This window comes from Protomyctophum bolini (assembly GCF_963924005.1).
Source record: "Protomyctophum bolini genome assembly, chromosome: 2".
NCBI classification, from domain to species: Eukaryota; Metazoa; Chordata; class Actinopteri; order Myctophiformes; family Myctophidae; genus Protomyctophum; species Protomyctophum bolini.
Window position 1 is genome coordinate 14,157,509 of NC_137863.1, and position 61,385 is coordinate 14,218,893.

The 61,385-nt window shown below is 43.7% G+C and overlaps 2 protein-coding genes across 5 annotated transcripts; one reads left to right on the forward strand and one right to left on the reverse strand.

Annotated features, from left to right (window-relative positions):
- The first annotated feature begins 7,225 nt into the window (after positions 1 to 7,225).
- On the forward strand, positions 7,226 to 19,551 carry etnk2 (ethanolamine kinase 2). The gene is made up of 9 exons (XM_080775387.1): positions 7,226 to 7,595; positions 12,044 to 12,181; positions 12,301 to 12,422; positions 12,896 to 13,036; positions 17,001 to 17,143; positions 17,687 to 17,770; positions 18,200 to 18,360; positions 18,588 to 18,661; positions 19,391 to 19,551. The coding sequence occupies exons 1-9, from the start codon at positions 7,449 to 7,451 to the stop codon at positions 19,461 to 19,463; spliced, it is 1,083 nt and encodes a 360-aa protein (XP_080631513.1). The 5' UTR covers positions 7,226 to 7,448; the 3' UTR covers positions 19,464 to 19,551.
- A 6,660-nt stretch (positions 19,552 to 26,211) lies between these two features.
- Positions 26,212 to 60,564, reverse strand: sox13 (SRY-box transcription factor 13). 4 transcript variants are annotated; one of them, XM_080776358.1, is made up of 15 exons: positions 60,313 to 60,564; positions 55,909 to 55,972; positions 42,596 to 42,791; positions 41,743 to 41,845; positions 40,072 to 40,158; positions 39,185 to 39,357; positions 38,040 to 38,108; positions 36,319 to 36,430; positions 34,399 to 34,472; positions 32,944 to 33,106; positions 32,640 to 32,758; positions 31,344 to 31,449; positions 31,065 to 31,235; positions 30,097 to 30,313; positions 26,212 to 28,279 (listed from the first exon to the last, which is right to left on the reverse strand). In XM_080776358.1, exons 2-15 carry the CDS (start codon positions 55,947 to 55,949, stop codon positions 28,000 to 28,002), a joined length of 1,911 nt encoding a protein of 636 aa, XP_080632484.1. In that variant the 5' UTR covers positions 55,950 to 55,972; positions 60,313 to 60,564; the 3' UTR covers positions 26,212 to 27,999. The 4 variants fall into 4 exon arrangements, with proteins under 4 accessions (XP_080632484.1, XP_080632483.1, XP_080632486.1 ...); XM_080776357.1 differs by having other exon boundaries at positions 36,319 to 36,433; XM_080776360.1 differs by lacking the exon at positions 55,909 to 55,972 and adding an exon at positions 58,521 to 58,591 and having other exon boundaries at positions 36,319 to 36,433.
- Between the last annotated feature and the right edge of the window lie 821 nt (positions 60,565 to 61,385).

The window sequence follows — 61,385 nt, forward strand, 5'->3', positions numbered from 1 at the left end:
GTCAGTACTGTGTGTGTACACACACACCCAACACACACTGTGTGTCCGTCTGTGTCACTCAGGCACGCACGCACACGTGCACACACGTCACACACACACACACACACACACACACACACACGCACACACGCACGCACACACACACACACACACACACACACACACACACACACACACACACACACACACACACACACACACACACACACACACACAGTACTATGCGCATTCAGGAAGGAGGGCCTTTTAGTGCTGTTATTCAAGTTAATTATTAGCTGTCAGTTATTTAAGCACTGTTCACCTGTCACTCAAACTTACAGTCACACCCCCACATATTTATGAACATCCGGCCTTGGTAGTTACTGGAGTAGAACATTATCCTACAGTTCTCCTCACAAAGTATGTCATGGTGCCTATATGCATGACCTTTCTGTCTGATGCACATAGTACTCTATATAGGTCTAGCTCATTTGGGAGTGGGAGCCTCCTCTGTGTAGGCTGCTTATTTTAATTGTTGCTATGTGTTTCCTCTAATGGCAACTGCATTGCTGTCACTGCAAAAGAGAAGATTATCCATTGTACAACAAACACAATACATTCTGCTTGAAAGTCGGGATAGATTGTTGACCCCTTAACCTCGTGCAAGATGTGACAGAGGGCAATGAAGCTAGTGCCAGTGCGTTTAAAGGCAGTCCATTGACCTTATATGCAGACCGTGGCTATCTTGCCATTTAGTTAATGGCAGGCTGGCAACTAGCCATTGACAGCCCATACATCCAAACAGAAAAGTCCTATCTGATTGTATTAAACGACGACAAACTAACAGTCTGTCTCGAGAGACTACGCTGCCATTAACTTAATGGCAAGATGGCCTCGGTCTGCATAAGGTCATTGGAGCCCTGCTGTCAGCCTCACACTGAGAGACAGCCCTCCAGCTGCTGCCTGCTTGCCCCGGGTGAAAGGGCCTGATCTGGAAATAAAAAGGATGAAAGACTACCAGAGGGGTTGTATGCAAGGGGGGTGGACCAGTGAGGGAAGGAATTGTGTGTGTGATTGTGTATGTGTGTGCATGTGCACGCAAGCATGCTTACACAGGCATGGCTCAGTGGCCTGTCGTTCACCTTTGAGAGGAGGAGTGCAGTAACATCACAATTGATAGGTTTTGGGTTCAGGCTTTGTCTTCACTACTATATGGCCCCCGCTACAGGGAAACACAATATACATAATGCACACAAAATGTCCCAACACACACAAACACGTGCTGTTTGCATTAAAGGTGAGACGATAACAAATCTGAACTGCACTGCTTTGCTCTGGGCTTGGTCTCACGTAGCCAGACATCTTTTGTACAATCTCCGAATGCTATATTCTTTGAGACACAATTACGGGTATTTCCGGGCATGGCAGAATCCGCCATTTTTTCCGTCAAACATAGCTTTCACCATTGGAATAACAATACGGAACGTACACATTGTTACATTTGATGTTATATTTCATAAAGTATTATAATAGTGCAGATAATTTCATTATTGCAACAATCCGCTTTCCCCCTGAATCATCTAAAGAGCTTCCGTGCTCCAGACTGTATGACTGGAAACATTTGATTATTGGTGGGAGGCAACAGTCTGGCCACGCAAGTCTACTCTGGATTTGTCCTGACTGAAGCCCTCTGGGTCTGGACGGGAACCCCTTTTGGTGTTTTAACTATTATGCATTATGTTCTACTTTAGCTATTGAAAAATAGCAGATCATGAGCTTGTAGGTCTGCTATTTTTGAAAAATCGTACAAATGCGGCACAAATCTTTGAATATATATTCTTTCAGAGCGAACGGTTTTTTTCTTTTCGATGTCAGGCCTAAATGGGTTAAGGTCTCTAAAGCAAAAAAGTGATGATTCTATGTATTTATATGTTCGTCCATCTTATTCTCCCCAGACAGCTTAATTATCCTTTTATAATCCCTCCCAATTTTTCTGCCCTGTCCCCACATTTCAGGGACATTGGGACAGAACCCATTTTCCCTTGCAACCATATTGAAATGGGTTTATCAGATATGGAAATCAAGTGTGTGATGTCTGTTTTTGAAATAAAAGCTAGCTGTGTGCTCAGGTGTGACTATCAATTTCTAGAGAGGCTGGTATGAGACAATCACTGACCTAAATCAGCAGCTGGCACTGGTAGTGTAGGTAGAGAGTCAAAATACAGTCAGTACAGTAACCAGTACCGGGGAAGCCAAAGGGGAGTGGAGGCCAGAGTGAGAGAGAGAGAGAGAGAGAGAGAGAGAGAGAGAGAGAGAGAGAGAGAGAGAGAGAGAGAGAGAGAGAGAGTGTGTGTGTGTGTGTGTGTGTGTGTGTGTGTGTGTGTGTGTGTGTGTGTGTGTGTGTGTGTGTGTGTGTGTGTGTGTGTGTGTGTGTGTGTGTGTGTGTGTGTGCTCACACGCGCGTACGTGCACATGCTTGTTTGTGTGTTTTGGGTGCAGTGCAAGAGAAAAACAAATCTCAAATCTGAAGCATGTGATGTCTGCTCAAGACATAATTTATCATTATCTTTAATCAAAATTTGGAAAGGTGAGCCACAGGCAGTGTGCTGAGTCACTGCTGACCATTATTTTCTGTTTTGTCTATGGGTCCTGCACCTAGAATGTGCACGCCTGCACGGATGGATGTGCGTGGAACTTTGCCTCTGCTAATGCAGCAGATTCTGCCAATGCTTTTTTTGTTTTGTTTTTTTCGGAAATACACAAATGGCAACAAACCACTATGTTCCCATTGACAAGCTTTGCCAGAATCCACCGCATTGGCACAATCAAAGTTTGGTGCGACTGCACCCTACTCTGTTTTTGGTAAACGTCAAACATTACCTGTACCCAACATTTGTCATAACGGTCATCCCATACCAAACAGAAAAGCTTGTGAGCACAGGAAAGCAGACAGACTACAACAAACATTCAGTTCCAGAAGTCCTTCAGTGTCCAGATGGTCAGGGTTAGGAACTACCATTCACTTCTTGGTTGTTGATCATAAATTGCACACATTGTTAAACCATAGCAAAGAACATCTGTCTGCATGTGTGCGTGCGTGCGTGCATGGGTGTGTGAGCAAATATTATTCACATGAATTGGTTTACTTTGTTTCTGCTTCCCAAACATCTCCCATTCATGGTAACAGGCATTTCTGATAGATGAGGTGTGAGTCAACAGCTCTCTGACATGAGAAATTAGGGAAGGGTCATGAGCGAGGAAAATATGAGCTAACTTTTTTCATTTTGATGTATGTGTTGTGTGTGTGTGTGTGTGTGTGTGTGTGTGTGTGTGTGTGTGTGTGTGTGTGTGTGTGTGTGTGTGTGTGTGTGTGTGTGTGTGTGTGCGTGCGTGCGTGCTTGCGTGTGTGCGTGTGTGTGCATGTATATGTACATGTGTGTACAGAAAGAATGTAAACATTTCCTCATTCCTGAGCTATCAAAAGAGCATTACCATTGAGCTGACCCTAGCTCCTATGAACAGGGGTCATGGTTGAAACACATGTGTACACTTGTGTGTGCACACATGCCATAAATGCCATGCATACTCAAATGTCTGGCCAACACAAATTTGATAAATGCATTCCTAATTGTCAGAGTGTTTTAAAGGGAAGTGACTGGGCGTGTGCCTACAGGTTTTGAGCTGTTGTGCATGCTAGGCATTGGTCAGATTACATTTGCACTTCCCTCATCTTTGTACAGGCCTTTGGAGTATTCAAGTGGCCTCAGAAGCATCAAAAAGGGATACAAATTAAACTAAACAGAGTTTTAGTATTTGCCCCTCCTATACACAGGTTTAATGTTTGTCTTTAGTTCAATGTTTGTTTTGTAAACGCCATTGACAATGAAGGGAAATTACTTTACGTCATGTGCCATTTACGTCATATTATATCAGCATTACATCACCTAATCAACATGAGTTAGACTTTAATATATTAGCGCCCCTCACTTCACACGGGCGTGATTTATTTTCTTCTCCTAGCAGCTGGCAGACAGTTAATCCATACAGTTTGAACACTGAAGGGTGAAGGCCAGGCCTTTATGTGAGAAGAAATAATAATTTTCCTTAATTATCCTTGCTGTCCAATAGATGGCGCAAATGCTCTGCATTGTGATATAGACATTTCATCTGGATAGCATTCCTGACAAGGTATTCTTCTGCTTACACGTGTGTCATGTAACATGTTTGTATGAGCAAATAGGGGAAGGGAATCAACGTCAGGTGATTCCCTTCCCTTGTTTATTAATTGACCCTTTGAAGGTGCTGGATGTTGTGTCATGTGTGATGTATTTGTTTCTCAAAGAACACAACGGACAACGATAGCTTTTTCCGTAATTTGCAGGCAGAAAGATTGCAAACCCATGCCATCTACTGGTTTTATTCAAAACGTGCACTTTATGTGCTTTAAAGTTTAAACTCAATTCCAATCCATCCTAGTTTTATCCACACATGTGCTCTTAATCAGTTCAAGTTCGGGCAAGTGTGGGCAACACATAATGGACAACCTCTGATATTTACATAGGCCTACTAGTCCATATCTAAACAATGACTGTATGTTTCCATTTAATGGAAATTACTTTAAATTAAATTAAATAAAAGGTTATTGCACAGGTCAGATATAAAATTGCATTCAGTGATGACATGATCACGTGGAAGAAGGTAGGCCTACTCTGATTAATTTAAAATAGTGGACCCTGTTGTGAACAAGTGTAATTCTTTATCATGGTCAATTCAATGTAATCTTAATCACAATGGTGTCGTCCACAGTTTTTGTATTGACTTGTTATGTGCTTTCGTTTGAAATGTACCCATTCTACATACTACATACATAACATTTTCAATCAGTGAATCAAAACTAGTTGTATATAGCCAGATACTGCATACATACAGTAGGCTACATACATTGTATGTGTAGCATACCCCCCACCAAAAAAAACCCACATGCCACATAGGCCACTGGCTCTATTAGAGGATTGGGCCGGCCCGGTCCATAGGGGGGTTAAAGTGATTGAGACCCCTAAAACCCGAAAAACGAAAAGGTCTTGGCTGATGCGGGAAAATGTTTCAAGATGTTCACAGCCCAGCAGCAGCAGACCGCTGAAAAGAGTGTTGTTGGTGAGAAAGACGAGGAGGAGGAACCGGCTATACCCGGCACTGCTGCTGCGGCCGAGAGATTGCTTGCTTTTCAGAGGACAATGTTACTTGAGGTCAGGAGGAGATCAAGTTCTACCAGTTCGACCTAATCAAACTGAAACTATTTGGTTTGGTATACGGTAGCTTGAGAATTTGAGATTCTAGCAGGCGTCCTACAGGTACAGGGTGACACTCTTGCCCCCTTCCTGTTCGTTGTAGCGATGGATCATGCACTGAGACTTGCAATCAATGGCAGAGAGGAGGCACTGGGGTTCACTCTAGTTCCGAGGAAGTCAAGGCGAGTACACCCCATCATGGTCACTGACCTCGACTATGCAGACGACATCACCCTAATCTACTGGCAGTAGAAAAGGAAGTAGTGCAGGAAGATCGGCCTCAAGCTCAATGCCAAGAAAACAAAGGTAATGACAGTCAAAACAGAGGACAAAACCATTGCCACTGCAGACGGGTGCTCAAGCGAGTTGAGGACTTCAAGTACCTCGGGGCCTGGACTGCCTCAACTGAACAGGATCTGAAGGTTCGAAAAGCACTTGCCTGGAAAGCCTTGCACGGGAAGGCTTTCCCGTGGGTGGAAATCAGATATGGGAGAAGACCTTAAGAGGCGGCTGTTCATAGCTACTGTGGAGTCAGTACTGCTGTATGGGGCCGAGACATGGACCCTCACAGTACAAATGGCACTAGGTGTCACATGGACGGACTGCATCAGAAATGTGGACCTATGGGGACCTACCACGGGTCACGGACTAAGTCAGAGAGAGAAGGACGAGGCTGGCAGGGCACTGCGTCACAGTGCGTCAGGCACCCACAACTTAAGGCAAGTAAATAGAGCGTCACAGTCCCACCCCCTACCAGGGAGGGACCAGGAAATGATTCCCCGTTCATTTTCCTCATAGACATTTCAAAAACGCATTTATTTAAAGACCTTTTAAGCCTCGTACAAAGCCAACTGGAGTTGTGACAAATCATGACAACACCATTTTTCAGGCCGAACATATAATTAGAAAGAAGAAGAAAACGGCAGGTTACAACAAGGTTAATAAAAAAGAGCATGCCAGGATTTAAAGGAATGCACTGTCACTCACAACTAGTTCCATGCAAGGGCTACTAACTTTGATCAGAGGTGAACAAGCTGTGGAGATTGTGGACACCCAGGCTGTGGATCAAGGGTCTGACTCTACACGGATTATGATTGTGGCAGGGCAAAAAGGAAGTTTGCGATGAAAATGCTTAAATCTCGTGGACTTTAGATCAAAATGAAGAGACTAGATCTATAAAGAACTACACACATCATATTAGATTGCATATGCATATTAAAATAATAACTAGTTTATGGATAAGGCAGGGGTGGGCAACTTTGAGAGGGCCACAATGCATATAGTAAATAATGTGTTGGCTAGACCTCACTCTCGCAGAAACTAACTAGTAAAAAATTGCCGATCTACAGCTCAAACTGCGACACGTTTTGAGCTCGTAGATCTGCAATTGTTGTTATATTTTAATTGGAATCTTGAATTATTTTTTTGCTATTTCTGAATTGGAATCCTGACATTTCTTATTGAATTTCATATGTTCATATGTTAACTTTATGAACTTAAATGCAAATACATTGGACATATAAAAAAATACTAGTACTAGTCATTACATAGACTGAAGTAATTTTAATTGGTCATGTTTGCATGTTTGGAATTGTATAACAGCTGAAATCAAATATATCAGTATTCTGATATTAACCTGAGGGACGCATTAAGTGAAGGTGGGGGCCACAGTAGACAGTAGCATACTAAAAGGTGCCCAGTCTTCCGAGGTCTGGTGCACCGTGCAATGGTGCCCACTGCCCTGCCCTGCCCAGTGCCCAGACAGACTGATTGCCAATCTTCTGAGGCCTGGAGTGCCCACTCTTGAAGTTCTCGGATCGACTCGGACAAACTCGGGAATAATGGGCGTGTTCAGTTGTCATATGGATGCGCATCACTGCCGTTACTATCGGATGATCCCGCGGGGGGCGGGGCCAAGGAGGAGGAAGGAAATCGCCCAGTTGACTGACAGAGAACCCGGCGAGCGACCAGCATCATCGTCTCATCTTCTTCTAACTCCATCTCTACTACAGTCAACAAGCCCCTCTTTTAGTAGCCTACTCGGACCTAGCAAGAATTCGCAAGAGATTGACACATATTAGCAGATACTAGCCAGCGACATTTTATGAACCAACTTATAGAAACATCTATAACAACATATCGAAGATTAAAGACAAATTAACCAACGAACCACTGTACGGGATGGAGACTGAAATACATGTGCCCGTTGGGTCGCCGGTCATTCGAAAATTCCCTATTTTCGTGGACGAACACAACGTGACGGATGGAGCGATGAAGCTAATAAAACAGCTGCGGCCGGCGTGGGACTCAGCCCAGGTTAAGACCAAGGTAAGTTACCAACGTTATGTTGACTGTCGTGCTGCTAACTGCATGTTGTGGCTGTGCTAGTACTGTTGCAGGCAGCTAGCAGCACTGCAGCAGGCCCGTGCAGCATGCTATAGTCTCTTTACAAGCCATCTTTTACAAGTTATTACTGTAACTGGCACTGCATGCCCCTTCTTTTCCCCGCCCGAGTTGAAACGACTCAAGGTGATAACAGCGTTATTATAACACGTTCGAGTTGTTGCATCACGTCAATACTCGTTTGACCACTGACGTCTATTGATGCACACGTCTGTCTGCTACAACATTGAAAGACGCTCATGGGACCGTCACCATCATAAAGATCTATTTGTTTGGATGCATTTGATCCGACACATTGATGTCAGAAACCTGCAGTCTGTCTGTGATAAAGGGAACGATCAGCTTGCTGCTTAATTGCTGGCTAATGTTAGTTGACAAGCTGTGAGAGATCAGTTGTGAAGCGTGTAGCTAGCTTGAGGCGGACAGCTTCCTTGCTATACACTACAGACTACAGTATATGTGGCAGTGGCACTCTATCCTGTAAGAACATCATGAACATCGGTCATTTGAATGCTCTTTTGCCTTGAGAGTATGTGTGTGCTTCTTTTGCTAATTTAAAACTTTATTATTATTTGATCAGCAAATGTCATTCTCCCAGACATTCTTAAATTGTGTGTGTGTGTGTGTGTGTGTGTGTGTGTGTGTGTGTGTGTGTGTGTGTGTGTGTATCTGTGTGTTTGTGTGTTTGTGGGGGGGTAAAGTAGTCTTTTTTATTTTTACATCTGCCCTGGGCTCATGCAACACCTATAGTACAGATAGGGGCACATCTGTTTAGGTGTCAGGGTCACTGTGGATGAATCAGCAGAAGAAAGTAATAATGCTGTTTGTAGAATAAGCAGGTGATGCATGCGAGTCTGGGTTAGTCTGTTTGTTTTTAAAAGTGGCTTGAATTGGTATACAGTCCCTGGAGAGTCCCCAGCAAAGTGTGTGTGTGTGTGTGTGTGTGTGTGTGTGTGTGTGTGTGTGTGTGTGTGTGTGTGTGTGTGTGTGTGTACAGTACAGTAGAGTACAGTACTGCAGTTGAATTAGATCTGCGACTGTTGTGGTGGCAAAAATGCATATAAACACTATGGTATTGATTCATTTAATGTAGCCTCATGTAAACCTATTTCAAACTGTGAGTTAACTATAGATTAGAGTCCATTTAAGGAATGACCATTTCTTGTTACTCCTGAAACTCTGTACACTCCTGTAGTATAAAATATGTGTTGGGGATGTGTGTGGGGAGGGCTGAGGGAAGCTCTGGAGGGAGACACTAGTCTCTCTCTGGTGTGATGACATTATACAATAAAAGAATGGAGTTCGAATCCTGATGGTTGAGTCCTGCTTCTTCCTGATGTTGTTTACTTACAAATAGTGAGAGCATTAATTCCCATGGAAGCCACCCACTGCCTGACCCTTGCATGCACACACATCTGTGTTTAGGCAAACAGACTTATTAAGGATCAGCCAGTCAGGGCATGGGAAATACATAATTGATCCTCATCTAAGTGGATCGGCTTTCACGTGACAAATTCTGACAATGTCTTTCTTGAGACATGATTACACCATGGTCGTTACTATAACACAGTGATAAACAGGGGGATTTGAACATGGCAATGCCAGCTGTACTCTACTGCATATTTACATACCAGACCTATTAATCCCTACAGTAAAATCCTCTTGTGTTCATTTATTCATGTGTACACCCACAGAGTTAAATGAACACAGGATTTAGCTGTGTAGAGCTCCCCTGTGTGACCCAGACCCCTCCTGTGAACGTGATCATGTTTACCTCTTTCTCTCCAGGCCAGACCAATGCAGGGCTTTTCTCAATGAGTGCCACCCGTACCGGCCTTAGTTGCCTTTGTCTAAGCAAAGTAGTACAGTATGTAGACCGGCACAGCTGCACCCTGCCCTGTGCCCTTTGGCCAGCTCACACAACAGTGGAGCATAGAGGACTAGCAGCAACAGGTTGTTTAAGATGGGTATTGGATATTTTGTGGCTCACTGCAGTAAAATAGTACTGTAGTAGTAGGGTACTGTTGACAGAATCACCTGACCAGCCTAGCCAGCCACCTGGACAGGAAGGTTTAACTGTAAATACATTCTCCCCAGCTTCCAAACATCCTGGACTCCCACACATGTGAAAGGGTGGCAGGTGCCAATAGCAACAAAGAAGAACCCATCTCATTTTTCAACTTTCTCATGCTTGAGACTGAATCACTGAGCTCTCCCCAACTAGGCTCACTTTGGTTGAGAGTAGAAATAACCTGGAACAAGCCTGGCGCTCACTCATTGACAATACATATGATGCCATCATCACTGTCCCCTTGCAAGCAGACAGTATAGAGATGACTGTTGTTTACCTCTGTCGGGTGTCCGAGCTTAGCTTATCGCTGGCACGCTGCCTGTTGACGTATTGATCAGCGGTCTTAGCGGTGCATTGTGTGGAGGGTAGAAGGATCAATCATGGGGTGCCAAAGGCATGTTTGTGCTTGCATATGTTCGGTCAAAACAGGGATGCCTGTGTGCCCATCTTTGTGGCGAAATGCGTGTGGAATGCTAGTTATGTGTGGGTAGGCGGCCGGTCTAGGGGGAGAGACAGGCACTGTGTATGTTATTATTGTGCTCAGTGCAGTGGGATCGGGGATGGGCTGCCCCATTGGTTAGTGGTACTGGTATCCACTGGATGGATGATGCTGAAACTAAGGTTGCTAATTTCCTCAGCAATGAATATTCTATCGATTTTACGTTTTTCAATTTCAATTCATTGAATAATCGAGAAGCACCTTTTTTTTAATGCTCAACGATTCAACACGAATCGGCTCTTTATCTCACGAACCGATATAATTTGTTGCACGTAGTTTCATGCAATGAATGAAATCAAGCCCTTAAAAGTCATGATTTAATTTCAATCTTATTAGCTATTAATTCAAATAATTTCTTACATTTGATGGACTTTTGAAATACTCTAATATTTAAACATATTTTAATACATTTAACAAAGGCATTTTATTTATATTTGAAAACATTTTCCTATGGACCACCTGCAGGCCTATATATGCCATGGGTCACTAGTAGTCTGTGGACCATCGGTTGAGAAACAGTGGTATGTATAGACATGGACGGGTCCTTGGGGTCCAAGACAAATTTCTCCCTTGGGAGACAAAATAAAAAAACCTTGAACCTTGGGATACATTGCATAGCAAGTGTTATGAAAGCCCATATCCCATCCCAACACAACAGGTTGATTCTTAGTCAGGGTGGTGGTCCCTGGTTCACAATCGTGTCACGATGCAACTCGTAAACTTATGTTTGCAAAGTTTGGGGGAAAAGATTATCGTCACAATATTGATATTGAGGTATTTGGTCATATTTGATTTTGACTATATCACCCAGCCCTACAATAATTCCACCACCTCCTCTTCTCCTGTCTCACTCACTGATAAAAATATATGACTCAAATACATGTCACAATGCTATTCATGGCTAATTTCAGTTAAGTGCATAAATTCAAGCTTATAATTAACTAGCCTATACAATCAGAGACAACATTTAACAGAGCTAGGTTCATAGTACTAGCTTTATCTAAACAGATGGTGGCTGACTGAGAATAGGTCTATGTTATCCCCAATTCCACATCTAATCTAAACATATTGTTAGACAATTAGAAAGAGTTGGCAGTGTGAGTTGAAGGCACCAGTCACTAAGAATGGGAAGGGGTAACAGGCACTAAAATAGGATATTTTGGTGGTGATGGGGAACCAGCAACAATGCAGCATGTCCTGGATCCAATATTGTGGAGAATTTTGTTGCAGCGGGGAACCTGAAAATATCAGTTATTGTGTTTTGTGTATCGGTTACAGCGCCGTCAGCAATTATGTTGCCATTTCACTCTGGGGGTATAGGTCTTGGTGGTTTCTGAATTCTTACAGATGACATTTGGGGAAGATGTTTAGGCCGTTTTGGTTGTCGTGGAGCTTCTGGGCTGGGTAGGACAGAAGAGTGGGGAGCGGCTTGGGGAGTACATTTGGATCTACACGAACACTTCTGCAGTGGAAAGTTCATGAGGCGGTGGCGGTGTCTTTGGGGAGATACTATCCTGAGTGAGTCAGAAATGGATGTGAATGTACAAATGTACAAATCAGGACAGTTTAATGCTAGTAAAGTGTGACATTCTCTGGCAGTAGTCACACTACCATCTCTCTCATGGCCATTTGCACTGATATGACATTTTATTTTTTTCCGACTCAGGAAACCGATTAGAAAACACGACAGATAATCGTTTTTAAACAATCCCTCCTGTTAGATTTTGGACGATAATGACAACCAAGCTGCTAATTATGAACAAAAGACCCACCATTGTCTTCTTCTCTCCCTCCCTCTCCCAGCTCTTCACCGATGGGACCACCAACAAGCTGGTGGGCTGCTACACTGAGGACAGTCCAGAGGATGTGGTTCTGGTGCGCGTCTATGGGAATAAGACGGAGCTGATAGTGGATCGTGATAATGAGCTCAAGAGCTTCCAGGTAGCAAAAAAGAAAAAAAGACTCATAGGAAAATCACAGTAGCTGCCTCAAACTTGTTACGAATTGTGTGTGTGTGTGTGTGTGTGTGTGTGTGTGTGTGTGTGTGTGTGTGGTCCTAGGTGTTGCATGCCAATGGCTGTGCTCCCCGCCTGTACTGCACCTTTCAGAATGGCATCTGCTACGAGTTCATGCAGGGCGACGCCCTGGGGCCGCAGGATGTCAGGGACCCCACGCTGCTCAGGTCAGAATATGATATACCAGGGAGACCTGGGAACCCAGATAGGGTACAGTCATGGGGGCGAGGCTGCATTATGAAGGGGGACAAAGAATCCCAAACTATATCAATCCTTAGCTATCAGAGAGGTTTTGCATGATTGTGTAAGACTTATTACACACTCCTTACAGTAGAAACACCCGACTCTGTTTATTTAAGATCCACTTACTTGAGATCCTCAGGCTATTTCCAGGAAATCTGTTAGACATTATTTATTTCCCACATCATACCGTGGAGATAAGTGTCTTGTATCTTGTGTCAGGGCTGCTCAGTCGGATAGAAACGGGTAGAAATGTTATGTGCGCACAGACAATGAGGCCATGATGGTAACACGTTTGTTTCGCTGACTGTGAATGAACCTGATAGATTGATAGACATATTCTTGTCGCGAATGAGACAACTGATTGTGTGTCTGTGGCTGTCTGTCTGTCTCTTTGCAGACTTATCGCCAGAGAGATGGCTCGTATACACGCCATTCATGCACATAACGGCTGCATCCCCAAACCCAACCTATGGATCAAGATGCGTAAATACTTCTCCCTGGTGGCCACCGAGTTCACCGAGCAGGCCTCCAATGTCAGGTAAGATGTAGGCTTTTCTTTTACACACAAAATGCCATAAAACATAGCCTAATTTGCCTGACACAGTTTACATGAAATGAACTATGTCGTACCCCGATAACACCGTACAATACTTTGTCAAGTGGTATTGCTGATTTCCCTTCCTAATTATTTGTTTAAGGTTCAGATGTTTCTGTCCAAATCAATGACATGCGAGGCTATTTTAGTGTAATAAACTTTTGTTTATAAGTCAGTCATGCACTTCTACATTTCTGTATCTATTTCCCATCAGTGACTGCTAAAATATAACTTTATAATAATAATGGATTGCATTTTTATATCGCTTTTCTATGCACTATGTGCCTACTCAAAGCACTTTACAATGGTCTATTAATTCATATATTATACACAGGTTAAGTCCTGTTAAATATACTTCGCGAACTATATATGCTACTGTATGTCTATTTACAGACAAGCCTCCTCATATAGGTAAATGGGAATACCTGTATAAATAGATGAAATACTGTATATAAGAACAGTGTTGGGGTACGAATAAAGCCTAGCTCAGAATAAAGATTTGCAACGAGCAGAGTTGAAACTTGCAAACGGAATCATAGCAGAGCAGAACACCCCAAACTGTGCTTTTCAACGTTATAGATGAAATACTGTATATAAGAACAGTGTTGGGGTACGAATAAAGCCTAGCTCAGAATAAAGATTTGCAACGAGCAGAGTTGAAACTTGCAAACGGAATCATAGCAGAGCAGAACACCCCAAACTGTGCTTTTCAACGTTATAAACCTGGACAGCCTGCATCAAGTGACACGCTGAATGTGCGACCTCCAGCACCTGACAGCACAACCTTACCTCCTGTATCTATTTATCTACATATGACACATTTACACCAATAGCTTACAGATTCATTTCACAAAATACAAACTCAAACCATTTTTTACTGTTTAGTTAGACTTGGTCTATTCATTTACGTGAACTTATTTAAATCTTTTGCCACTGTAGGTGAGGTTTACTCATTCGGCGTCTTTTGACGCCTTCTGGTCCGAAGTCCCAGCGCTCAGTGCGCCTTTTCACACCTTTTTGAGTGGTGCAATCACTCCAAGGAACAGCAATATCCGTGTTCCTGTGTTAACCTATGTGTTAACGGTTAACACATAGGTTAACACAGGAACACGGACATAGGTTAACAAAGTAATATGGAAATGAAAATTCCGCTGGCTTATGCTGTCTATGGGGATTCCGTTTTTAGAATCGTAATATCTTGGATTCTTCAACTTTTCCGGTGGAGAAGTTTCCTATTAGTTCGAATATTGATAACTTACAGTATAGTATGCAGTACTCGTCTGCCTAAATGTAGGACCACATCTTCATTACTTAGAGACTGTCTCTGAGAAGTTTTATAAATGCAAGCCCTGATATTAATTTGTTTTCTCTTTTCCCTTTGTTCCAAAGCCGCTTGTGGCTAGTGGCTCTTTGTGGCCTATAATTCTAGAGACATTGTGGCTGTCTCATACCATACAATTATTAACGTTGTATAATAATTTGCCTTCAAAGATCACCACAGTAATTATTTTCTCCAAGCAACAGACCCATCGACTGAGAGCGTTCACCACCACCAACACCAACAGAGTCTAGTTTCTGACTTTGCCATCTTTTATCCATTGACCATTTCTTCCTGACCTGAGATGGCTGCTGGAGACAGCAGACATCTTTATTTGGCCGGATGTTCGGTGAAGTCCAGCGTGAACAACATTATATAACCGTCACCATAACAGCAGACTTGATTAGGGAGGCTGAGCTATGTGGCAGGCCGGCAGATGTTTGCGTAGCCAGGTTTATAAGGTCAACCTAACTCTGCTCCCTGGTAACACAGATAACTAGAGGGCTGCACACCCGAACACCTGTTGGACATAATTGGTCCTAGACTCACTCAAAGAGGCCGGGGCAGAGAAGACTTTATAGCTAATATGATGACCGTGAATCATCCTAAAACATGTAAGTTGATGTAACCCTGTGTCATCGTGCCCTCTCTGTTCATCCTAAATGAGTAACGGGCACTTATTAGTTCTGTTAATACTTCAAGTTTATAGCTGTTGGAGATGGAAGACATCACAGCCAGGCAGGCAGTGAGCTGAAAGGGAAGGCAGCAGGTGAAAGAGAGTCGGCCAGGTGGAAATAACAGAGACTCCAGGGTGCGTGAAATCCCTTGGCGTAATTTCTCCCGTCTCCCTCTCTCCTCCTCGCCTCTGGTCAGGCTCATTCTGGATTAGTTCCATAAGCCCATTACCTGCAGGAGAATGGCCTCTGTTCATCGGTGTGCACTCCTGCCCGTCTGATTGGTTGAGACACTCCACAAGAGACTTGACCCTTTCCCTACTGCCAGTGAATATAGCAACCAGGAGAAGAACACCGCCTAGACCCTAGAGTACTGTAACTAGCACCATCAGCTCCTCTGTTACAGTACCCTAGACTGTAACTAGCACCATCAGCTCCTCTGTTCCCCAGTGTCTCAGCCCCGCTGAGACTGTGTGAGCTGTCTGTGCATGTTGGAGCTCAGTTGTTTTCACAAACTCCCATATGTCTTCAAGCACAATATGTGTGGATGTGTGTGGCGCCGGTGCTAACTCGTTCTTTGTTAGCGGTCCTAACCCGTTCTTGCACATCAGGCATTGGATTTTCACTGTTTTAGGGTCATGGCCACTTGGCCAAAGGTCAAATTCCCAGGCAGCAATGACATGAAATAGAACAATGATTTTAAAGTCCACAAAATAATGACTTGTACCGAATGGTTAAGGATGATTTTTATTTTTTAATACATAATAATATGTAATCGTAATACTAAACACAAGAGCTGTTTATTTCATGAATTAGGCTGAACTGAGGGTCAAATTCCTAGAGCTAAGGCGTATGCATATGGTATATGCTATTTCCATTTTTCACATATTAAAACAATGTACACAAACCTCATTCTGTTCTTCTTTCCTCTTGATTTTATTGTTTGAAGGTCCACAGATCAAATCTGGGTCTTCTTCCTATAATATCATACTAGGTTTTAATGTTATATATTGGCAGCATCTGTTTTGTTTGCATTTGTTTATGTGCTAAATGAGTGAATTTGAGACCAGTTTTACTGTGCTATGTAAGTCAATGATGAGACTATTTTGGAATATCAGTTTCTTAATCGAACAACGGAGCATGGTATCTTGCCACTATTTGGAGTTTCGATACAGCAAAGTTACCAAAAATCAACAATCCTAACCTCTGCCATTTTAATACAGTGTGGAATTAATAAAAAGGGTTAATATAATAATATAAAACATTTCACATCTCAAACCACAAACCTGAAGTTTGTGTTCTTCTCCCAAAGTGCCATATCACTGCTTGTTTATTTTATTTTTATTTATGATGAGGTACTGTAGGTGTGTTCAGTGTCTTGCTCAAGGACACCTCGACATGAATAGAAGTGAGGAGGAGCAAATAAATGCTCGCCATGTTTTTTGAAAATATTCCCCCATAAACTGTTCTGTTGATACCCAAAACCAGAGACGTTTGTTCTCCTATAGCCCAAAACACAAGTAGTAAAACTATACCAGCTGTTCCACTCCTACTGCAAAGCGAGCCAAAGCCTTATTTACACACACACACACACACACACACACACACACACACACACACACACACACACACACACACACACACAGTGTCACACAGTCACACAGTCACATACACACACCGATGCCGGAGGAAACCATGCAAGGCACCAACCTGCACATCGGGAGCAATTAGGGGTTTAGAGTCTTGCTCAAGGACACTTTGACACTAACTCTGGGGGAGCCCGTGTTCGATCCGGTCACTCTACCCCTGAGCCACTGCAGCCCACACACACACACACTGCTCAAAGTTGTCACAACATCCAGGAGATGAACAACTGACTCTTTCCATCTCCATCTCCTTGACGTTCATGGTCCAGGATTCAGCAGGAGGTGCCGAGCAAGGCGGTGCTGGAGCAGGAGATGGTGTGGATGAAGGAGCACTTGTCTACGCTGGGCTCCCCTGTGGTGCTGTGCCACAATGACCTTCTCTGCAAGAACATCATCCACAACACCAAGGAGGGTAGGTACTGCTGGTACAACTCTCTTCACAGAACAAACTCCCAGTGTTTGGGCCCAGTGAGGGCAGTGCTACCAGTACCCAAGGGGTTGTTGGAGAAGTATGCTACAGTATGTGCCTGGTCGAACGACCATGGAAATGTGGCATAGGAGTGGGAGTGAACTCTATATTTTCCTGCTCCAAATTTGGTGACCTCCGCGTTCTCCACTGTGTTCTACCAGGGAGGGGAGGAGGAGGGGGGCATGGGGGAGGTGAGGCGGGCACATAGGTTTGTGAACCAATAGGGGGCCGGCGTCGGCTAGTATGAATCTGCCCCTCTACGCCTTGGAAAGGGAGCGTACTTTCAGGCTAGGTATCGATCAGATCAATCAGCCTGTCTATCAGTATTGTCAAGGTACCCATGTCATGAGTAAGGCCGTTTGCTCCAATTTAGCTGTTCAGTCGCCTCGCCTAACACAGAGTACTATAATGATTCTAGTACTGGCTAGCTGCCTGGTGCGCAAGCATGTTCTGTTTTTTTACTCTCTCCCCTTGCTGTCTTCCCAGGCCATGTTCGGTTCATAGACTATGAGTACTCCAGCTACAACTACCAGGCGTTTGACATCGGCAACCACTTCAATGAGTTTGCAGGTTTGTTTGTGGAGGCATTGGAGATTATCAAGACTCAAGAGGCGTTTAGTTATTTCACTCACTCATACAAGTAGAGGCAGAGAAATGTTGGTGTGACATGGTCTGCCAGACTGTGCAACAACAGCAATACAATAAACACAAGATGATAATAATATGAAATAAGAATGGTACTGGACTGTAATTACATGTAATAAACTAGCTAAGAAAAACAAGATACAAAAAAGAAAATAAGGTAAAAAGGAAATGGAAAGATTAGCAATAGTTAAATTTGTCCTACAGTATTATCGTACACTCACGGTATGGAGTGGTGTACTCCTTTGTGCGTGGGGTTAGGATGAGCAATTGGGTTAATAATGGCTACTGGCGTGTATCATCGTTCCAACAGGAGTGCACACACAGTACACTATGTCTGTTTGTGTGTTTGTCCAGGTATGAGTGAGCTAGACTACGGGCTGTTACCGAGCCGGGAGATGCAGATGGAGTGGCTGCGAGTCTACCTGCAGGCCTACAAACTGTTCACCAAAAAGACCGAGGAGGTCAGCCCCCGGGAGCTGGAGACACTTTATGTACAGGTCAACAAGTTTGCCCTGGTGAGTGACGGGCCTTTCAAAATCATGAAATCCTAATTCCCCTTAATTGACATACAAATAGTGGTTAATTGTTCAATAGTGTTTTGGTGTTTGAAACATATAAATTCAAATGACATTACATTTATAGTGTTTGTAAGCTAAACATTCACAGGGCAGTTGGGAAATGACTGGCAATCAAAATACAAAAATGTTACTATGGCAGTCTGATCTATTATTTGTCTCTTCAGGCTTCCCACTTCTTCTGGGGCTTCTGGGCTCTCATCCAGGCCAAGTACTCCACCATTGACTTTGACTTCCTGGGGTAGGTTTGGCACAATAGTGTTTGCATTTCATACTGTATGTACGTGAGCTGTGCATGGTTCTGCCTGGCCCCCTCTTGGCAGAGTATTACATAAGGGATAGGTAACACTGTTGCCTGAATATGATCTGTCAGCATGGGATAAATAGGGTGTGATGAGAGAGTGAAACTCATAGCCAACGTATCTCCCTGTGAATGTCCATCCCGCCACGCACACGCACACACACACACACACACACACACACACACACACACACACACAAACACACACACACACACACACACACACACTGACAGCCTTAATGCTTTTCTGTGTGGACAACTGACACTGACAACAGTCTGTCTGTTCCATTGTTTGACTTGCTACTGGATATAGAAGGGCTCAGTTTAATTTATTTGAGCATAATCGTAATGCATGCAACGCTATTGTACTCACATGGAATCAGGCAAGTGGTAGACGGCAAACCGGACTTCATTTTAGTGGACGCGAGCAGGACGGCAAACGGAACAGGACGGCTCGGCAGCCAGAACCGGCGACAGTAACGGCAGCTCGGCATCAATGTTAAAATATTTTTACCGTTCCGTGCCGTCCAGCAGGTTTTGCCATTTGCCGTCTACCATTTGCCTGGTTCCATCATGTGAATGCAGCATAAATCACTTAAATGAGCTTGCCTGTCCGTCTGTTCTCTCTCTCCATGTCTCTCTTCCTCTCATGTCTGGGCTTTCCGACAGGTATGCCGTGCTGCGTTTTAACCAGTACTTCAAGACCAAGCCCACGGTGTTGGCCCTCCAGATCCCAGAATGAGAACGAAGGGAGGAAGAGGGACAAACAGCGGCGGCCCCCCATCACCTGCAGCTGGCAGCAGAAGCAGATGCACTTTGAGCTGAGGAGCTGGGAGGCTGGGGTGATTTTCTTTTTTGGGGCGGGGTGGGTTTGGGGGGTAAAAACAAACGACAACCGTAGTTTCTATGATAGGGCTTTATTATGGGGCATTCTCTAAGGGGTGCAAGAAGGACTGAACCATTACGTGGTTAATTCCTTCAGAGCCCCTGTGACGACAAGCGCAATTACTATTTCATTCCTCTTCATCTCAGTCCACCTGGTTGCCTTGCAACTTTAGCAAGACAATATTATTCGCGTCACCTCAGATTTGCGCGTAGGTGTGTGTGTGCGCACATGTGTTTGTGTGTGTGTGTGTGTGTGTGCGTGCGTGCGCTGATCTGCATTTTATTTAATTTTTTCGAAAACCACTGACTTGATCCAGTGTCGAACATTAAAATACCCATATATGGGTATTTGTAGTGGATGACGCCCAAGGCTCCCCGTGCAGCTCACAGAACTGATGTGATCAGTGCTGGAGTCGGTACACACATGACCTGGTTCTAGTGTCTGTCAGTCCAGCACCTAATGGTCCAAAAAACACTGACAATGAAAGTGAACATGACAGGGACCAGAATACTAACACACTGACATTTGCGTGTTGTATACGCACTTGAATGTTGCGTATACAACATTCTACCGCTGCTCAAGAGTATTGTGTGTGTGTGTGTGTGTGTGTGTGTGTGTGTGACTGTGTGTGTGTGTGTGTGTGACTGTGCGTGTGACTGTGCGTGTGACTGTGTGTGTGTGTGCGTGTGCGTGTGTGTGCGTGTGCGTGTGTGCGTGCGTGTAGTACCTCTACTCTACATATAATGCTCACATTTTAAAATAATGCTTTTGAAGACCTCTTCCGCCATACGTGTCCAATGCCTGCAGTACAACATCCGAAGGGGTCCGGGGGGGGGGGGGGGGGGGGGGGGTTGAGGTATTGTTTAGTATAAGTGCTGAGCGGTGCAGGCTTGATGTATAGCTCAAACGAAACGTGTGAGTCTGTGTCTGTGGATTTGTGTCCTAGCTCTGCCCTCATCTCTTAAGCCATTTTCCGCCTTCTTGGCTTTTATGGTTACAGCGAGCCGCTCGGTTAAACTTTCCATCCGTCTTGCTCCCTGGCCACTTGGAAAATCACAACCCCGTCACCCTGCAACGCTTTTTACCCCCCTCTGCTCTCTCTCTCTTCCCCTTCATTCTCCTCTTCCTCCCTCTCTCTCTCTCTCTCTCTCTCTCTCCATTTTGTTGAGCATTAGGTAACGAGGGACATTCCATGAGACACCTGCATGGATACATAATCCTTTCTCAGCGTCCACGAGTTTGAGCCAAGTCTTTTACATAATCACACGTTGGAAAGTTCTTAGTCTAGGGTCAAACAAAGTTTGGCTTTTAGGGAATGAGTTGTAATTTTTGGGCTGCGCGAAATGGTTATAAGATCACTTATTACTAGGATGTAGCAAGACGGTAGTGGGCACGTGTCTGCGCCGTGGACATATGGTCTCTTTCCAACACGTTCCCACTGAGTGCCCAGCATCACCATGTTCTCATCAACACCTTGAGCAATGGGTCATCCCTTACAGGTCATTGTTCCCATCTATGGTGTGGTACTGTCTGTGACTGACGTTAAAACAAGACAAGATTCACAGCCTTCAGATCGTGCTGATTTAGGAACAGCTTGTTCACCTTTATTCTGTCAGCAGGGGGCGACACTCATCTCTGACCTTTGTCCTCGGCAGTGGCTCTCAGGTTACTGACTAGTTTAATAATTCACCTGTATGCAGGATGCTCAGTAGTGAATGAGCATACTGTCTTTCAGAACTTTATTTTCTTTTTTTGTCTTCTTTTTTTTTCCTAATTTGAAGCTATGATCAGAGCCTTTACTGAATATGAGCTGAGCTGTATCCTGTTTAATTAAGGTCCATGTGAGCCCAAATGAGAGCAATTTTTAATCCTAAGGCCTATTCATTGCTGTACATACAGTACACACTCGATTGTGAAGGGCTTTCTGATGTCACTAACCTGCACTGATGGGGTGAAACGTGCACCTCAACAGGTGAGGGACTTTTCCTAGATGGTTATTCAGTATGTGTCGAGGACAATGAGCAGCTGAATAGGAGTGATATTTGAAATCAGATGCCAATCTTAGGAAATGTATATACATTTAAATATATATATACACACTGAAGCACAGATAGAGTGCACATAACCGCCACTTTAGCTGTCTTTAGGTACTTAACCCATTCTGGACGGGGAACCCCTTTTGGTGTTTTAACTAAGTATTATGTTATACTTTAGCTATTGAAAAAATAGCAGATCTACAAGCTCATAGCGCGCCACCGAGTGGCGCGCTACGAGCTTGTAGGTCTGCTATTTTTGAAAAACCGTGAAAATGCGGCACAAATCTTTGAATATATATTCTTTCGACGTCAGGCCTAAATGGGTTAGAATTGGTTGTCAAAATTGTACTTCTTGCTACTAAGTGATTACACCAGTGAAGGTAGATATTTCAGGTGTACGCTGAATTAGTAAACTTGCTTGACCGCACAATGGTGGGAGGATTGAAACCTGGGCCAGGTGTATAGAATGAAGTACTGGATCTGGACTAGCACTTCTAGCACACTTTAGAACACTGGTTCCCAAAGTTGGCGTCCGGGGACCCCCAGGGGTCCTTGAGGCAGTTCCAGGGGGTCCCCAGCTAAACGATAGTTTGTAACCAAATGGACCCTTATGGGGTCTGTAACTCTAGAGAGTGTACACATTTGATTGTACATTTGGTTCCATTTGTACATGCTCAGAGTTAAATGAAGTTTGATTTTACAATATACTTTGGGGTCCCAGAGATAGAAATGCCATTAAATGGGGGACCGTAGCCTAATTCAGGTCAAACCTGGGGTCCTTGACATTAAAACGGGTTGAGAATCACTGCTAGAGCTGTAAAGATCTTCTCTTATGGGGGTCCGCGGGCTAATTAGTGTCAATTTGGGGTCCTTGACATGAAAAGGTTTGGGAACTACTGGTTTAGAAGGACTATTGGAGGAGAGAGGTATTATGGCACTGATGTCAGCCATCAGTGATGTAGGTAGGTTTTTAAAATTATTTGATTTATACATAATTGTGCGACGCAATGTGTTGTTGAGCTTGTACTTTGTAGATCAGCAACACCAACGCAGTAGTATGAATATAGTATAAATCAAGCGTATTAATTATACATTAGGCACTTTTCTGTCCTCCCTCACAAGAGGTTAAAGCCTCGAACCAAATGTAGAGTTTTTAGGTCAACAGAAAATGGACCTATCCCTTGAAACTGAGGTTGCCTAAATTAAAGCACTGCACTCGATGTCTGCAGGACATTCAGCGAAGTTACTGAAAACTTTTAATCCCTGCTTTAAAGGCAAACTATGTAAATGACCTTGCACATGCAGGATTACGTTTTTTTTATGCTCTTTGCTCCAGACCAACCTAAGTTAATACTATTCTTTGCTGGCCATTAGTATGTTTGTAATTTATAGCGTATTTTGAAGCCCTTTGCAACGCGGGGTATTTATTGAGTGAATTTGGCACTGCATTTCTCTTCATCTTCCTTTTCGTTGTTGCTTTTTCTATTCCATCGAAATACCAAAATGGCTAGCTAAAGTTTGCTTTGCAGTTCATTTGAGATTGAGATTAAATGTTATTTTTGTGTGCGTGTGAATGTATTAACTGGCATAACTTTTTAAATGTACATACGGTATAACTTTGATTTATTTCCTCCTTTCTTATATATTTACGTTTTTGTACATGCATTGATCTAGAAGAGAACTGTCCATTGGAGACTGTTTAAATGGGACCCATCCTTTCAAAGATGAGTGTGTGAGTGTGTGTGTGTGTGTGTGTGTGTGCGCGCGTGTGTGTGTGTGTGTGTGTGTGTGTGCGTGTGTGTGCGTGCACGAATGCGGACATCTGTATTGGTTGACGTGCAGATGCATGAAGTCATCCAGCACAGTGATGCGAGTGGGGAGTGTAAATACTGTAAGAAATACTGTGAAATGCGACTGTACAGCCATCCTTTACGCCTGTGTAGGACTGGCAAGAAGAGTTAATAAACATTTGTCAGTAAAAAATGTCCATTAAAATGTAAAAAAAAAAAAAGACGAGTCACGTGTTTTTCTACTTTGTGAGTCTCTTGAGGAAATATGCTTAATCCTCAGTGTTGATTTAACTGTGTGTTGTGTGCAAATGTAACCAAATGGACCTGTGATGATTTTGTGTGTTCAATGTAGTTCCCTTGACCATTCAGATTGCAGTAGTGTTGTGTGGGTCCATTGTTTTTTGGACGGCAGTTGAGTTTGTGTGGGATCAACTGCTGTTCACACTCTGCTTTCCTCCCATCTGTCTCTCTCTCTCTCTCTCTGCCACCTGAACTGGCTCTTTGGCCCTGAGAGGCGGAAGGAAGGAAGTGGAAGTCCACTGGTGGGGGGGGATCCTGAGTTCCTGACATACACACACACACACACACACACCTGAACCTCCAGCTGACTCCAACATCCTGGAGACTTAAAACCTCAGTTATACTTAGTTGCATGTGGGTGTCATGCACCAAACATAACAGATCGAAGAGCTCACAATGAAAAAGATTATTCACTAAGGGAGAATTGTCTGTGTGCTGTAGATATTTTTGTCCACGATCTAGTTTACTGTATCATTTGAATTGGAAAATTGTAACGACTAAAATGTTTAGTTTCGAAATGTGCCTATTGTACACCTAGTAAGAGGGGATCATAACATTGTGTAACCCAGCCAACCTGGCAACCCAGAAATGGCAACACGTGTCAAACTGTCAATCACAGCAGTATAAAAATGACATCAGTTCCGACACTCCCACTCCCACCTCCATTCAAGATGGCTGAATTGTTTGGCATGGCAGCAAAAAGCTCCTCTCCATCCTGGCTGGATAATTTAGCTGCATAATTTATTGCAGGAGGCCAATATTGTAGCAGTCTCCATGGGCTTGTCCGGTTCACTGAGCCATTGGTTCAAAACTATGTGGTTTTGAACAAATGGCATAGTAAACACAAATGTCGGACCCCAATTATCTTTAACATTGGAATGCATAGCATAGCTAGTTCACTATATGTTTATTTTCTTAATGCAGCAGCAAGGTCTCAACTATGGCTGCTTGTTTTGGGAAAGCTGGAGACTTGGGGAGGAATCAAGTTTAATTTAAAGTATTTTATGAAATTTTCAGTATAGTCTCCTGCCATCAACAAACATTTAGCCTAACAAATGCTTTCATCAAGTAAACCCCACACATCACAATACTGTTGACTTTTCAGTACAATGAATGGACAGAAGATTGGAGGCTACACCGCTACAGTGTTCCTGGAACCTCTGTATTTGTTGCATCTTTTTATTATGCCTCTTCATAACCTTTAATTGTAGCCCCAATCATGGGATTATTAACTCGCACAGTAGCCAAAATAACTCACTCGCCAAATGCCATTCTTCTTGGTTAGAGTTGGTGATGATATTATCACACGGAAGGATCAAATTACCTACCTAGGTTCCATCCTGGAGGCCAATCTTTCCGGTGATAAGATGGCCACCAACGTAATCAAAAAAGTCAATCAAAGAACAAGATTCCTCTACAGGATCTCCTCACTGGTCGACAAAAACACCTTGAAGACCTTAACAGGAGCCCTTGTACAAGGTTTCTTTGACTATGCATCCACCTCCTGGTACCACAGCACCTCAAAGGCCCTTAAAACAAGGCTCCAGACCTCCCAAAACAAACTGGTCAGGCTCCTACTTGGCCTCACCCCCCGAACCCACCTCACCCCTGCCCACTTTGACAGGCTGGGATGGCTTAGGGTCGACGACAGAGTACAGCATCTTGCAATGGGTCTGGTCCACAAGATTAGATACACCACCAAGATACCCATGTACCTGTCTAAATACTTCCTTAATGTAAACGAAGTCCACACCCACAACACCAGAGGGAGTGCAACAAACCATGTACAACCCAGATTCGGCACAAACAAGGGACTAAATTCTTTTCGCTCCTATGCGACCAAAATGTGGAACGCCCTACCAACAGTCATTAAGACATGTGAATCCCTTGGCTCCTTCAAAACTGCTCTCAAAGGGCACCTACGGATGGCTGCAATTCGAAACTGGCCTCTGTAAAAGCTGAATTTGTATCTGGATTGTACTATGTTTTTGTATGGACGTGATGTTGGGTGCCTGCACATATGCACACATGGCATCAACGCATGGTGTTGTGTGCAGGCGCCCTACACTCTGTCTTTGTACTATGGATTGTACTATGTTTTTGTATGGACGTGGTGTTGGGTGCCTGCACATATACACACATGGCATCAACGCATGGTGTTGTGTGCAGGCGCCCTACACTCTGTCTTTTGTTTTCTTTTCTTTTATCCCCCTGTTCCCCTCACTGTATATATACTTTTTTTCCCTTTTCGCTTCCTATATGATGAATTCCTGTTCTGTTCTTTAACTACATAGAAGTGTCTATTTGTTTGTCTCTAAATGTTTTGATGAATTGAACAATGTGGACCCTGTTGTAAACAAGTGTAAGGCTTAATTGGGTCGTCCACTCACAGTTAACAGTCTTTGTATTGAGTTTGTGCTTGAAATGTACTGTAATTCTGCAAACTGTTAATAAAGATTTCAATCAATCAATCAATCATTAACACAACCAATTTATTGTCGTCCAAAACGGGAAGGGGGGAAAAAACTTGGAGAACATACAGAAAATGTACACCTTTAAATTACACAGGCTCATATAAACAAAATAAAGTCTCTATCTATATTTACATCAGCAGGTGTGACAACGGGTGACTCCTCAGCATGGTCTTCCACTAGAGTAAGATACTATTTATCTCTGAGAACTCCCGACTTCTATACACAAACCCTGGTATCTTTACTCCCAACATTTCTCCACGTTGAAACTGGTACACTTAAGTGAAAAAAAAAAGGTAAACTGACAGTCCAAAGGGCATTTACAGCAGTGTGACAAAAATATGTTTTTGCTATTACAATAAGGACCGACCCTGCCCAGTCACCTGAGCCCCATCTCCATATCCATCACAAAGTGCTTTCCAACTACTGATAAAAACGGCCTCATCTCCAGCATGATTGAAACGTATTGACGAACCAGTGAGCATCTCCATCATGTTGATGAAACAAGAAAAAGAAAAACAGGAGGAATCAGGGGGCGGGGTGGGGGGTGTTCACACTTCAGGAGATAATAATCACACCCAACGGTTTCAGAGGAAGCAGCGGGACACACAGACGCAAGGTTCGCAACATGACCGCAGTCAAACACTCAAAGAAGCACACACAGAGGTAAATATTAAAAAAGGTGGCAAGACTGATCGCAACCACACACACACACACACACACACACACACATACATATTAGCATGTACACAGCTCAAGTATGGATGTAATGAGAGAGAGAAGTGAGTCTCAACATTTTGTTTTACAATTTGCAAGTGCAAGAAAAATGTACCTTGACTACCGAGCTGGCTCACCAGAAAACAAGGTGTTTTATAAACCAAACTTTTGCACAGAGTCATGCCATACTGCTTTCACCCGTCCAAGTGCTATAATCGGATCAAAAGACAGAATGTGCAGATGAGGACAGGCTCACACTATGGTAAAATGCTAAATTGAGTGTTTTGGAAACGGGAAGCATGTTCAGTGTCACTGCTGTTTGCAGTGACACTGAACCAACCCCATGTCAGATTTAAGGTAGGTCTGCTATTTCTTAGTGGAGTGGTGGCCAGCAGGGGGCAGCACTCTCACACTGATAAACAACCAAATCTACTGTATCAGTATTGTTGCTGCTACTTTGGCTGCTACAACTGTAGATTGGCCTTTAGACAGGCGGATGCTGGGTTTGTATAGAACACGGGGGGAAATAAAATAAATCTCCAAAAATTACTGCTCTCATGTTTCATACATAATTATGACCTGAAACCCCAACCTAAGGTAATGACAATTAACATTTCCCTGGTCTAATGACATCGCAAAAGGTGCTTTTCGCAGACAGTGGAAAAAATGTGTGATGAGTGTCAGGGCAAAAAGGCGTTAAGGGATAAATCTACTGTGTTATGAACAAAAACAGCTTATGATGAGAGGGGGACAATCATTAATTACAAGAGCGTGTTGTATGTGTGCGTGTTGAAGGGAGTGCTAAACTGGAGATTGTACTAATTTACAAGGGAGTGAGTAGTCTCTTCTCTCTTCAACCACCAAACGTCTTCACTCTCATCATAGAGAAGGGCAGAGTTTTCCATTGTGTGGACTGGACACCGCTTTCACAGTCCTAATGTTTGTATTTCTCTGATGATGGTCAGTCTATGAAGAGAGCACACACTACCTCCCTCACCTCTCTCTCTCCCTCCTCTCTGATCTCTTGATTTCTCATACTTCTCTCTCTCTCTCTCTTTCTACGTCTCTCTCCCTCTCTTCAGTCGGTCAGGAGCACCAGCTCTCCCTCGCTCCTCTCTCCTCCATCGCTCTCCTCTCCTTCGCTGTACGGCGCGCTCACTCTCTGCGGTTCCCGCTCTCTGGGCAGGGGGGTGGGCGTGGCTTGAACCTCAGCTCGTCGCGGAGGCGGGGCTTGGGGCATGTAATGCTCCAGCAGTGCAGGGTGAAACGGCATGGTCGCCATGGAGACGGACCCGGTGCCACTCGGGTACTGGCCGTCGCCGGGCGGCACATAGTGCATCTGCTGAGGCTCCGACTGGCTGAGAGACGGGAAACAGACGGAGACATTTCACATGAATAAATATATCTCTGCTGTCGGGAAGAAACCACCTAACTCCAAAAATGTTCATTTTTCAGGAAATTAAAAATATAAAAATTTCAGGAAATCAAGAAAACCTTATATTTTCAACTCAACAAATGCCTCATCAAAGTTGGTGTTGTGAGTTAATATATTGACAATTACTTGCATGAGAGGGGGAACGGTGGTGGAGTTAGTTGCTTTAGCAGACAGTTTGAGGCTCCAATGGAGTTAAGAGGTTTTGTCCAAAGCGTTTTTTACTACTTTCCATTGGTTCAATATTTTCGAAACAACACAGACGAATTATCTTCTTTGACTTACAGTAAAGCTAGGAAACCTTGAATCGTTTCTGAACATAAACGTACAAATAAAGCCCAGAGAAATATTTCAGTATTAGGTAGCGTAAACACTAAAAAGGACCACCTTCTTACATAAATGCATTTTAGACCTGAGGCCTAAAAACGCCTTCCTTTCTGAAAAACTTTAAAAAACAAACATTGTTTTGTTTTAATTCTTCTTTGTTTGCCGTTTTATACTCTCTGTTTGCTCTTTCTTGCACTCTTTATTCTATCCCTTTGCTTGCTTTGTTTGCCGTTTGCTGCTGCTATCTATGCTGCCGCATTGACTGAAGGAAGGCAAACAAAAATAAGTTTTACTCTTATGTACCTGTACACAAGATGTAACAATAAAGTACAACCTTGAACCTTATACATCTAGCAACAGCTAACGCCCCGGATTGAAAGGTATAACAACGCATAGGTGTTCCCAGTCTTAATGGGTCCGTTAAACCCTATGAGAAATGACTAAAATGCGATGGCATGGCACTTTTTAAAGTTGAAAATATTTTAATTGTTTAGAAATGCACTTATGATGTGGACTGCTTTATATCAGCTGTATTATCCACGACTGTACACAAATGCAGAACTGCTCATCCAAGCGGATGTTCTCCTATGCCCCGCCATTGGCCACGAGGTTCCCACAAACCAGACTACCACAGGCATCCGTCTTCTGCCAAACAAAACAGTATTATAAACCTAGTATTAGCTAATATAATTACATTGTATTTGTATCGTATTCTTATTGAGAGAAATGGAAGTGTTCACTTACAGCAGTAGTTTTTTAGGCTACAACGTTTATTATGACGAACGTTGTAGCCTAATAACCTACTGCTGTAAGTGAACACAGTGTGCTGGACTTCCATTTTTCTCATGTTGCAGTGGTTGCCTGCCTTGCCTGTCCCAGGAGTTATGCAAAATGACTTTTCTCTGACCATGCAAACTCCACACAGAAATGCCGTTTTGCCAACCCCACAGTGCCCACAGCATCCCCGGCGGGAATCGAACCCAGGACCTTCTAGATGTGAGGCTACTGACTGCACCATCGTGCCCCCTCGGTTTCTCAATCTTGAGCATCCACATCTACACTTATTTGTTTACAATTTGTATTTTTGTTTTCAAAATTCTGTAAGTTCCATATCAAGCTATTGAGTTGCAAAGCTCCAGAGCCCAGAAGATGAGCTAAACTAGCCTGGGGTGGGTGGGGGTGATGGAGCGGAGTGTGCTCTTCTTCAAAGAGAGAGAGACTGATAAACAGTGCATGCTGCAGCATTATGTCTCCAGTTTGTTTGCACTCAACTGTCTGTTTTTTTTTTGAGAATTCAGTTTGTTTACTGTGGAAAGGTTGAGCACTTTTGTCTGTCAGGGACACGTTGTGTTGAATTATCTCGCCTAACTCCTGTGCCGGCCTTATATATTGTTTCTCTCTACACACGTTTGTTACCTGTGAGCATAGGTAGCTCTCTGCTCCTGTCTGCGGTTCTTCATCATGGCCTTGTACTCGCCCACCCGGAGTCTGCGGCCCTCCACTATGCACGTCCTCTTGGGCCGCGGCTTGTACTTGTAGTCTGGGTAACGCTCCAGGTGCTGCCTGCTGAGCCGCGCCTGCTCCTCATAGTAGGGCTGCTTCTCCTGGTTGGACATGGACTTCCACCTGGAGCCTGGAGACGAGGCCAGACAGAAAACATAGATGAGAAGGCAGCGCTCATAAAGAAAACGCTTTAGGGTCGGTCATAGCTGTTATTTGGTTAAAGAGGCTGCTTCGGAAACAGAAGGTCCTAGGTTTGATTCCCAGCCCCAGCTATGTGTCAAGGTTTCCATGAGCAAGACACAAACCTTTATTGCGCCCCCTGAGTGCTCATTATAGCTATCATAGCAGCTAGCAGGTGAAGCTAAAAAAAACCACGGGATAAACCAGGTCTCCCCTTTCCTATAGTTCTCTTTTTTAAACACTGTTAATAGGTTTTGACTGGGAATGTGCTTGAAATCTTTGCATTGTGTACGTTTGAGGGAGGGGTGGGGTGGGGGAGACTCTGCACAATGGAAAGGAATGTGAGTGTTTGGTCAGAGGAAAGGGGTGCGGGCCTGCAAGGGAAAGCACTAGCAGGTGTGTGATCATTCCCTCCCATGGCAAACTGTACCACCAGAGGCACAAAGAGACTACTGAAGTTGTGTGGTGTGCAATGTGCATACCGTTTAGTGGGAGCTCACACAGTATGAAGGAGTGTGGAGTACATATAGGGGGAGCTCACACAGTATGAAGGAGTGTGGAGTACATAGGGGGAGCTCACACAGTGTGAAGGAGTGTGGAGTACATGGGTGGAGTTCACCCAGTGTGAAGGAGTGTGGAGTACATATAGGGGGAGATCACACAGTGTGAAGGAGTGTGGAGTACATAGGAGGGGAGCTCACCCAGTATCTTGCTGATGGAGGAGTTGTGCATGTCGGGGAATGCCTGGAGGATCCTCCTGCGTTCGTCCTTGGCCCAAACCATGAAGGCATTCATCGGCCTCTTGATGTGACCAGAGGAGGGTGGCGCCCGGGCCTCAGCATATCCCCCAGCACCAGGGGCTGACAGGGGGCCTACGGAGACAGAGGGAACAACGATCAGGGGATGCACACATCGTCGTGTCGGTGGCGTGTGTTATGGTTCCAGAGGTTGCTTTATTTCCACTGCATTTTGAAACCTACCCTCAGAATCACTGCTTAGGCGGTCCTCAGTGGAGCGCATGTTTTGTCCCTCGTCACAGCGCTCCGGGTGGGATATCCGCTCGCTGTGAAGCACGTCCTTATACTCCTACGGTGGAAATAACCGTTAGATAACACAGTAAAAGTGCACACATGTTCGCACCAACATAGATTCCCACACACACATAAAAAAAAGAAAGGAAATTATTTGAATGTGAGGGCAATAAAAGATGACTGCTGCAGTAAATGCATTCTATCAGCGCTATTTAAGGTAAAGAAGCCACGTGCCTGTCATATCAGCCACAGTTTTAAATTCAGAGCCGTAAATGCAAAGAAAGGAAATAATGAAGCCACACAGGAGGAAGAATGGTGTTTATTGTCCAAGAGAGCAGAGGGGAAAGGAGGAGGAGGCAGGGAGGAAAGAATAGGAGGGTATAAAGGAACAGAACAGAGGGAAGGCATGCAATGTCGCCACCTTTGAACATGCAAAAGCACCACGCAATCAAACAACCGCGTCTGGCTACTTCACACATTTTCTAAAACACTGTTATTACTTCTGTGCGGCACAGATAGCAGCACAGATCGAACAAATGGATTTGTCTCATCGAATAGATGAGGCAGCAGGGGTGTAAAACCTGATATTTGGAACAGGGGCTCGATCAGAGCAGTGTAAGGAGGACAGCCCGCAACTGTGTACTGTACAGTATAACAGTAATACTGTGGACAAAGACAGAGGGGCAGGTACTGTACAGTAGAACAGTAATACTGTGGACAAAGACAGAGGGGCAGGTGGCTCAGCTCAATGCCACGCAGGGACCTTTGTGGTTTGTGAGTTGGCAACAGCTGTTGCTCTGCAGTGTGTGGCTCTGAGGCTGGTGGCCATTAAAAATAATAATAATAATAATAAACTGAAACAGAACAATAGTGCAAATAAATGTAGGGGACACAGCCTAATTAGAATGTTTAATGTTTAGTCTTTGGTACATTTACGTTTGCAGTAATGCAAAACAAAGCAAGTCCTAAACACAAAGCTTCCACGCTGTGGTCTGTTGGAGTGACAGAGAATAGAACTTCCTATTGATGGTTTCGAGTTGCTTGAAGTTGCGAGCTGTCTGCAGTAGTGCATGTGTGTGTGCGTGCGTGCAAGTTCTCTAACTGAGACATTCTTTAGTCTGTTGCTATCATAGCAGGAACAACACAGCTTCATGTAATCCTAAACCTGACCTTTGACAAGACCCCCTGCATATCCTTCTCTCTCGCCATCTCCCTCTTTCTTGTAAAAGAAAAACATCGGCTCACCATCTTGCTACTACCGTCTCTCTCTCGCTCCCTGTCTCTCCCTCCGTTCCGGTGACTTCTGAGGAGTTGCTGGGCATCATGGATGGCCTGACTGACCACATCCCCATCTCCTAGAAAACCTGGAGAAGAGGGAAAAAGAGGGAGGGGTACAAATTTAAGTATTGATGAATAGGAACACATACCGTTGCCATCTCCTACACCCAAAGTGTCAGAGACCAGCCTGCCCCTGATGCCTGCCAAGTTAGTTTCTAGAAATGGATTTTGAGAGCGCATGGAGTACAGCAGCACAGCAGGTAGTACTCACTCAGGGCTGAGCGCTGGGGGCTGTGCTGCATCCCTCCGTCTCTGTGGATGTCCCTGGCTCTGTAGGTCCCCAGTGAGCCCATATCAAAGCTCTGTGGGCTGGGTATCTTCCCCAGGTCCAGACCCTTGGGCTTGGAGGTCAGGTTTAAGGGCTGACTGGCTTCCTACAGTAAAACACAATCCCACACAGGGCGGCAGATGATCAAGGTGGGGCACACACACATACACACTCTCTCTCTCTCGCATGTGTAAACACACACGCATGCACGCACAATAACAAAGAGCAGGGCGTGTATGTATTCTGACTATGCGTGGCGGATTTGGCATGTCAGAGCGTATCTGTCACACCTTTGTAGTCTTTCTCACTTTTGTCTTGGTATTCAGGCCTTTTCCCTTCTCTTCCTTTTGTTTATTTAAGTTGTGTTGGCCTACCTCCCACTTTAGAACTAGCAGGGCAAACAGCGCGCGCACACACACACACACACACACACACACACACACACACACACACACACACACACACACACACACACACACACACACACACACACACACACACACACACACACACACACACACACACACACACACACACACACACACACACACACACACACACACACACACACACACACACACACACACACACACACACACACACACACACACACACACACACACACACACACACACACACACACACACACACACACACACACACACACACACACACACACACACACACACACCATTGTAATAAGGGTGTGGTGTATTAGGTGATGTTTTCGACTGTCCCAGTTACCAGAAAGTGTTGCTTCTCCTCTCTTTGCATAGCAGAGGGCCACTCCAAACATATGGAAACACCTTATTCTAGACCCCCCCCCCCCCTACACAAGGCAGTATTACTGACTGGTCCAGTAGGCCAATGGTTCTAGACCCCCCCCCCCCCCCCCCCCTACACAAGGCAGTATTACTGACTGGTCCAGTAGGCCAATGGTTCTAGACCCCCCCCCCCCCCTACACAAGGCAGTATTACTGACTGGTCCAGTAGGCCAATGGTTCTAGACCCCCCCCTACACAAGGCAGTATTACTGACTGGTCCAGTAGGCCAATGGTTCTCAAACATTTGCCATGTCGAGGACCCCAAAATGAATACGTATTTGGCCCCATCCTAAAAGAAGCGAGGGACACCCATGCACGATTTGTGTTGTTTAAGTGGTTAAAGTGCATTTAGCTGGGGATGCCCTGGATCTCCCTAGACCAATGCCGATGGAAAGCAATAGCTGTACTCCAGGCAAATCATCTTGACCCCTGCGGTAACAATTTGCATATTTAATGACCTCAGGAAAGGAGTTTGTTTAAACTATATTGGATAACTGAAACATGTTACTTAGAGGTTTAACGTGCCAACTTGCATTCAAAATAAACAGAAAAGCGCTGGAAGCGACTGGAGTACCTGACGAAAGGAACCACTGCTTCTCTTGACGGAGGTGGAGTGAGGACTGGACAACAGCTGCATGGGATAGTCCACTGTTACATGAAAGAGAGAGAGAGAGAGAGAGAGAGAGAGAGAGAGAGAGAGAGAGAGAGAGAGAGAGAGAGAATTTAGCTGAGCACACCACATAAAGCTCCTGTGAATTGAATTGTATTGTTTTACTTGGTGTGCATTCTTCTTTCCTAAAGTGAAAGTGTTTTCTTGTCTTTTCTTTTGTTTAGAAAGAGGGACGCCAAAGGCAGAGGTTGGATGTTCATGAGCTCACATGGCACGGAAACTTTATTTGTATATCAAACTACAACAACGACGAGGCAATTCAACGTGCTTTACATAAAAAACAATTATATAATAGGACAGATGTAGATTCCTGTTTAACCAAAATATGTCACATAAATGCCCTGTCGTGTCGTATGATAGCCAAGCTATAAGCCCACAATGCGTCACATCCTCGCCGATTTGTGGGCTTGTAGATCGGCTATTTTCAGCGAATGATGTCATCAAGCGACAGAGCATAATCTCCTCCAAGTGGCAGTGCTACATCTATCTACATATCTTCCTGACACATTCCACACAACCTGAGGTTCTGTGTACGCTTTCATGTCACCAAACTCCTTCACAAATGCACAACACACACCTTCACACACACACACACACACACACACACACACACACACACACACACACACACACACACACACACACACACACACACACACACACACACACACACACACACACAGTCAATCACACACACAGTCAATCACACAGTCAATCACACACGTTTTCACTCTACACTAAATATATTTTCCAAAAATAGCCAATCTACAAGCTCGCAAACTAACCCACTGTGAGGTTGATCAGCTATTTTTGGAAAATGTTCGCCCCAGAATAAGGACACCACTAGTACATTGAACAGTACTAATTCTGCTTGCAATGTTTCAGAATATGGCCTTAAGTGTCTTTTAGGACTGAATGGATACAAAAAACACAAAGTTACCTCTAACGACAGCTTTTAACACATGAAGCAAGGTTGCACAAAGCTACCTTATGGCTAGACAACGGCAGCCCACAAACTAGACTATATGAAAGAGTGTGTGTCTTATTTGGGAGGTTCTATCCAAAACGCTGTTCACCTGAAGCTGGCTCAGTAAAGGCTCTTTTCTAAAGCAGACCTTGAGTTAAGGAAGCCTATATATACGTATGAGCAGCTGCTAAAACCACTCAGACATTCTGGAGAGCTGACACATTGCGGAACAAAGATGGCATACAGACAACAATGTGGCGGGCAACAACATTTTGACAAAAGAAAGGTAGCCTTCAAAGGTTGTGGTCTTAACAACAACACAACCAACTCTGTGCACTCAAATAGTAGTAGAGGAGGAATGCACAGCATCATTCCATCTAAAGCAGCATTCTATCTAAAATGGCAACAACCCTCAAGTCACTGACTGAACCCATCCATGGGTTTTTCTGTTATCTAGGGCTGCAACTGCAACTGAACTAATCAGCTTAATTCATTATAACAAATTATAATAATAACTGATCATTTAATAAAATCGATTATGAATCGATCCCTCAATTATTGTGCAGCCCTACTGTTCTCTGAGCTCTTTTCACTGGGCATCAGCAATTGATGAAAGACATGGCATAGCTCTAATTGACTGCTGAGGAATAGTCTTGAATAATAGGCATAGCATTGCATTGACCAAAACAAAAACTTGACCAACGACACATTTTATTATTTTCCAGCAAGGAACTCTATCTCCGTGAGTAAACTTCAACTTCATGATAACCATGAGTCATTTCAAAGCAAATTCAAATTGAAAGCATTTGTTTTTAATAATTTTGAAATCATAGGGGATGTGACTTGTTGTGACTGACCTGGCTTGCAGGGGATTGGCTGGAGTGGCAGGGTCATCTGGGAGTCAGAGTTCACCGGTAGGGGCTGCGTGTTGTGGTGGAAAGCCGGAATCATTACGTAGGGCATGTTCACCTGCTGAGACAGGTCGGAAGGACATACAGTATGTCACTCATAAGTCACTCATCTCACAACACATTATTTACAGTACAGCAGTGTTGATTTTGACAGCATATTTTGTTTGTAGTCATAGTCTTTTGAAGAAAAATGTTATAATATTTATATTTCAGTCATCTGAAATGTTTTTCCTTTTAAGGCCTATTCATGCTACAACATGACATCACACCATGGTGGTAAGCGACTCACTGCTCACCAAAATACATCTCTCTGTTTTTACTAACCATCGTTTCGGTGGTCACCTTATCAGTATGGATAGGCCTTAAGTCTACTAAACTAAATATCATAATTTAGTTGACTAAATCTACAGATGATTTAGTCATCTGTAGACGACATCAAGGCAGGCCTTGATGTCGTCGTAATGCCTGATTTTACACTTGGTTGAGTGGACACTGAGCTTGTGGTGGACAAGTACCTTATATAGTTTTATACATGCAATAGAACTCAATATGCAACATTAATTTAATTGGCATATACTCTCCACGATCTACAAATGTCTGTATTTTTATGGTTGCCTTCTCAGAACAAATGTTAAGGTGGTTGCACACTTACTCCGTTTATATTTCTCAATTTACTTCTATATTTGTAAAAAACAAACAAATTAACATCGGTTTTTCGCAAAACCGATGGAGAAACGACGCTAAAAACACGCTCTGTGCGAGCAGGGACCTTAACTGTGACTTTCACAGTATAGCCCCAAAGTTATGTTCATATTTTAGCACATAAACATCTGTCTCTGATGAATACTTAATGAATAATCACAAGCCCAGTGATAGAATACCTCACTACACCATTGAAAGATTTCACAGTATCCACAATTGGCAGCAGTGCTAAAAGTAACGTGCATATTTTTTCAATTCAGAAAAAAGCAGATCAAACAAAAAGCCTATCTACAGCAGCAACCTGTGTGATAATTTTGGTTGTGACATTAAATAATAAGGCGCATGTGCTGGTGATGGACTAGTTGGTTGTCAATGTTTTATTTTATTTTTAGCTGAAGGTGAAAGAGTAGAAGAGTAGTCTTCCAACTCAATAAAATGCTCTGAGACATCATGCATCATCATCATCATGCACCTAAAAATCGGAACTGATGTGTAAATATTCAACTATTGCATAGATATCAAGTCACGTTTAAATGTCCAATGTTTATTCACAGTAAGACTTGCCTCTGTTAAACCACATCAGCTGATTGTGCACAGTTTGTCTTTCATCCTATCATGATGTAACGTTTCAAGATCAGTCCCTCGCTTCTACTGTCAGGTCAAATCCAATTCTGAGATGTGTCTGAAGGTTTGGTTGTACTTAGGAGATGTAATGTGTGCCAGACTGCCAGTGTAGTGAAAGTAAGCAAGTGACAGATTACAGACATACTCATGTCTGGGTAACTAAGTTAATTTGAGTTTTAGGGAGAATACTAATGGAACCGCAGCAATAGTATCGCCCAACTTGTCATGTGTCCAGCCACTGAGATGCTTGCCTCTTTTTGCTTCATGAAATGAGTCTTGAAAAATGTATTATGCGAAAACATCTTCACATAATGCAAAGTATGTGTCCAGGCTGAACTGACCTGTATCTGTTGTTGCAGCAGGTTGATTTTATGTTGCTGCTGGATGAGTTGTTGCTGCTGCTTGGCTATCTGAAACACATGACATCAATATGTTCACTAGAGGACCACAACATTACAAACACCATTTCTCAGCAAGGTACACACAGGCATGCCGGCCGGCACACAAATTATCATCGATGTGTGCGTATATGCATGTTTAAGTGTGGGCAACCCTGTTAAACATAGCCAATTGACTCTTCCTATTGCGAGTAGGCCTTTCAGAACTGCAGACTCACTCCCCATGTCCCACCAGTCTAAGAACTCACCTTCACCTCACCCCTACATACTCACCCTTACTGTATATCCCTTATTTTTGGTAGTTATAGTATGCAGATGAATGATGATTACTTAATGATGATGACTTTGTTATTTAGATCGTCTTGAACACACCCGTTAAGAATGTTATTTATCTAACTGTAGCATGTTGTTTGGAGTCAAACAACAACCTAATCTAAATAACATTCCTAAGTCAGTCTAAACATTAGACAGTTTGATGCTGCCCTGGTATCTTAGCTTCTTTGAAGCACAACACTGTTCTCTTTGCTCTTTATTTATGTGACAATTTATCACCCGTTGTGTAATATGCCATTTTGATTTCACATTTGAATGTCGTTCTGGGTAACAGTGCTAAATGGATAAATTGTAAATTGATGTCACAAACCGGTAAAGGGGAGACAATTTGCTTGTCTGCGGGGGTGTCATGTTTCCGACAGAAACATGACAGATTGACAGATTCCTTCTTTTAAATCCTTTGTAATAATAATAATAAAATAAAATTGTATGAATTTGTAAGATATTTACTTGTGACCCATAAGAATGTGTGCGATAGTTTGGGAACCACTGGTGTAGACTGTAGAGCATAAAAATGTACCCAGGTCCAATTTTTACACTCTTCAGTTAACCCATTAAAACCAGGAAAGCATCTGTGACATTTTAGATTCTACAAGCTCATATTGTGTCACTTTGTGCCGCGCTATGAGCGTTCTTTCTCCTTCGAAAACAAAACGCCTGCGGTCTCCGAGGCTAATGACATATAGGAACATACGTTTAAAAAAAAACTAGAATCGGCCTCAGATCTCTCTATGGATGTAGAGTGCTGGCGTCACCTGTTCCTGCTGCTGTCGAGCCAGCTCCATCTGCTGCTGCTGTTTCTCCAGGAGCAGCGCGGCCATGTTCCTCTGCTCAGAGTGGGCCCCTAGTAGCTGCTCCCTCAGACCGCTCAGCTGGTTGATCATTAGCAGCAGCTGGAGCTCCTTCTCCGCAAGAGCCTCCGGTGTACCTGGAAGGACAGGCGTCGGACACAAAGTTAGCGTCACTGCCGGAATACGGAAATAACCTTGAATGTCCCAAAACCACTATACTTATCAGGAAATGGGGGAAAACATGTTTTCCGAGAGTTATTGCTTTGTCATAAGCTTTTGTTTCGATATTTATAAAGCCCACACAGACACACTTGAAGGGATATTTCACTTTTAGACATGTTTGGGATCATTCTATCATCTACAATTTTTAAGTTGCTTGATTCAGTATTTAATCTATGGTCTTCTCCTCACGCATTAGAAAGACAAGACAAAATACTGAATAAATAAATACTGTAATCAAGCAACTTAAAAACTGCCTGGGATGCTCACAAAAGCCTGGGTGGCCGAAACATGTTTGAAGGTAGAAATATCCCAGTTGAACCACAAAAAAGAATGCTAAAATAGACGACCAACACTTCGCGATGTGACACACGATGTGACACCTTTGTACGACACTCTTGTACAACATTTTTTTTAAATGGGGAAAAAAAAAAAATTGAAACATGGAGAGATACATGGTCTTCTTGCCCCAGCAACAATAAAAGCTGTATTTTAAAGCTGCAGCAGCCAACTTTGGAGAAAGAAAAAAAAGAAAAGAGTAAATGGGTGGAACGTTGGGGTTCCATTGATTTCCCTTCAGATGTCTGTGACAGAACATAGAGGAGAGGAGGTGGAGGTGACTGAGAGCTGACCTTTCAGTTGACCTGACCCCGCAGCACTCCTATCCAGAAGTTTCTCCCTCCAGTCGGAATTCAGCAGTTTCTCAATGGTGGGCATCACTGTTAACACAGCAGAACACAGCAGACACTCAGCACAAGGTTTATGCAGCGGATGATGTGAAAATATGGCCAAAATATTAACACAAACTCCTGCCCATGTCTCTCCCTAATGGCACCGATTCAAGATTCTGTGAAAACGTTGGTCATAAGATAACACATCTGACACAAAGACTACTTTCCCGAGCCCCACTTCTGTCTCCCTAATGGCGTTGATTGAAACAGACGTTTTGAGGTCCCGGAGAAAGCAGCGTGTTGTTTATCTGTCTGAGAGGAGGTTTGAGTGTTTTCGAGTGGATCGATATTTGGGCTGAGTACATTCCAAGGTCAGGTGGCGAGGTGTGAATTTGAGGAGCAAAGTCTCTTTCAAGCAACAGATGTTGAGGAAAGGTCCCCCAGGTGAAATTCAAGGTGAAAGACTTGAGGGCAAGGCTGTAGCTCAGAGAGCAGCCTTTATACGTGTGAAGCATTGAGAGAAATGAGGAAATAAACTAAAAGAAAAAGCCTTCCCTCCTGAGGTGCACTTAGGGGGCCAAAACAACACCTCCACTCTTCCAGACGGACAGTCCTTTCTGTTGGTTATGGGTGGTGAACTGCATTGTGCCATGTTGAACAGAGGCAGAGTGCACCTCACTTAAACTAAAATATATAGATGGATTTCTTGTTTGCAAAGAATTACTGGGAGTGCACATTATATGTGCACTGTTTTTTAAGTCTTTAATTTGCATAAAATATATCCTAACATTATGTATAATATAAGCTAACAATAGTTGTTCATTTGCTCAAATTAGTTTTCAGTAGAGAAATTAACAGATGCGTACTTATTCCTCACCACAAATGGATAGTGTTGGTGGTCAGCTATCATATGGCCCGATATACTGTAGTATACCTATACCTCATAAACTGTATCTCATAGAGAAGCCCAGTTATATATACAGCCCGGTGTTTATACAAAGGAAAATCTGCATGCATACAAATTTAAGAGTGCTGCTTTCTGACCCCTAGTTGCACTCCGTGATGACATCGCATGGAAAGCAGAGAGGCCAAATTGTTCTTAGTTCTTTCCCCCCCAATGTAGTCATTACTAATTCCCCCTGTATATCCCCCACTGTTGGCCTGAGGGGGAGTAGACAACTAGACAACCACATGCCAAGTCCAATATACATGGAGTCACGATCCGCTTCTTTTCACCTGACAGCGAGGAGTCTCTTTGGGACAACAGAACACTTGCTCATGCCATCTTCCCCAGTTCCCCTTCCTGCTGAACAGGCACCCTGACCAACCAGTGCATGTCGTTAGTGCCGCTACAAAAAGGCAATCCCCTGCCGGCTTCCTGGCTGACCGTGAACACTGCCAACACTGTGTTTGTTGGGAACGCCCGGCCAAGCCGGAGGCATCGCTGCCAGGAATCGAACCTGGCCTTCTGCGGTCGTGGGCGAGTGTTTTACCTCTACGCAACCGAGGGAGAGATATTATAAAAGAGACTTGGACAAATACATACATTTGAGAGGCTGAAAGTATATAACGAGTGTAAGATAAGATAGAAAGCGGGAGTGAGCACTCAGACAGACTGCCTCCTGCCTGTACCTTCGATGAAGGCAGGCTGTCCCACTGGTCGTTCGTGGGCCCTGGCCCCCTTAAGTCCCACAGGACTCTGCCTGAGAAGATGCTCCTTGCCTGGCGAGCCCTCCTGTCACAAAAAGCGAGACAAAGAGACACAGTCACCCTCAGACAGTGGTCAACAAAGTTCTCCACCCCAGTACTTAATACGTTTTATTTCAACTTGGACAGAGTACTGATTGAGGGGTTATAGTATAACCCCTCAATCAGTACTCCGTTCAAGTTGAAATATACTTTGAGTATAGATACCGTAGCCTATATTACTAAAACTTGTGAAAGTTGCTCAGTAAAATTTGTACTTGATTTAAAGTACTGCTTTAAAAAAATACTTAAATTACCACAAGGCAATTTTAACATAATAATGGAGTTACATATGCACATTTTTTATGATATGCGTTTATGACTCCAGAGGTACACACGATTGTGTTGGGTTTTGAGGAGTTTCTTGAGTACAATGTGTTCAGTGAAGAACTTGCAAAATGGCTGCAAAATAATCTGTTTACTCAGAAATGAAGAATGTGGGGAGTTGCAGCGTTTAAAGGATTCAAGGGTTATTGGCCAAAGCCTCAGATTTGAATAATTCAGAGCGTCTATACTGGCACAAAAGTTTACATTGATCAGTCCAGCGATTCCCAAGATTAGCTGCGCACAGACAGACGCGTCCAAATCATTTAGGTTTTCATTTCAACACAACAATACTGTTCGCACAAAGAAACATTACATGTTGTAATAGTCGTGTTGGTTTGGAGTGTAATCATTTATACTTGCCCCCACCATATCTCGACCACACATATATACCATCCAAATTCAATTCTCTTACCGAAGGGGAGCGCGAGAGGGGCGGGGTCAGTTGACGGGCCTCCACTGGCTGACACGCCGACCAATCGTGCCCTGGCGACGTTTTGGTGATGACTCTGCCCCCTTCGCCAGACTCCTCCTCCTTCATTTTGACAGCCACCATGCTGACATCCCCGTTGGCGTGGAGATGCAGCGCTGTGGGGCTGGGCTCAACCATTCTGCAGAGAGAGAGAGAGAGAGAGAGAGAGACTACATGAGGTATGAGAGCAAGGCCTAACCACTGACTGTGGTGCTCTAGCTCACCGTTTCCCATATGTGGGTCGCGGACACATTTAAAAAAAAATTACGGGTCCCTTTATTTGTCGTTTACTACATTTAGTTTTGTATTTCAAGACATTTTCAAAAAACGTCCCCAAAAAGTGTTTTTCAGTAATCAAAGAAATTCCATAAATTATGTGAAAAAATAGCCGATCTATAAGCTCACAGCACGGCGCGAAGCGACGCGGTGTGAGCTTGTGGATCTGCTATTTTCGCTAGTTTGGGTCCCGGGGTTGACACCAAGCGTCTCTTTCAGATCACAGGCTAAAAGGTTTGGGAAGTAGTAGCTGCAGTACGGAGCACAGCTGTCTGAGAGGCTAAATGTCATCAAATGGTGATCCGTGGAACCTCAAATGGTGATCCGTGGAACCTCAAATGGTGATCCGTGGCACCTCAAATGGTGATCCGTGGAACCTCAAATGGTGGTCCGTGGAACCTCAAATGGTGATCCGTGGAACCTCAAATGGTGGTCCGTGGAACCTCAAATGGTGGTCCGTGGAACCTCAAATGGTGATCCGTGGCACCTCAAATGGTGATCCGTGGAACCTCAAATGGTGGTCCGTGGCACCATAATGCAGAATGAATAATGGGCCTTGATATGAAAAGGGTTGAAAACCACTGCTTTAAAGGATGAGAGGAAGGTAGAGCCCAAGGTCACGGGGTCAAGTCACAACCAGGCCTGTTGTTGCCTGTGGTGCACTGCGGACCATTTCTGCATCTAAGTGCTTATAAGTGAACTCAGCACAGGCGGTCTCTCATAACCTTGTGTGTGTGCATCTCGATGTGCGTGCACGTGTGCACGCTCGTGAGTGCACTTTTAGGAAATTGCCAGAGTGAGTGAATAAACGAGGGTTACAGAGGAGGGACACAGACAATGCCTCCGAGAGCTAGGACTGTGAAAGAGAGTGAGAGCGAAGGACAGGTTGAGTGAGGCTGAGGTTGAAACACTGTGTGAACTTGAACAAATCAACTTGGGCTGCGTTGTGTGTGTGTGTGTGTGTGTGTGTGTGTGTGTGTGTGTGTGTGTGTGTGAGTGCACGTGCGTGTGCGTGCAAGTGTGTGCGTGTGTGTGTGTGTGTGTGTGTGTGTGTGTGTGTGTGTGTGTGTGTGTGTGTGTGTTTTCCAAGCTCCGCTTGCAGAAGGAAAGAAAAACACGGCAGACAGCAGAACAAAACAAACAGAACACACAAGGGCAGAAAGTGCACATATATATAAAGAGGGAGAAAAAAGCCATTGTTAGAGGCGGGGAACAAAGGAAGCCAGGACAATGGGGGAGAGGCTGACAAAAGCCGCGGGCCGCAGGAAACAGCCCGGATAACAATGCCAGTGGAATGTGCCGACCAACTCGGGAACATGGGGAAAAAAATATGCGGAACGCCACCATTCTGCAGAGCGCATAATAATTAGAGCCCCCCCCCCCCCCCCACACACACACACACATACACACACACACACCACCAATCTCACCCCTCCCTGCCCGCATTCTGTGTTTCAATACAAAGCCACCTGCCTGCCATGCAGGGTCCAAGGCTCTAAACGTGTGTGTGTGTGTGTGTGTGTGTGTCTGTGTGTGTGTGTGTGTGTGTCTGTGTGTCCAACTATAAAACCTGAAAATCCATTTCATAAAGCTTATAGTAACTGCATGGCGCGGCATTGCATTTCACCTCTATGACTCAGGGGGGAAGGCATGTGCACAACAAATGCATTTGTCTTCAGGGTTCAAGGTTCAACCTATTAATTGGCACTTACACATACAATACAGCAGCACCGCGTGTGTGTGTGTGTGTGTGTGTGTGTGTGTGTGTGTGTGTGTGACTGTGTGTGTACTGAAAAGTTCTCATTCGTCAGACGTACAGCTGAGAGGCAGTGAGAACAGAGAGGATGGAGAGCTGTTGAGTCCACAGTGCACTACAGTCACTGTGTCACCTGCAAGAGGTTGATTGCCAAACAGTGGGGGCAGCTGGGGGCTGGCAGCAACAGCAACCTGCTATCCCACTGGAGTTTATGACTGGGGACTCACCATCCACACAGACTGGATTATAAAGCTCCACAAGCTGCCACAGGTGGCTTTCACACGCCTCTCTGAGGATACATGCAGCTTGTGTGTGTGTGCGTGTCCATATGCGTGTGTCCGTGTGCGTCCGTGCGTACGTGTGAGTCACCCAATGCAGAGGCATGCCTAGAATCTCAGTGACCCGCAGAGCTGTTGACAGCATGGAATGCATCAGGTATGTGCATTTGCGTGTCTGCACGCGTGCATGTTTTAACAGTGAAAGCGCTGACTTTGGTCAGAATACACACAATGGTGTCTCACCGTGTACGTAGCAATCCAAACCAGTCGGGGTTATCAGTTCAAATCGTAATATGTTACTTTAACGCAAAAGTACTTGGGCTGGCCTGGGCCGTGGCTCAGCGGTCCAGGCACCTTGTCTGGTAATCCAGTCTGGCAGTCAGTGTGCCGCGGGTTCGACTCCCGACGGCCTTACTGCATGTAACCCCCCCCCCATCTCTCTCCTCATTTCCTGTCAGCCTACTTACTGTCTGTCCCTCCATAAGAAATATAAAATAAAGGCGAAAGCAATCTTCAAATGCTTCCGGTCATACAGTCAGGAAGCTCTTTTGAGGCGCAAATATATCCTAATATAAATCAAAATTATCAAAGCATATATAGCTTGCTTATTAGCAGGAATAAAAAATAAATATATAAGAACTAAACATATTTCAAAATATATTTTCGTAAAATGAAATGACCAACAGATGAGTTGGATTTTAGGAGGTGTTAGTTCCAGACTCCATATTAGCATTCAGAGATTGTAACCTCCAGCAGACCCCAAACCAGCTGTTGACAGATACAACAATAGGGCTGCCATGTTCCACCATACACAACCGGACCGCCACATACATCTGCTCCATTACGTTGGACTGACATCTCCATCTCCATTTCATTCAGAAAGCTGAACCCGTTTAGAATCTTATGTTTCCAAGTAAAGTCCTCAAAAACCGGTAAATGGGCCCAAGTGAGGGGAGAGGAGTGAGCGAGTATGGAAGGGAACATGTCTATGCACACTGATAAGATCTCCTCCTTTCCTTTGAGCACCGGCAACAGTGAAACCTTACACTTCCCACGACACAAGAAACACTTCACACAAAAGCTTCAGTTACCTAACAAGTTGTAACGCGTAAAAACCCAACATTTCACCCCAGGGGATTGGCAATGCAAATCCCCTTCTGTTGTTCTTCTTTTCTTTCTCTCTCTCTCTCTGTCTATCTCTCCTTTCTTTAAACCCTCCCGACAGGAGCAGTTTGTTGGGTTTTACTTGTCTTTGTCGTTTTCCAAATATCGCCCGCAGGAGAATAGCAGAGCACATAAAAGGCGTCCACAGAGAGAGTGAGAGAGAGAGAGAGAGAGAGAGAGAGTGAGTCAGGAGCTGGTCTGTGCCAGTTCAGAGTGGCAGGATAAAGTGGTCGACATCTAAAGCGATTCATCATTGCGAGGAAAAGAAACAAATAAAAGCGTTCTCATCGTAAAACCAGAAGACTGACAGCTGTAATGACACTGTCAGAGACGGAGACAACACAATACAGTGATAACATACAGACAATCGAGGACAACAAATCTGAAAAGTATCTCAATCATATCATTTAAACCTTCATCGTCTTCATCACCTCACGTCCCTGACTGAAAAGAAAAACTATTTCAATATACTTCATTGATTTAATCGTTTGGTTTGCCGAGTGGCAAAGGAAGTAGATATTAGGTTTCAACCCTTCCGTGCAGACATGTAAAGACAAGTGCATGCCCCATGTATAAACAAATGTTTAGGGAAGTGTTTCACACAGTTAGCAGTATTTGCTTAGTGATGTTTGACAACGTGCATCATGTACCAACGGGTATCTGATGGTGCACAGGATTGGCCCGAGCTGATGAAGCTTGTGCCAAAACAGCAGATTGAGTGCATTGCATTTACTGTCAATGCAAAGACAACTATTTGCATTAACTTTAACTCCAATTAACAACATTTAAAAAAAAATGAATCTTCTGCAAGAGAAAATAAATGCCTTGACTGGCGGAGCTCCTCTGGACTCTGTATGAACCTATGGTCAGTGAACTGACCTGAGAGTAATGTCTTCCATGTACGTAGGTCCACTGTTGCTCCCTCAGCAGGTCATGTTCAAGGTCAGGATTAACTCGTTCTTCTCTACTGTCTGTTATATGGATACCCCCCATACCACCACCTACATCGTCACCACCCAGCACCCACCACCTCTCCCAAGAGGCTGAGACAAAAGGGCCTCTTCAAAACACGACCAAATGAGGGCCTCATTTGCATAATTAGCACGTTGTTGCAGGTGACCCTCACTGCCAGCACCAATAACGATGGAGCGTAGCTCCGCTCGCCCCAACAACAGGTGTGATGGTGACATGATAACGCCATCCATCCAGCGTGGCTGCCCGCCCACTGTCTTACGAGCACCTTGTAACAAAGTCAGCTTTATACCTGAATAGGAGTTCCTGACACCTGCATGCCGCACACAATCACAATGACATAGGAAAGTACATAGTGTGGCTTTGGTGTAGTACACTACACATGGCAAAAGGCTTTGGTGTAGTACACTACACATGGCAAAAGCCAGTGTTGACTCAACTCTGAAGGTGAAAAGATTTAACTGTAAATGAATTCATAGCAAATAGATCAGATTCTATGCTGTGGGGAGGCGTAGCTGAAATATTGTGTGCGTAAAAATGTCAAAATCCTCAAATTGAGAACCCCATTGGTCTGGTTGGTGATGCTAGTATAGAGAATGGGTTAAAAACTGCTACAATTTAATATATATTTAATATTAGGTTAAAATGTTTAGCTGTGACAAAACAGCTACTGTAGTATAGACAAATCCATGGATCAGTGCCCTGTAGGCCATTAAGTGCAGTATTACTGTCCTGGTCACAGTTTATCAGAGCAAGCAACAAGCTCACAGTAAAACATCTTATATCCTTCAGCTGCAATCACACAGCAGCTATAACCATTTAGTCAGTCAGTCTGTTTTCTTTTTCTGCCTTTATTAGATAGTAAAAGGTAGTGTGACAGGAAATGGGGGAGAATCGGGGATGAAGAGAATGGAACCCGCAACACAAGGACAAGGTGCCCGGACCGCTACCCTAGCCATCCGGGCCAAAAAGGGTGACCCTTTGATGGAAATACAATCAAATCAAACAAGAGAGTAGAGTACATAATATTTGGGCTGTTCACAAGATGTGCATGGCACCTCAATGTGACGTCAACACACATGATGTTCTCAGAGTCAGGCCACGTAGGCCTTCATCCTTATTCCTTTCCATGGAAGGCAAGAAGACACTCAGCACAGACTATTATGGTCTGTCGTAACCTTGTTGTGCACCCGTCTTCAGGGTTCAAGGTTCAAGCGATTTATTGGCACTTACACATACAATACAGCTGGTAGCAGCACTGTGTGTGTGTGTGTGTGTGTGTGTGTGTGTGTGTGTGTGTGTGTGTGTGTGTGTGTGTGTGTGTGTGTGTGTGTGTGTGTGTGTGTGTGTGTGTGTGTGTGTGTGTGTGCGTCGTGGAAGCGTGCGCTGGCCTGGGTCTCTTTCAGAAGATATTTTTATAGGAACAATTGATGAGAAACTTATCATGCATGCATGCACACATGTGCACAGAAACACACAAAGGTTTCTTGCATTGGTGACTGGGCCTCATTAGAGAATATGCTCTCAGGGACAGAAGTACAAAAGCTTCAGTCTCTTCCTCCCTCCTTCCCTCAGTCTCTTCCTCCCTCCTTCTCTTCTCTTCCGCTGTTCTCTTGGCCTTTTGATGTCAAGGGTGCACCAAACCAAAGAGGCACAACGATATAGTCAAAAACTCATCAGGAACACACATGCTGTTTTCGCAGGTTTCTTCTCATTTTCTGTGAACAGTGCATGTGTCTTTGTCTGCAAGTGCTAAAAAGCATGTGAGTCCTAAAAAGCACGCCAGAAGCTACATCTTATTGGCAAGGTGCTGGTGTTCTCTATGGCTGTTGTTCTGCTCGCCACACATGGAGAGCAGTGTTGGGAACTCCCGTGCTGCGATTGAGTGATCAAGAAGATATCACGAAGGCCTCGCCCCCCAAACACGCTCGCCCGGGGTCAAATCCGACGACCTCTGGGCGGTCACCAGCAGGTATCCAAAACTTTAAACTATGCCTATAAACCTAACCTTATTCCTAAACGTAACCTCAGTAAAACTATGACTAAACCTAAACTTATTCCTAACCGTAACCTCAGTAAATCTAATACAAGAACCGCTGTGGGCCAGCGGTCCACGAATAATATGGGGGTGAGTGTGTTTTGGGGCGAGCGTTCCGATTACCCACATACATAGAATTCAATTGAGATTTACTGGCATGAGAAAAAATATATTTACATTGCCAAAGCAATAAATATGGTAAAAACCATTTAAGAAAATGCTGAAAGTATACGGCATTGTGTTAAAGAGAGATATGTCACATTACATAGTTTTATGTTATATGTACAGGGTGTAAAGCAACATACAGGCTATAAAGCTACACACATAATCATGTGATCAACATGCATCAGTCAGATTCCATTTAAATTGGCTACGATTGCCTTCCAAAGTTTGCGGCTGCTGGGTAGGCGCGCACACACACACACACACACACACACACACACACACACACACACACACACACACACACACACACACACACACACACACACACACACACACACACACACACACACACACACACACACACAGTACTATAACACACACACACACACACACACACACACACACACACACACACACACATCGTCCAAGGCAAGCCTTACTTTCTATTCTTTCTGTTTCTTGCTCTCTCTTCTCTCTCTCTCTCTCTCTCTCAGATGTTCTCCCTCCCTTCAGTGGGCTTTCTAAATAAGATGTATAAATAGGCTGATGACACAACAGCTCCTTTCACAAAGAGGGAACCGGGAGAGAAAAGAGAGGAGAACAGGACGCTGGCTTTAGTAGCGGGCCCTTTCTTCTCCTGCTTTTCAGAAACGCAGGTTAAAAAGCAGCCTCTTTCTTTTCATGCCTCTCTCATCATCCGTCTCTCTCCCCCTCTCTCCCTCTCTCTCCCTCTCTCTCTCAAACAGGTCGCGCATTGTGGCGGCTAGCGAAAGGCTACTGTGGCATTTATCAGAGCGCCAGGGCCCGGGGAGAAGAAGGAGGGGAACTTAGGACAAAACACATAGCCCAATAAAGAGATAGAACAAGGGAGGGGGAAGAAAGGATGTGTATGAAGACCACTTTTTTCCCTTCAGAAAGACCCCCCCCCCCATCCCCAGCTCCTTCGGGCGAGCTCAGACAAAGGGGGGCCAGACTCGCACAATGTGCTCTCTGCTTCAGCCCGGCACACTTTAGATCCTCGCCCCATTCACAGCTCCTGCTTGAGAGTGCACACGTGTTCACACAATATTGTCTGTGTGTGTGTGTGTGTGTGTGTGTGTGTGTGTGTGTGTGTGTGTGTGTGTGTGTGTGTGTGTGTGTGTGTGTGTGTGTGTGTGTGTGTGTGTGTCGGGGGTCTATGTTTGCCGAGGGTCTTATAGACTGAGGGGGCCAGGGCTCCAAGGCGTTTCCATGGAAACACATTTGAGCAGTAAGGAGCACAACAGGTGATTCTAAAGAAGGCCTGCTCGTCTCAGCATTGACAGTCTGTGTTGTATGTCTGCGTGCGTGCGGCTATAGTTGCCTGTGTTACAAAGAACTCTGCTAAATATCTTAATCAGTTCCAATGAACAGAGAGAACTATACATAGTGACACCACATCTCATCCTCATGGCATGTGTCTATCTGGGTGCTAAGTGCCAACCGCAAACTTCTAAAACAAGACATGCCAGTTTTCTGATGACACTCGTCTTAGGGCATTAACCGTTTTCATATCAAGGTCCATTATAGTAGTAGTCAACTAGTCTATTAATACACTCGCTATGACTGTAGGAAGGCCAGGTACCACACAAGCTGACTACAGGTAAAAAAAAAAAATCCCCCTGCGATGTTATTGGCTACTGTCTCCCTTGGAGCTCCAGACACTTTGACACCTTCTCCCCCCATGCAGCAGGGTAGAGCCATTGTCTTTTGAATTGAACAATGGGCTGTCTGGAGGTGTGAAGTCCAATCCCATGGGGGAGAAAGGGTGACAGTGGTCCATTTGAAATGAATAGGCAGAGATGGTATAAGTATGCCTAAATTCATATTTAGAAAATGTTTCAGATGGAAGAAAAAAAAAAGCTAAAAAACCATAATAGTCTGTGCTGAGTGCTGATGTGTGTTAACATCACATTGAGGTGCCATGCACATCTTGTGAACAGCCCAAATATTATGTACTCTACTCTGTTTGATTTTATTGTATTTCCATCAAAGGAGATGATTTGAATTGAATATTTAGGAAAAGTCAGGGGAGGGGAACCTTCTGAGAGCTTCATGGGAAAAGATAATCAACGTCATGGGGTCAGAAAGACCTCACAGACTGTGTTAAATGGTGCTGCCCCTACTAAACGTTCACTAATTTATTATTCATCATAATTGTAAAACACGCTTTACTTCTACAAAAAGGCGATGTTTTTAAATAATCATTCAAGCTTTGAGTACTGCCTCAAGGATAGGCCTACATTTGGGGGTGGGGGGGGTGGATACTATCTTCCCAACGTAAATAGTAAATACAACCAACATGCATGGATAATGGAGCCGCTGGTGTCCATTATCATGTCCATTAACCATGGTTTTCCGTCTTTGGATTTCATGTGAGAATTGTGGAATAACCATGAGCCTAATGCATCATCACAAAGTGCCCTACTTTTCTGTGGCATTTCAAATAAGATTGAGTATATGAAGTATTTCCAAATGGCTCTTATATTCTTTAATAGTATTGCTAATGCAGGGTAGGAATAAGAAAATACATCTACGCATTGCAGCAACAATGCCTTTGCCAGGGTGACTGGTCTTGACATTTAATTTTGTCAGCCATTTGTACCAAAGAGCACCTTTCTCTCTTTCTTCCACATGGCTCTTAAATTTATTGGCCTTATAGATCAAATTTGCTCAATTTGGGCTGTTTTCTGACGGTTCCTTTAATTGTTGGACTAGTCATTTAATTGGTTACATCATTTAAATGCCACTGTGCACATTGCTAGAACACAGTGATGTCTTATCTCTCATCTAAAACCTCTCTCTGATAACTTGAGAGGTAACCACATGAAACCTAGCGTCTCTATTCCGAGGCAAACATTCAGCAAAAGTACAGGATCTATTCTACAAGCTCACAACGTGTCACGTTGCGATGCGCTTGAAGACTTTGAAGAACATTCTGTTTCTCTATGTATGTCATTTCCACCTTGCTCTCAATAAATAAAAATCTATAAAATAAATACAAATACAAATGATCACCATTCCCACCACCACCACCACCATTCACCCATTCGGAATGAAAGTGTGCGAATAAGGAAGTTATACAAAATTACAATTTTAGAGAAGCAACCAGATCTTCTGGTTCAGAGAAGTTTGTCGTTCTGATTCTGTAAAGGCCTATTCATACAGTTTTTGGTGATAAGGTCACGCCACGGTAGTAAGCGCTTCACCGCTCACCTAAACACATCTCTGTTTTTACTAACCATAAGGTGGTGATAAGGTATTACCTTATCACCTAAAACTGGAGTATTCAGGCCTTAAGTCGATTCACTGAATGCCATATTATCAAACAACAACTTCTTATTTATACCAATGCATGAAAGCCGTTAGGCAGTAGCCTATAAGGACGAATGTAGATAAATTGCAAGTAAACATGACAATTATAACTATATATAGACTATAGTCAAATCTCACATATGCGACGCATCACAAGTTACAGGGGTGAAGTTCCATCTACAATCATATTACACCTGAGATTCAATAATATAAGCGAGTGGAAAGCACCAAACAGTGGACAGGTCTTTGTGTGAGTATGCAGTACAGAGATGCAGCCAAAGGCTGTGAACAGCACACCAAAGCGCGGACAGATTAGCAAATAAGAGGAAGTAAAGTCAATAACGAATTTCAGGGTTTGCAACTGACACATCTCGTGTCCCCTTCAGTGGTCATCCAACACAAGGCAGTGGCTACATGATAACGCCACGCATACATTTATACGATCCATCCCCGATTTATGGCCGTGCCACTGCCATGTAGACCAGGGGTGGGGAAACTGGCGGCCCGGGGGGCCACATGCAGCCCCCACCATCACTATAATGATGCCCACAGGTTAATATCAGAATACTGATATTATTTCAGCTGTTGCAATTCCAAACATGCAAACATGACCTGCTTTAATTACACTTTTAAGTCTATATATGTAGGCGTAGCCAAAAAAAGCTTACTTTTCAGGATTCCAATTCAAAAATAGGTAAAACAAATATTCAGAATTTGAATTCAAATATAGCAAGAATAGCTGATCTACAAGCTCAAAACACGTCGCAGTGTGAAGCGTTTTGAGCTTGTAGATCGGCTATTTTTGCTACGATAGAAATATGCAATGTGGCCCTCTTGAGTGAGTGTGGAAATATAGTGGCCCTCTCCATCATCAAAGTTGCCCACCCCTGATGTAGATCAATTTGAGTTATGTAATAAAAGGTTTTACTTTAAATGAAGTCGCCTGCCGATGGGAAGAGTGTGAAATCCTTCCCAGCGATAACCGATAATCTCGTTTAGCATCTCAGGCTGATTTTGTGGGAGAGGCACATCCAAGCTGGCATAGATGAGAAAAGTGCAAAGCTTGCATTCTTAACATTTACCCCCTGGTTAATTTACATTAGGCCTCATCATTTAAATAGAGGTGTTGGAGATAACAGAGTACGGTGATGGAGAGATAACTTGGACCGTCAGGCAAGACATGATAGCATTGCACACACTTTTCAGGAAATAATCACACAGGATATCATTATTATCTTTGACATGCCAAAAATGGAAACAGTTTTAATTTTCCAATGAGTTCTTCCCTCTGGAGGTGTCCTCAACTATGTTGAAGCCCTCTATTTCTCCAAATCAATAGATGTGTCACAAGGAATATAGCATTTGTATGTAAAGTCATTCTAATCCTAAAGTTCAGTTCAGTGTGCATGTTCCTAATTTTCTTTGCTTCAAAGTTTGAGTTATTCAACGCTGATATATGCATCAAGTAAAAAGAAAATTTGAAATGCCCAATCGTATTGAATGGCTTGGTTTGTAACATCTCATAGTTCAAGTTACTGTAGTGTGGAGGCTTGTTTTATATTCCCTCCACTATTACGTTAAATATTGTTACCAAAGTTGTAAAGCAAACAACCAGCTTTTACAAAGTGGACACATAATGCTTCTTCTGTCGCTTTAGATTTCACAGATTTTCAAAAGAAATGCAAATCATGCCACAGGACTGCTGCGGCGTAAACAAATGGTCTCTCTGGTCATTTGCAAGTGACTGACCACAAATGCACGTACGTTTGCTAGCGCGAGCACACGCACACGCACACACACACACACACACACACACACACACACACACACACACACACACACACACACACACACACACACACACACACACACACACACACACACGGGTCTAATAAGGGAAGTCTTGTGATGAAGAATTGAGTTAAAGGGTACCAATGAAAACAGTGCTGTGTTGTTTGCTTGGAAAAAGCATGTAAATTAACCAGGAAACTAGTATTTTATTTGTGCGAACGGAGTTGATGCATCAATAGAACGGTTGTGAATTCTCTCGATCTGTAGGAAAATAAACAAATTCACTGGACAGAGCATGGCAACAGGCCGATAAATGCCTTGGATTGAGTCGAACAAACAAAAAACATCTGTATTTCTGCCTCTCTGTCTTCCCATATCTTCCCTCGTGGTTATAAATAAATGTAGCTTATTTAAAGGAAAGCAAATGTATTATCATAGTAGCGTGTGGTGTAAAATCTGAAATGGTCAAATCTATGTACATATAGTCAATTTGCATATTAATCATTTATTCTGCAAATATTCACTTGTACATAATCTTGGATTATTACTATACCAATTTGGCACATTTGCAATGCTGTATACACAGCATAACGTATACAATACATACACTGTTACACAATTACCATGTCCATATGCTGTATCTTTGGACATAATATACTGTGTATTGTGTACTATTCTGTAAGTACTTTGTAACTATAATAGAGTAAAATAGTATTTGTGCTAGAAGGAGAGGACACTGGAGCAGCACGGACATTTAAAGCCTTTTTTATTAGGTTTTAGTACAAAAAAGAGACTCAAGAGAGACTAACGTTTCGACCTTATGGTCTTCATCAGTCATGAAATGGCAGCATTTGGGCGGTAGGTATGGGCTTCAGTGAGCCAATGAACAACAGTCATGTTACATGGTAGTAAGTTGTAACGCCACTCCCCACCCCACAATATTTGTGCTACTTTGTACATTCATTTTGGAACTGCACAGATTGAGATAGCAGAAACTGCAGATAATCTACTTTTTAATCCCATATTATGCATTTTTAATGTTTTGAGTTGGGACAATTCATTAATAAGTTATTATTTAGCCTTTTTTTTAATTGATTTTGAGTCTTTGTGTATTTCGATGGTATAGAAGTCGAAAACAGCAGATTTGATGCGTTGTGAGCTTGCAGATCGGCTGCGTTCAGTGCGCAACAGTGTCATACAATGGACTACCGGTATACTTTAGCCATATCCTGCAACGGTCTGCTGTAATAAACACATTTGCCATGGGGGCTCATTAATGTTTTAGCTTATCTTATGAACCGCTTCTATGAGCCAGAAGAATTAGTGGTGTATTTTCTGTGATGAGAACCCGCGTGGGAATGGACATAGACTTAAAAAGGTTAAATTCCACTGTCGGAGCGATTTTACGCAAACAATAGAATATGCAGACAACTCATTCTCCCCAACAAAAGATTCACCTTTAACTGTATTTAATGAAACACACCTTGGTCCTGTATGAGCTTGTACTCTGTCACGGCGCACCATCTCTTTGTGCACTTGCACGCCTGCTTTACACACACACACACACACACACACACACACACACACACACACACACACACACACACACACACACACAGTATAGAAATCACATAAAGTACAGAAAAGTCCATACATACATACGTGCTTTACAAAGGGCCCAGAACCCGCTCACTATTGTCATAAGTGAGGCAGTGCAGTTCAGAGACACTTGAGTTCTTTCTTGTTCAGACTGATTCACAGGCCTTGATAAATAGTCTGACGCAGCGCAAAACACATAGGATTGGTGCTCTGTATGTATCCCTGGGTGCAAATTCATAACCATACTGGCTAAAACCATTATAGCAAAGAAAGTATTTAAATTGTTATTTAGTCTCTGCTTCCAATATGACCGAACCATTACATTGAAAATAAATAATAGAACATATTTGCCTAATTGCCTCTATCTTTAAATTATATCAGGGTTGAAATCATTTTCATTTTGCATCAGATGCTATTGAGATAAACGCAATGGATTTAGCATATTTCACATGGAAAGAGTACGAATATCTAGTCTGAGTGATCAATCAACTCAACACCAATGATGCTATTGAATCAGTTTTAACAAGCAAGAGGTGGCACTGGCCAAGCTCTGAGTAAGCACTAAGCAGGTCTCTTACCTTAAAATGTGCAGAGATGCTTACAGGACTGTGTATTTGACTTTGTCCTCTGCGTTCAATGAGTCTAGAATGTTGTCTTTCTCCTGTGTTCTCTTTCTGCTTGTATCTCTCAGAGGACGGCCCATCAGCATTATTAGACCTCCACTTTGTCACCCCCATTTTGTCACCCCCGCCCACAAGGAAAGAGACGCAAGAGAGTGTGCGTGCATGGCGGTCTACATTTGCGTTGACAAAACATTTCTTCCAATTTAACAGTCATTCTCCTTCCACAACGTAACGGGTGAAACACTGGGTCAAAAGTGCCATGAAGAGAAATTATGAAAAGATGGCAGGGTGGTAGTTCTCAATTACAGACAACTACGTTACAGATCATTTAAAACTTATGATACGATTACATCTTTATTGATCTCTGAGCAATTTTCATTGCTTACTGCAGGCCAAGAATAGGAAGGTCATAGGACTACAACAGCGGCACAATATGAAGTACACACGGCTACGCCAAGCACAATTAGACAAACCATTGAAATCTCAACGTTCCAAAACAGAAGATGCAGTACACAAGTACACACTACTTAGCATCTCATTCTCACCTTGCATCTTCCAACACATTTAACAATCACCTCTATATCTGAAATTCTTCCATCTCATCAGTAAGAAGGGATAGGTCTCTCTTGTGAAGGACAAAATATAAAGTGTGTCACACTCACAACCACACCTGAGACAGAATAAGTTCCTTTTCAGGACTTCTACCTGGCTCATAAAAGAGTATAGTCACAGTGCTCAGTAGTTGAGGGCATTTTATTTACAGAGTGAGTGCTAAATCAGCTCTCTGTGACACAGCGGCAGAGATACGCTATTAACAACTAATATTAAACACTAATACTGTCACTGTGTGTGCTGATGCAACACAGTAAAGGGACAACAGGATCTCCCATACAGTGCAAAGAGATGGTGCAACACACTACACAAAGTAGGCCACACAAAGCATATGACCCTACATTCTTGTGAGGTTTTCAACTACTAGGAGTATGTATGTTCAAACAACAGGACACACAGCCTTGGTTGCTGATGTCAAATGAAGTGTTTTGAGTGAGCAACAATTGAATTGAATGTCCTAAAGAAAAACAAAACAAAGCACACACTAAAAGAAACGAGAGAAAGTTACACAGAGTTGTATAGACCTTGTAAGTACTAACTAGACTGTGCCAAAACAATAAAAGCAAGGCTGCCAACAGTTGTGTGTTGTCAATGTCAGTAACCAAACTATGTTTTCCTCAAGTACTTTTTTCCAGTAAAGAGTCCTGGATTTTTGGTTTCAGGGTGGACACCAAAGAAAGAAATGTTATCATATTGTGTGATTACACACAATATGATGTATTGTGTGATTACACACAATATGATACACACACACACACACACACACACACACACACACACACACACACACACACACACACATACACACGTACACGCACACGCATACACTAAGCTAAGCTAAGCTAAAGGAGGGCTGGAGGAACATACGAAAACATGTGCACACATGCGCGCACGTGCACGCACACACACAATTGTCCATTGTGGTTTGTGTCTGTGGAGTCTCGGTTCAATAGGATAATGAGAACAATGTCCAGAGCTATATAGGAGGTCAGGGGGAGAGAAGAAAAGCTTTGTCCTGCCCTTATGGACATGTCTGATGTATAGGAAACTGTGCACCACACACACACACACACACACACACACACACACACACACACACACACACACACACACACACACACACACACACACCTGCCAATAAACCCTGACACATGCACATCTACAACACATTCAAACACACACACACACAGCTGTCAATACACATGCACACGCGTACAAATTAGAAAGCAAAGGGGTAAAACGTAAGACTGATAACACTCACAAAGCCCCACTGAGGTATGACGGCAATAGAACAATGTGGCATTTCAACTGTCACTACGGCTCCTGGTGCACCTGAACAAGAAGAAAGCAGGACAGGATGACAGAAAGAAGGAGTGAGAAAACAGAAGGGGAGACAGAGACAAAGGGAGAGAGAGAGAGAGAGAGAGAGAGAGAACCCTGCAGGTCACCTCTCCCCCTCGATGAACCCATTCACCTAGGAAGACAAAGCTCCAGAGAAGATAGAGAGAAAGAGATGGGGGGTTGGGGGGGGGGGTTGAGAGAGGTTAAAACGTCAAGCCACTCCTTGAGATTATATACACACACAGACATAGCCTTCCATGCAGGTGTAGGTGTGCATGTGTCATGATGTGTATGAATGAGTGATGAAGGGTCAGTCAGACAGACAGACAGACAGACAGACAGATATGACCATGTGAGCAGTGTGGATCATTGTGGCAGAATGGAGACAAGGACAGGTGGACACATGGAAGTCATCATATAGGCTTCCCTATGTTGCTCTGGTCCTTGTCGCTGCCTCTCAGGCCCACACTGACTCCACACGGGAACATCACCCACTAATCAGATAAGGGAGCAGCCTGATTTATACCCTGATTTATTACTTTTGGCACGGGTTGTCAATGTATACATTTTCCGTTAATTATGCCCATCGTGTGTGTGTGTGTGTGTGTGTGTGTGTGTGTGTGTGTGTGTGTGTGTGTGTGTGTGTGGCCCTGACAAAACGTATACAGTTCACAACTGTGCACGTGTGCACTCACAGTTCTGACACCCATTAATAGGGCCAATTTTAGCATCCCATGTCCTCTCAGCTACCCAACAAAGACACACCAAATGAATGAAAGGAAGAAAGAAAGGAAGAAAGAAAGGAAGAAAGAAGGAAAGAAAGAAAGAAAGAAAGAAAAAAGGGATGTAACAAAAAGAGAGGGGGGAGACAGGAATAAAAGCGGGTTGGGAAAGAAAAGAGATTGACAGAGAGAAAGGTCAGGGACTCCCCACTGAGGACAGCTTTGTATGCAGCCAGTCACTGTAAAGACACACAGAACACACGCACGCTCACACACACACACACGCGCACGCGGTGTCAAAATCCAGAAATTCGCCGTTCAATAACTCCCCCACTGTTTGACAATGCCTGCTGACTTCTCCATGGCACATGCATTGTCTTCGCATCGTCATCTGTTGGTTGTCAATCAGCCAGATCAACGTTGCAATGTAAGTAAGCTATCTAAAAGAAAAAAGTATAAAAAAAAATCTTCCCTCTCCTGTCTCACAGTCACTTCTAAACGTTTTAGACATTTGACAAGGAAACTGTGCATAGACAACTTTAGTCAGTGTTTATAAGAGTGTGGAAACCCCATTCGCGAACGTTAACACTTGTGTCTATTCTTAGGGAAGTTGATTATACACACTCATTTGCATCTGCAGGACTGACATCATCATCTCTCTCTTGCAGTTAATTGTTGGAGCTGCCTGCCATGCAAATAATATCATCATAGTTGCTGCTAAGATATAATGGGAAAAAAAACACATCTATACTTCATATTTTCCTGGTAGAGGTAATTTAATAATGACATGGCCAGAATGTGAACTTTTTTATGGGGCATTTTTTCTGTTTTGTTTTGCAGAAAAGTCATCACTGTTCAGTGTTCAGACTTCGTATACTTTTTACTCACGTACATATAATAGTTTCAACGGGGTTGAGTCTGAACGCGCGTGAATGCAATTTACTAATAAAAGTGCATAGTGTCTGTGTCGCTGCACATCCATCTACTCACCACTCCTGGTGCGCCCCGGGCGCTCCAAAACTTCCGTCCCGTCTCGCCGCTAATAGCTCACCGCATGCAAAGCACGGCGGTTTGAGGCAGAACAGATGAGCTCGCAGTTCAGTGGATCGTTCGGCTTCTGTCTTGTGGTGATGACAGCCAGGGAAAAGGGCTGAAGAAGCGTGTTATTTACTACTTGTGTCCTGCGCTGGGCTGTGTGTGTGTTGTTGGGGTAACCTCCTCTCGGTCGCCGCTCCTCTCTCTCTCCCGATGACTTTCTGGTGTTTTGTTTCCAGCATTCACACTCCCTGGCGCTCACCTCCCACTTAAAGGGAGAGGACTCCTTTTCGCAGTCACACCATGAGTCACACAACACGCACGCACACACAAACACACAGTGGTCTTGACTCTGCCTGGCTCACTGGACGGGCCACAACTTGCCAATACCTATTTTGCCCCAGAGACGAGCGCTTCGTCTTCTTCGATTGTTACACTGTCAATAAGTTGATCTACTTCACACAGGCACGCGCGCACGTGCGAACGCACACACACACACACACACACACACACACACACACACACACACACACACACACACACACACACGCACGCACACAATTAGGCCTATGCATGATGACCAATGAATGCACCTGCATTATTCTCTTTTTGCTATTCAAGGATTGGTTGTATGTGTCAGTGTCACTGACTCATGCAGGTAGTGAAATGTTATTATTATTAGGCTATTATTCATTATTATTATTAATTTATTATTATTATTTACTATGAAATTGTGCATTTCCTGTCAGTCAGTCATTCAGTCAGATAAATCACCATACATGGATCTGACCTTCATGACATTCCATATGTTGATCCTTCGCCATCCATCCTTCCTCTTCGATGTCTCCCTTTTGACTGATACCTGTCCATTTAAACTCTAGACGGGCCTGCCCCAAAGTTATTAGTGTAGCCGCGCCCAGCAGCCGGCGGAAACTAGAGTTCTCAACAGGCCCGAAAATTAAGGCCCGGCCCTACCTGGGCCTCATCAAACCCTGTACACTCAAGACACTGCCCCTGCTGCCACCCTT

Excerpts from the sequence above, each read along its gene's own strand:
- etnk2 (XM_080775387.1), top strand. The coding sequence starts at position 7,449 with ATGGAGACTGAAATACATGTGCCCGTTGGGTCGCCGGTCATTCGAAAA. Across the intron at positions 12,182-12,300 it reads ATGAGCTCAAGAGCTTCCAG|GTGTTGCATGCCAATGGCTG; the intron begins GTAGCAAAAAAG and ends GTGTGGTCCTAG. Across the intron at positions 17,771-18,199 it reads CCACTTCAATGAGTTTGCAG|GTATGAGTGAGCTAGACTAC; the intron begins GTTTGTTTGTGG and ends GTGTTTGTCCAG.
- sox13 (XM_080776357.1), bottom strand. The coding sequence starts at position 55,949 with ATGGTGCGCCGTGACAGAGTACAAGCTCATACAGGACCAAG. Across the intron at positions 31,236-31,343 it reads CCTAAGCAGTGATTCTGAGG|GCCCCCTGTCAGCCCCTGGT; the intron begins GTAGGTTTCAAA and ends CTGTCTCCGTAG. Across the intron at positions 30,314-31,064 it reads CTCCATCAGCAAGATACTGG|GCTCCAGGTGGAAGTCCATG; the intron begins GTGAGCTCCCCT and ends CCTCGTCTCCAG.